The sequence below is a fragment of the Rhinoderma darwinii genome, chromosome 2 (genome assembly GCF_050947455.1).
Source record: "Rhinoderma darwinii isolate aRhiDar2 chromosome 2, aRhiDar2.hap1, whole genome shotgun sequence".
Taxonomy (NCBI): domain Eukaryota; kingdom Metazoa; phylum Chordata; class Amphibia; order Anura; family Rhinodermatidae; genus Rhinoderma; species Rhinoderma darwinii.
The window spans coordinates 333407423-333479511 of record NC_134688.1 but is presented as its reverse complement, the minus strand read 5'-3'; the positions used below and the strand labels follow the sequence as shown (position 1 = coordinate 333479511).

General features: G+C 42.4%; 2 protein-coding genes across 2 annotated transcripts; both read left to right on the top strand.

The window, feature by feature from the left end:
- The first annotated feature begins 7947 nt into the window (after nt 1-7947).
- Nucleotides 7948-8901, top strand: LOC142741840 (olfactory receptor class A-like protein 1). Its single transcript, XM_075851169.1, has one exon. It carries the CDS (start codon nt 7948-7950, stop codon nt 8899-8901), a length of 954 nt encoding a protein of 317 aa, XP_075707284.1.
- Nucleotides 8902-47878: 38977 nt separating this feature from the next.
- Nucleotides 47879-48868, top strand: LOC142741839 (olfactory receptor class A-like protein 1). Its single transcript, XM_075851168.1, has one exon. It carries the CDS (start codon nt 47879-47881, stop codon nt 48866-48868), a length of 990 nt encoding a protein of 329 aa, XP_075707283.1.
- Nucleotides 48869-72089: the final 23221 nt, after the last annotated feature.

Sequence of the window (72089 nt, the reverse complement as noted above, 5' to 3'; positions counted from 1 at the left end):
AAATTCATATGATGATTTATTTCATAAATGCTGTTAATTTCATTTGTTACATCTATCCAATATCTGACCAACTTGGGAAATCTACATATTAAATGTATTCAATTCGAAACAGAAGATTCACATTTAGGGAAATTTAGGGAATCAGAATAACCTATTCTGTGTAAAAAAATATTTCGAGTAGTAAAGGCGATGTGTGATCAAATAATGAGTAATTTCATGTGCCACATTTCGAATAACCTTATGTGAAATTTTATAAATTTGAGTCCATTCTTAGGGCTTATTCAGAAGAACGTAAAATACGTCCGTGCAACGCGCGTGATTTTCACGCGCCTCGCACGGACCTATATTAGTCTATGAGGCCGTGCAGACAGTCAGTGATTTTTGCGCAGCGTGAGTCCGCTTTGTAAAACTCACGACATGTCCGTTATTTGTGCGTATTTCGCGCATCACGCACCCATTGAAGTCAATGGGTGCGTGAAAACCACGCATGGCACACGGAAGTACTTCCGTGGGACGAGCATGATTCGCGCAACAGCAGTGAAAAGTATGAATGAAAACAGAAAAGCACCACGTGCTTTTCTGTTTACAAACATACAAACAGTGTCATAATGATGGCGGCTGTGCGAAAAGCACGAAGCCGCGCACCATATGATCATGACACATGAAGCTGTTAAGTGCCCTTTGCGCACGCAAAACGCACACACTCATGTGAATCCGGCCTTTACCCCTTAATGACCAGCCTATTTTAGACCTTAATGACCAAGGTATTTTTTACGTTTTTGAATCGTCGCATTCCAAGAGCTATAACGTTTTTATTTTTGCTGTATAAGGTCTTGTTTTTTGCGGGACAAGTTGTATTTTTTAATAGCACCATTTTGGGGAACATATTATTTATTGATTAACCTTTATTAACTTTTTTGGGGGGGGGGAATAGAAAAAAATCTTAAACTTCGCCACTCTTTTTTGCGTCCTAAATCTACGCCGTTTACCGTGTAGTATAAATAATACAATAAGTTTATTCAGCGGGTTGTTACGATTGCAACGATACCAAATTTTTTGTATGTTTTACTACTTTTACACAGTAAAAACGCTTTTTTTTCAAAATTATTTGTTTTTGTGCCTCCATATTTGAAGAGCCGTAACGTTTTTATTTTTTCGGCGATGCGGTTGTATGAGGGCTTTTTTTTTTGTGGGACGACTTGTAGTTTTTATTGGTACCATTTTGGAGTAGATGCGACTTTTTGCAAAAAATACAATGGAGCGGACCTCAATAGTTGGTGGGCATGCAACAGTTAAATTCAAAAAAGGCTGCCTGCCGGCAGAAATAAGCCCTGTTTTCCAACCATTATTAAAGAGTAAAAATAAAAAAGTCTTTATTCAATTTGCAACAAGGACAACCTACATGAAATTTAAAAGTTAATGTCCATTTCTGACAGCAATTAGCACAGTGCCAGACGTAAGAGCTCTGTCTAGAAAGGGTTAAGTACCACAACCACAGAGCGCTACATGCAGTTAGTTATTAGTTAGATTCAAAGGTGTCAATAGGACAATTATTAAAATAAAGGTAGAAGCCCCCCCGACATGTTTCGCTACGAGGACGCTACATCGTAGCGAAACATGTCGGGGGGGCTTCTACCTTTATTTTAATAATTGTCCTATTGACACCTTTGAATCTAACTAATAACTAACTGCATGTAGCGCTCTGTGGTTGTGGTACTTAACCCTTTCTAGACAGAGCTCTTACGTCTGGCACTGTGCTAATTGCTGTCAGAAATGGACATTAACTTTTAAATTTCATGTAGGTTGTCCTTGTTGCAAATTGAATAAAGACTTTTTTATTTTTACTCTTTAATAATGGTTGGAAAACAGGGCTTATTTCTGCCGGCAGGCAGCCTTTTTTGAATTTAACGGATGCGACTTTTTGATCACTTTTTAATCACATTTTTTTAAAGTCAGGATTCATAGAAAACAGCAATTTTTCCTTCGTTTTTTATTTATTTTTTTACGACGTTCACCGTGCGGGTTAAGTAATGTAATAGATTTATAGTCGGGGTTGTTACGGACGCGGCGATACCAAATATGTGTAACTTTTTAACTGTATTTTGGTTTTTTAATAGTAAAGCAGTTTGTAAGGGGAAAAAGTGGGTTTTTCATTTTTTTTTCACATTTTTTTTTTATTAACTTTATTTAACTTTTTTTTTAACTTTTTTACAAGTCCCACTAAGGGACTTCACTATGCGATCCTCCGATCGCTATTATAATACACTGCAATACTTTTGTATTGCAGTGTATTATGCCTGTCCGTTTAAAACGGACAGGCATCTGCTAAATCATGCCTCCGGCATGATCTAGCAGGCATTCATTACAGGCAGACTTGGGGGCCTTTATTAGGCCCCCGGCTGCCATTAGAGACACAAAGGCTGGGTTCACACGTGGCGGAATTTCACTTAAATTCCGCTGCGGACACTCCGCAGCGTTAATCCGCAGCGGAGCCGTTTGTCCATTGACTTACACTTTAATTTAGCAGTGTTCGTTTAGACGAGGCGTAAAATTCCGCTGCGGAGCATAGGCTACGGAGCGGAATTTGGTGTCCGCAGCATGCTCTGTCTGTTGCGGAGCAGTGGCGGACTCATGGCGGAATTTCTCCATTGACTTCAATGGAGAGTCAAAATTCCGCAATGAAGTCCGCAGATCTTATGTGTGCTGCGGAGCGTATTGGTTTTACTACCATGACATTTCTTCATTCTGGCTGGACCTATGTATTTCTAGGTCTACAGCCAGACTGAGGAAGTCAATGGGGCTCCCGTAATGACGGGAGCGTTGCTAGGAGACGTCTGTAAATAGTCACTGTCCAGGGTGCTGAAAGAGTTAAGCGATCGGCAGTAACTGTTTCTGCACCCGGGACAGTGACTACCGATCTCAATATACATGTATCTGTAAAAAAACATATAAGTTCATACTTACCGAGAACTCCCTGCTTCTGTCTCCAGTCCGGCCTCCCAGGATGACGTTTCAGTCTAAGTGACGGCTGCAGCCAATCACAGGCCAAGCACAGGCTGCAGCGGTCACATGGACTGGCGCGTCATCCAGGGAGGTCGGGCTGGATGCCGAAAGAGGGATGCGTCACCAAGACAACGGCCGGTAAGTATGAAAATCGTTTACTTTCACTAGGGAAAGTGCTGTCCCTTCTCTCTATCCTGCACTGATAGGGAGAAGGGAAGCACTTTTCCCGCAGTCCGCAGCAGCTAGTCCGCATCAATTTACTGCACATTTTGTGCAGATCCGCAGCAGAATCTGCAACGCAGATTCTGTGCGGCATTGATGCGGACAGTTGCGGAGGAAATCCGCCACGTGTGGTCATGCCCAAACACTCGGCGATCTTATCGCCGGGTGTCGGTGGGATGAGAGGGAGCTCCCTCCCTCTCTCCAAAACCACTCAGATGCGGTGCTCGCTATTGAGCACCGCATCTGAGGGGTTAAACGGGTGAGATCGATACTAATATCGATCTCACCCGGCAGAGCAGGGACGCTCCCAGCCCTCAGCTGTCTCTGGCAGCTGAGAGCAGGGAGATTTGACAGCTCCCTGCTCTGTTTACTTATTCCGATGCCACGACGTAAAAAGTCTATGGCATCGGAATAAGGCCCGTTAGTGACCGACGTAAAAAGACTATGGGCCGGTCACTAACGGGTTAATCTGAGACAATCCCCAAATCCGTGAGTTAATATATACCTCTTGTAATTTATTAACCATCAAATGATCATATAGCATAGAAATAAAACCCTTTTTTGGCCGAGACGCTAAGATTTCATAAGCCACAAATGTACTAATATTTATTTTTCCCCTCTTATAATTTGCTTAAGTGCATGAGATAATTGTGTTTATCTAAATGTAGTGTTCCATGTGATTACTTCGACTACAAGAATTTCTCCCAACTCTCAAATTTTATCACATCTAAGTTATGAATTTAGATGTGATCGATAGCAGCTCGATCCTGCATTTCAGAGACCCCCAGTACCCTCTGTCACTGAACACATCAGTCCTGCGGACCTGACAGATACAGGATTCCGCACTAGATACAGCTGCTCTGTATACAGGATACAAAGCAGTTGTATCTCAAAAAGTAAAAATCATTTTTAATAAAAAGTATTTTAAAAGTTGCACCAATCACACTGATGCTTTTTATAGGGTAAGGATCTGAGTTATCTCTGATACTGGCTGTTACAGAGAAGTGTAACATATAGCCGTCACCCGTTAAGTATGGAGCAGACTCAGCTCGTGAGCCTGCTCTATAGTACCCCTTCCTGGCCATGACAGATAATTATGTAAAATGTAGGGAAGGGATTAAAGAGAAGTTCAAATATCAATAAATGTTTTGATTTAGTATTTATTGTTTATTCTGATGTTTTCCATTTAGGCTCTGTTCACATCTGCATTTTGTCTTTCTGTCAGGTTTTCTAGTATTTTTGGAGAAAAGAATAGTGTAGTCAGCAGCAATATTCTTGCTATAGAAAAAAAATACCCCCAAATAGCTTATAAGTCAGGATTTGTTAAGATCGGTTTGAAGATCGGATCCTGCCTGATGTTTATGGTTTCAGTATGAACAGATGTCAAGATGCTAATGTGAACAGAGCCAACTTATTATTTTTTGTTAATCACTTTTCCTTGGATATGTTATAGTGATACTTCAATGATGTAATTAAGTGTATAGTAATATTGTCATGTTTATGAGGTTCAAGACAATAAATGTGTCTATGTTATGGTTTACATATATGTTTGACAACTGGGCACCCTCTGTAATTTTTCAGCTGTTCCATTTGAATACGAATTCATGGTGTAACTGAGTTTTCTTTATTTCAAAGTTTCAATATTAGTTATTATTTGGAACTCGCTACTGCTGCAATATAACTTTATATATAACTAAAAAGGTGTATCAATGTGTTTTGTGTAACTTTGTAAATACTTTTAATTAAAAATTATTTTTACTTTTTTAGATACAGCTGCTCTAAATACTCCATACAGAGCATCTGTGTCTAGTACTATTCACAAAATTCCTTAGTCCCGCAGACCTGACGGCTTCAATCACAGCGGGTCCTGCGTGTCTGTGATATTCAGAATCCACCTGTAAACTATCAGATCTAAGTTATGTACTTAGATTTAATAGATTACAGGTAGATCCTGCATGTCAGAGACACTAAGGGCCAGCCGACACGGAACCCATCAGGTCCGCGGGACTGACAGATTCAGTGAATAGTGCTTAGCTAGACCTGCTTTATATAGAGATTACAGAGCAGCTGTATATAAAAAAGTATAAATATTTTTTAATAAAAAGTATTTACATAGTTACACAAAACACACTGATGCACCTTTATATATATATATATATATATATATATAAAAATATTTGGCTTTCAAAGGTTTACATAGCCCTTAACCGGTTCCTGACCGGTCACTGCAAATTCACGTCAGCGCTCGCTGGGCTCTGTGACCTCTGAGTTCACAGTGAGTGTTAACTGCGCGATCAGGTGTCTCAGAGTAGCGCCGACACCCGGATTGCGCTGCTAAAACCTGCCTCTGGTCCCGGAGACATGATCGGGACCTGATTGGTTCAGGTCCCGATCATGTGATCGCAGAAAATGTTTGTTCCTCATAGGCTTCCTGTCAGTGTGACTCTCAGCATCACACTGAGGGTATGTTCACACGATGAGAGGCATTTACGTGTGAAAAGACAGACTGTTAACAGCTGCCTCGTTTCACACGTAAATGCTCCTCCTCGCATTTTGCGAGCCGTCTGAGACGCTCGTAAATCTTGAGCTGTGCTTCATTGAGTTCAATGAAGAACAGCTCAAATTACGTGGCAAAGAAGTGCCCTGCACTTCTTTGCCGAGGCAGTCCATTTACGCGTCGTCGTTTGACAGCTGTCAAATGACGACACGTAAATTACAGGTTGTCTGCACAGTACGTCGGCAAACCCATTCAAATGACTGGGCAGATGTTTGCCGACGTATTGCAGCCCTATTTTCAGGCGTAAAACGAGGCATAATACGCCTCGTTTACGTCTGAAAATAGGTCGTGTGAGCCCAGCCTGACAGTTTATAATAAGTTACACTACCTAGGTAGTATAATGTATTATAGCAGTTATCAGTGCGGCAGGTCTTCAAGTAAAACAAGTAAAAAGTTAAAAAAAAAGGTAATAAAAATGTTTTATAAAAGTGTAAAAATTGATTATGTTACAAAAACAAAAAGTGCTTTTTTTCCAATTAGACTTGCATTTTAGGAAAAAAATGAAAACGTTAAAAAAATACACATATTTGGTATCACCGCATTGGTAATGACCCAATCTATCAAACGATAATATTATTTTTCAAGCACGGTGAACACCGCAAAAAAAATACGTACAATACAATGCCAGAATCATTATTTTTTTGGGTCACCACTCCTCCCAAAATATAGAATAAGAAGTTATCAAAAATGTCGCATGTATCGCAAAATAGTACCAATAAAAACTACAACCCCTTCTGCAAAAAAAAAGCCTTGACTTTTTGACTGAAAAATAAAAAAGTTATGGCTCTCAGAATAATTAATATTTAATTATTTTGTAGAAAAGATTGATTGATTTTATTGAGAAAGACCCTCCAGATGTCACGGGTCAAAACGTTGCCATTTTTTACTGGATGTTTGACCAATAAAAGAATATATTGATTGAAATTTGGGAGATGTGTGCTGCTGTTCAACCATGCTTTTTCTGAGGATTACATCACGTCAGACTAGTTTTGTCTGATTTTACAGCGTGACACCGCTCCTGATATCGGGATTTGTGCTGCTTCAAATACTTTATTTTTGGATAATATCCTGTGGATATGTCATAAATGTCCTTCATGGGAAAACCACTATAAATGCCCGCTCCATACATCATCCCCTCCCCGCTCCATGATGTGCCGGCACATCAAGGCTCGGGAAGAAGTTTAAGTAAATAGCGGTCAGGCTGCCGTGTCCCTTGACTGCCGACTATAAGACGAAGGGACTTTTTAGCAAGATTTATTCTTGCTAAAAACTGCATTTTATAGTCTGAAAAATACGGTACTCTGAGGGCCTGTTTATAAAAATGGTTGAGCAGCCTCAAGATATATGGGGTTAAGAAGTCCTTTAATAAATGACTATGGTCTGTTTGTTCCATACATATCTATTGTCTACCATTCTGCATACATTCAAAAGCCTAAAAGTCCTGGTTCCAGTGTAAAGAGTGATCTTTGCCTTTTGAACTAAAACTTAAGCCCCATGCACACGACCGTAGAATTACAGACCCATTAATTTATATTACCCACGGACACCTTCCCGTATATTTACGGGAAGGTGTCTGTGCCGTAGAAAGGCTGTGCATAAGACAGGACATATCCTATTTATTGCCGCAAACACGGCTGTTCGTGCCCTTAATCACGTACCGTTATTACGGGCACGGTTGTGTGCCGGGGGACTTAGAGGTGGCTCCTGTCTCTAGCTACTGTGCTCTTGACCCTAACGACTTATTCTCTGACTCCATCATCTAGTTTCTCCATTACAGATCGATCATTTGCTTTAGAATGTACAATTGTTCCCATCAATATCGGGTAATTAATCAAGAACTCAACCCGTTCAATGTCTTCCACCCTGACTTTATTGGTTAGGTGGTAACTTTTTGTTTTTCCCACATATGTTTTGGCATCTTATAGTATGTCTTGTTTTGTGCAGGTAGCATTGTCAAGTTGTCTAATTTTAGTTTATACAGCATAGCTGTCTCCCGGTATATAATTTACACTATACTATTTGTATATTTTATATAAGCCTATTTGTGACATTTGTATATTTAGGTTCTCATCCTGTCTGTTTTTTTTCTGTTTTCCTTAGCTTAAATCTAAAAAAATTATTAAAAAAATATTGATTTTTTTTATTGCAGATTGTTAGAAGTCATCATGGAGCTTCGTGTTATTATAAATGCGTTTGGATTTCTGCTTTTGTTAATAATTGGTATTCCAGGAAATGTTTTCATCTGTTTCCAATTTACTTACATCAGAATAATTGAAAGAAAACTCCTGCCCACCAATACAATATTGTCAATATTGTGTTTCTTCAATTTTCTTGTTCTCTTTTCTCGTATAATACCTCAGTCCCTTAGTGCTTTAGGTGTTGAGCATTTGCTTGATGACACAGAGTGCAAGCTTGTCATATACACATACAGAGTAAGTCGAGCAATGTCTATAAGCATCACCAGTTTGCTTAGCTGCCACCAGTGTATTCATATTGTACCAATGAAACATTATTGGATTTACCTAAAACAAAAAGTAACACAAAGAGCTATTTTCATTATTCTAATCTTCTGGACCATTAATCTTGCTACCTATCCTTTCTTTGTCCTGAATGCCAACTCTAGGAAAAATATAACAACTTCAGTATATACTCTGCATCTGGTCTACTGTGACACAGACTTCTTAAATTATAAAACATATATTGTAAATGGAATGTTTTATGCTATGCGGGATTTTGTTTTTGTGGTAGCCATGACCCTGGCAAGCAGTTACATGGTGTGTATTTTGTACCACCATGAAAGAAGTATGAGAAGAATGATGAACTTGGACAGATCCCAAAGGAGATCAGCACATTATAAAGCCTCAAGAGCTGTTATCTTATTAGTTTTTGTGTATGTTGTACTATTTGGACTTGACAACTCATTATGGATCTATACATTAACATTGTCTAATGTGAGTCCTGACATGAATGACATTCGGATATTCTTAGCTTCATCATATGCCGCTCTAAGTCCCATACTAATAATAACCACCAACCCTAAACTTCAACTTAGTTGGTTATTTTCACACAAACAGAAATCATATAAGAATGGATTAGAATGCCATGCACATGTGTACTGAACATAGACATGCAACAGTGGTTAAAATGTCTATATTTATTTTCTAGGGTTAAAAGCATTAACCTGTTGGGACCTGCTCTGCAATAGTACGGCGCACACTGCTTATTGAAGCAGACCTGCGCTGTACTATTGCGGAGCAATAATAAACTGTCACTATGTGAAGTTACATAGTGATAACTCAGCAACGGCAGCTGTCATTGACAGCCAACCGCCTCTGTTGCCGGGCTGGGGACCAATCAGCATGCCCCCATGCCGGCGATCGATGTGATTGGTCAGTCTTTAGAGACTCACCAATCACAGTCCTCTATGATGTCATAAACAGGAGAAAGATCCTGTAACCTTCTCTGATTTCCGCATTTCTGTGAGGAGATCAGAGAGAGAGAGAGAGAGAGAGAGAGACAGAAAGTGAAAAAAAAAAAGCCTATTTTGGTGCCCATCAGCCCTCTATAGTGCCCATCAACATATATATATATATATATATATATATATATATATATATATATATATATATCCAAAAAAGAGAGTGTGAAGCAGCACTCAAATAAAGTGAATTTGTTCATCCAACATGGAACCACATCGTTTCACCTCCTCTATGAAGGCATTTTCATATCTATCTATCTATCTATCTATCTATCTATCTATCTATCTATCTATCTATCTATCTATCTATCTATCTATCTATCTATCTATCTATCTATCTATCTATCTATCTATCTATCATCTATCTATCTATCTATCTATCTATCTATCTAGATGTATATATATATATATATATATATATATATTCTACCGTTCAAAAGTTTAGGGTCACTTAGAAATTTCCTTATTTTTGAAAGAAAAGCCGTTTTTTTCAATGAAGATAACATTAAATTAATCAGAAATACACTCAATACATTGTTAATGTTCTAAATGACTATTCTAGCTGCAAACGTCTGGTTTTTAATGCAATATCTACATAGGTGTAAACCGTTTTGCTGTTTAGAGGAGCTATAAAACTGACCTTCCTTTGAGCTAGTTGAGAATCTGGAGCATTACATTTGTTGGTTCGATTAAACTCTCCAAATGGCTAGAAGAAGAGAGCTTTCATGTGAACAGTCTATTCTTGTTCTTAGAAATTAAGGCTATTCCATGCGAGAAATTGCCAAGAAAGCGAAGATTTCCTACAACGGTGTATACTACGCCCTTCAGAGGACAGCACAAACAGGCTCTAACCAGAGTAAAAAGAGAAGTGGGAGGCCCCGCTGCACAACTCAGCAACAAGACAAGTACAAGTACATTAGCGTCTCTAGTTTGAGAAATAGGTCCTCAACTGGCAGCTTCATTACTACAGTGAAGAGGTGACTCCGGGATGCTGGCCTTCAGGGCAGAGGGGCAAAGAAAAAGCCATATCTGAGACTGGCTAATAAAAGGAAAAGATTAACATGGGCAAAAGCACACAGACATTGGACAGAGGAAGATTGGAAAAAAGTGTTATGGACAGACGAATCAAAGTTTGAGGTGTTTGGATCACACAAAAGAACATTTGTGAGACGCAGAACAACTGAAAAGATGCTGGAAGAGTGCCTGACGCCATCTGTCAAGCATGGTGGAGGTAATGTGATGGCCTGGGGTTCCTTTGGTGCTGGTAAAGTGGGAGATTTGTACAAGGTAAAAGGAATAAGGAAGGCTATCACTCCATTTTGCAACACCATGCCATACCCTGTGGACAGCGCTTGATTGGAGCCAATTTCATCCTACAACAGGACAATGACCCAAAGCACACTTCCAAATTATGCAAAAACTATTTAGGGAAGAAGCAGGCAGCTGGTATTCTATCTGTAATGGAGTGGCCAGCGCAGTCACCAGATCTCAACCCCATAGAGCTGTTGTGGGAGCAGCTTGACCGTATGGTACGCAAGAAGTGCCCATCAAGCCAATCCAACTTGTGGGAACATGGGGTGAAATTTCTCCCGATTACCTCAGCAAATTAACAGCTAGAGTGCCAAATGTCTGCAATGCTTTAATTGCTGCAAATGGAGCATTCTTTGACGAAAGCAAAGTTTGAAGGAGAAAATTATAATTTCAAATAAAAATCATTATTTCTAACCTTGTCAATGTCTTGACTATATTTTCTAGTCATTTTGCAACTCATTTGATAAATATAAGTGTGAGTTTTCATGGAAAACACAAAATTGTCTGGGTGACACCAAACTTTTGAACGGTAGTGTATATATATATATATATATATATATATATATATGTATATATATGTATATATATATATATCTATCAGCCCCCTTTAGGGCCCACAGCCCACTTTAGTGCCCTTCAGTGCCCACCAGCACCCATTATTGGTCGCCAGCAGTACTGCCCACCCCTTAGTGCTGCTATAGTGTCCACCAGCATCTTTTAGTGCCCACCGGGACCCTGTACTGCCCACCCTTTAGTGCCGCTATAGTGTCCACCAGGACCCTTTAGTGCCCACCAGCACCCTTTACTGCCCGCCCTTTAGTGACGCTATAGTATTCGCCAGCACCCTTTAGTGCCGCCAGCACCCTTTACTGCCCACCCTTTAGTGCCCAACAGCACTAGTCCAACCTCACACACTACTCCCAAATTTTTGAGTAGTAGTTTTGTGGGGGGGTTTTCTATAGTTATAGGAATTTAGGTTAATTTAGCAATTTAGGTGTCATTTTGTGTGCTACTTTTGCATGTCACAGTTACCTTGTCAGGGTTCTACTTTTGTATTCATAAAAAAAGACAAAAAATAAAAACTAATACTAATTAAGTAATTTACATTTGCACTTCAGGGTTAGTGCAGCATTGTTATATACCCGGAATGTCTCGTCTAATTAGTGTGGAGGAGGCATATGCAATTTTACGTTCCGATACTGAAAGCTCCAGTGAGGATGAATCAGAGTTTTTGTTATCCTCCTCCACTGATGATGAGGAACCCCCTCAGAAACGAAGCAGGGCTAGTGATTCGAATGAGCCAAGCACAAGTGATCCCATATGGCTACCGCCTAACTCCTACACACCTGAAATACCTGGCAGAAAAATAAATCCAACTGGCTTCCAGGATTTTTTTTTTTTTAATTTCAGATACTTTAGTTAACCTCATGGTTATGCAAACAAATTTATGTGTACAACAGTTCTTAGCCAAAAATCTGATGTCCCATTATGCCGGAACCCAAGCATGGTATCCAACCAATCCAAATGAAATTGCAACCCTCTGGGAGCTTTTACTCAACATGGGCCTTATAAGAAAACCAACCATAAAATAATATTGGGCCACAGATATGTTGTATGATACACCTATATTCTGTGCTGTGATGCCTGGAAAACGTTTTGAGACCCTTTTAAAGTTTTAAAGATTAGGCCCCTCGTCACACATTTTAATATGTTTTTTTCAAAAGTTTATGTCCCTGAAAAAAACATAGCTTTTAATGAATCACTAGTCCATTTCAAGGAAAGGCTTAATTTCTGTCAATATTTGCCAAACAAGAGAGATAGATATGGCATAAAAATATATAAACTGGCCGAAAGTCAGTCTGGATACACACACTCCTTTCATTTGTATGAGGAGAAAAACACACACAGATTAGTCCCACAGAGTGCCCCCCAGTTCTCGGCACAAGCTGTAAAATAGTATTGCATCCTCTGATGGATAAGAGGTACCACCTATACCTCGACAATTACTACACAAGTGTTCCGCTTTTTAAGTTCCTTGTTGAAAGAAAAACACTGGCCTGTGGCACTGCTCGCAGGAATCTAAAAAATCTTTCAAAGCCTTTTTCTTACTGAAAGCTGTCAGTTGGCGAAACCAGGACACAATACGATCAAAATGTGCTCCTGGTGAAATTCAGGGACACAAAATGAGGTCCCAATGCTCTCCTCAATCCATGACAACACCACAAACCCAGTTTTAATTCGTGGAGCAAACACCACTGTTTCAAAGCATGTATGAATGCAGGTCTACAACAAACATATGGAAGGGGTGAATTTGGGAGATCAATTAATAAAGCCAAACTGTGCCATGCGAAAGACAAAAATATGGTACAAAAAAGCGTACTTAATGAAAATGGCCACCCTCAATTCTTTTATTTTTTACCGAAGTGCTGGCAATCGTTCCAGGTACCTGGAGTACCTTGAAAAAGTTCATAAAAAAATTATTTTTAGAGATCAAAAGGAATGCGCGAGAAGCAGGGCTTCAGGAAGTGGGGCGAGTAGAATTGTCCCTGGCCAACACTTCCCAAGTGAATTCCCCCCAACGAAAAAAAAGAGCCACCCTGTGCTCGAAGAGGGGTATCCAAAAGGATACAATATATCAATGCAGCACTTGCCCCACCAAACTAGGACTTTGCATATAAGAATTCTTCAGAATTTACCATTCTTCATTGAATTACTAGTTTTATTTATGCCTTTTGTAATTTTCAGGATGTCCATATCGATGTCATCTTACTATTTATGTCACCTTCATTTAAAATTGCCCACTTGTGCACTAATTGGATATATATGTATATATAAGAAAACATTATTCCCTTAAATGAATACCATCATGTGGTCAAAATAACCCACGCAAAAACTAAGACCTTGAAGAGCCTCATGGTACACCCTGACTTCTGGGCTCCACCGTGTGCCTGTACAATAAAAAAAGGTCACATATGGAATATCAATGAACACAGGAAAAAAGCTGAATTAATTGTGAGATCCTTTTTTTTTCCATTGGTGCTTGATACATCCACAAAATGTTTCATCAAACTCAAGTAAAATAAATCTGTAAAATAAATATTTTCTTTTCTACCAATTTTGTTTTAATTCCTACAAATATCTGAAAAGTCAAATTTCTCACTATACCCCTAGATGAATACCTTGAGGGGTGTGGTTTTCAAAATGGGGTCACGTCTTGGGGTTTTCTAATATTTTAAAACCTCTGAGCCTCTGTAATCATGTTACAATGCATCAAAGCAGGCATTGTGCTATTTCCCTTCTGAGCTTTGCCGAGTGCCCTAGCAGGAGATAGTAGATACATGTGGGGTATTTTCGTACCCAGAAGAACCTGCATACCAATTCATGGGGTGAGTGTCTCCGATAACACAAGCTGGGCACAACGTATTGGGCACTGAAATGGCATAATTGTGAAAAATGTGCAATTTTTCATGCTTTGCATCAAGTTCCGGAAAGCTCCTGTAGGGTTAAAATGATCACTACACCCCTAGATAAATGCCATGAGGGGTGTAGTTTCCACATCTGCAAACACAATATGGTGCCTGAAATATATTCCAGCAGAATCTGTGCTCAAAAACCAAATAATGCTCCTTCTTTTCTGAGCCTTGCCCATATAGCAGTTTACGACCACATATCTGGTATTGCTGTATTCAGGAGAAATTGTGTAACAAACTGAGCAGTGCTTTTTCTCCTATTACCCCCGTATAAATGAAAAACGTGGGACTAAAGCGACGATTTATTGGAAAAAAATGCAATTTTTAATATTCACGGCCCAATGTTTATAACTTCTATGAAACACCTGTGAAGTCCACATATTTTCTTCCAGTCCCAGCATTTTTATTTTCTGTAACAGCCTTATATGTGGAAAAGAATCAAGCACTTGGAAAAATCCCCAGCCTTACCCAGGTCCAGTCCAGAAAAGGGGTCTCAAACACGCGGCCCTTGTGGCTGTCATCTGTGGCCCACGGGGCACCATAGCTCCCTTGGGAGAGGAGAGAGCAGGCCGATGACGTCATGAAGGAGCGCAGTCCATTAGTGGAAGTTGAGCAATGGCCAAACAGCCCCCTGTAGATAGTGCAACCCCCTGTAGATATTGCCCCACACACCCCCCTGTAGATAGCGCTACATTCCCCCGGGGCCATAACTCCCAACCATCCTGGCGGGACAGTCCCGGATTCTGGGCAGTGTCCCGCTGTCCCGGGAAGCCGGGGGTATGTCCCGCTGTCAACTGCGTCTGCGTCCTCAGGACGCAGATACAGTTGAACCAAATGCTGAAGCAAGGAACCGTCAGCTCCCTGCTTCAGCATTTGTTCAGAGCGGAGAAGCAGAGGGAGTTCTTCGTCTCCCTGAGGACTCCCTGGGCACAGCGCTACTTTAAGCGCTGTGCCCAGGGAATCCCTTAAGGTCACTGTCCATATATGGAAAGTGACGTCACGTCAGTGGCTACTCCTGGAGCAGAATCACTGTTGCTGATGCTCTGGCAGGGGATTCCGCTCCAGGAGTAGCCCCTGACTTTACTGTCCATTTGCAGACAGTGACATCAGGGGTTCCCTCAAGGACCTAAAGACCTAAATGAACCACTCATCTCTTCCACTCCTGGAAAAACGTACAAGTGGAAGAGATGAGTGGTTCATTTAGGTCTTAGACCTATAATACGTTTATTGTTAGCATTTGACTCATACCTGTACATTAGGTCTCAGACTCATTGCCTGTTTGCTACTAGCATTTCACTTCATGCCTACATATTTATATGCATTGTCTGTATGAATACTATGGTATGGTCTTCAGTGCTCAATATATCTACTACTAATACATCTACCACTCATATCTTATATCCATCTCCTTGATCACCCTATACCATCTTTTGTATATCATAGGGAGTCTCTCAGTCGTGTTTTCACTGGAATTATACAGTGTCCTCCTGTCCTGTTTTGTACCTTTTTAATGTTTTTTATGTATGTAATTACGTGTTTAATAAAGCTATTTAATTTTATTTGTGGCTTTCATGCTCTTCTTCTTTCTAGTGTATATAAGTATATATAGGAGTTGCCCTTCAGTACCATTTGGGTAGTATGCTGCACCTTGTTTTAAGCATCTAGCCCCGTACTTGCTATAGGAGTCTTTTTGTGTATTCATTGTTATAGTAATGTAGTATTGTTATAGTAATGTAGTATTGTTATATTAGTTCAAATAACTAATTGATTAACAACAATTTTGTATGGTATCAAATTAGAAAGTAATGCAGCCCGTCAACTTCAAATTTTTTCTATGTGCGGCCCATTTGCCCGGCCGAGTTTGAGACCCCTGGTCTAGAAATTACTGATCAGATTAGTTTGACAGGATTATCCAACATAAACTTATCCTGATAATGTGATGTCATGCTGAAGAAAAAGTGCCAGGGTTATCGCATCTCAAGCAGCAGAAGTAAATCCATCTGATTTGCAGATTATTTTTGATCGTGGCCATGGAAATAAAGGGTATAGTTGTGCAAGCAAGGACTGTGGCAAGGTATTGCATGATTTCTACTCTGTATGTTCATGAAAAAAAAAGTAATTGCCATTATTTGGCGCAATTCACTAGACATATTAGACACTTTTCTCTTTTTTATGCCACTTGTTTGTTGGTTTATTTTACACTAGTATTTTGTGCCAAAATAATTACACATACTATTAATATATCTGGCACATTTTGAATCCCTCTTAGCCCTGCCCCTTTTTCTAGCCATTTTTTCAAAACAGTCCAGAAAGCAGCAAAATCTGTCTAAAACACTTAATAAATTTGTCACACACTATGTACGACAATTTCTTTTGCCCAATTTTTGACGGAATTCTGGCATATTTTGCTTAGTAAAATTTCCCCAGTAATTCTAGATATACTAATTTCATTTGAACTATGTGTGTTAGTGGTCCTCTTTTTAGAGACTATGAGAGAAGTCTCATTAAATAGTTAATATAAACCCATATTTTTCACAGATGCTCTGGAGCTAAAATCTATATCTGGATGAATTATTTCTAAAATATATACTTATATGATGTCTTGACAAATGAGATGTCATGATCAGCTAAAATATGAATGATGATTCTACAAGAGATATATAAATCATCTCAATAGCTCTTCAACTGTGCAAGAACAGAATGTTTTATGAAGATGAAGAAGTATCAAACTGCCTTTCAAGATAGTGGAAAATTACAAAGATATTTTTTCTTGTTGTAATAAGAATATGTTTACAGTTACTAAGCAGCAGTAGAGTTTATATCAAGGCATTTATCACATTAGCAATGATATTTCTGCATTTCATGACATGACATATGGTATGCAGCAATGCAGAGAGTGAAAATAATTATAATATTCAATCAAAGCCTAAAGAACATTATAGACCAATAACACGCACATGCAGATGTGAATTTATTAAAGCAGCAAACAATCATTGCTGTATTAGGGTATGTTCACACGTACACGTCCATAACGGCTGAAATCACGGAGCTGTTTTCAGGAGAAAACAGCTCCGCAATTTCAGACGTAATGGCAAGTGCAGGCGCTTTTCGCTGCGTCCATTACGGACGTAATTGAGCTGTTTTTCCATGGAGTCAAGGGAAAATGGCTCCAATTACGTCTCAAGAAGTGACAGGCACTTCTTTGACGCGGGCGTCTTTTATACGCGCCGTCTTTTGACAGCGGCGCGTAAAAAAAATGCCCGTCGGCACAGTACATTGACGCTTTGGAGCCGTATTTTCGGACGTAATTCGGGGCTAAAACGCCCGAATTACGTTCGTAAATAGTGTGTGTGAACATACCCTCATTGTCACACTGAATGCTTGCTTTGTATATACAAATCTAAGATACTTTATATATATAAAATATAAATAAATATATATATATATATATATATATATGTATGTATATATATATATATATATATATATATATATATACTGTATATATATATATATATATATATATATATATGGACATCCAATGATAGGCAGCAATCCAATGTCAAAGTGAAAAAAGTAGCTTTAACCCCTTAAGGACACGGACAATTTTAGCCTTGAGGACAGAGCAATTTTTTTTACATTTCCCTCTTTGCATCCCGACGCTCATAACGCTTTTATTTTTTGTACGACATAGTTGTATGAGACTTTGTTTTTTGCGGGACGAGTTGTACTTTATGTACGTACCATTTTTTGGTACAAATACATTATCGTTCAATTTCTATAAATTTTTAATTAGATTAAAATGCAGAAAAAAAGCAGTTGCGCAGCAGTTTTAATATTATTTTTTTTACACCATACACCGATCATCATAAATAATGGTATACATTTGTTGTACACGTTGTTACGGTCGTGGCGATACCAAATATGTCTATATTATTTCATGTTTTGGGACTTATATTTTAAAAAGTTTATTTATTATAAAAAATGTGTATTTCTGTGTATTTTATTTACTTTTTATTTATTTATTTACCATTATTTTTTTTTACATTCATTTAACTTTTTTTGTTAATCCCATAAAGGGATTTATCATTTTGATTTTTATTTTGTAACTGTAATGTACTGGCATAGATCTATATGCCAGTACATTAGCCTGTTACTGATTGTACACAGGCAGTTGTTAGGGCAGACCTCAGTATGCCCTAACAACAGGAAATATGTTCAGACAGCCCTGGGGTCCTTCACTGGACCCTGGGCTGTCTGGCCATACGAGTTGTGGGCTTTGATCGCGTCACAGTTATTTTCTGTGACGCGATCAATGTGCAGTCCCCTCTCTTTGAACGCCGCGATCAGCTGTCATCGCGGCGTTCAAAGGGTTAACAGCGGAGAGAAGATGTTTCTCTCCTCTCCGCTGTCAGAGCGGGGCCGTGGCTGTGTATTACAGCCGTTGCCCCGCTCTCGATCGCACACACAGAGACGGCAGAGACTGCTGTCACACAGGACGAGTATGCTCGTCCTAATGCGCGAAGTGCTCGCCGCTCAGGACGAGCATACTCGTCCTGTGTCGGCAACCAGTTAAAGCTACTTTTTTCACTTTGACATTGGAGTGCTGCCTATCATTGGATGTCTATTGGATATGAAACTGTGATCGAGTTCTCAGGGCGTGCACACATGGCCAGCCTTAGATACGTTCGACCAGTGCGGTCGCACAGGGCGCCAGCCGCCACACTGCAAGAGGGGTGCCAGCGGGTGCGTGTATCTCCACGCCGTTGCAACTACCAGAGGGTCAGGTGCCACTCGCTAACTGCACCGAGGGCCAGCCTTAGGCAGTCACTTTTCCACCCGGGTGCTTCTTCACTTAGTGGCCGTCACTACCGCTGTAGCAGCCATAGCGGCGGCTAGCGGCGACACCGGGCATGAGGGCGGTGGCGCCGCTAGCGGCTGCTGCGGCTGCTATAGCGTTAGCGACGGCACTATAGCAGAGCAGGGAGGTATCTCCCTGCTCTGCTATCTACTAGCTCCACTGTAGCTAGTAAATTAAGGATTAATCCTTTAGCTAGACTAAATAAAAGTTATATCTTAGTTTATTTCCACACATTTATTTGATAGCTGGGAAAGCTGGGTATTTTGTGTGCTCCTGCACAGTTGTCCTTTTTTGAATGTGTATTGCCCGCCAGCTATTAGGGTCATTTCGTAGTCCTTGCACTACCTACAAGGGGGCTGTGGGCAGTGTGGCACCACCAACCAGGGGGCTGTGGGCTGTGTGGCACTACCAACCAGGGGGCTGTGTGGCACTCCCTACCAGGGGGCTATGGGCTGTGTGGCACTCCCTACCAGGGGTCTGTGCAGCACTCCCTACCAGGGGTCTGTGCGGTACTCCCTACCAGGGGTCTGTGCAGCACTCCCTACCAGGGGGCTGTGCGGCACTCCATAGTAGGAGGCTGTGCGGCACTTCCTACAGGGGGCTGTGTGGCACTTCCTACAGGTCGCTGTGTAGTGCACTCTACAGGGGGCTGTGTGGCGCTCTTTACAGGGGGCTGTGTGGCGCTATCTAAAGGGGGCTGTGTGGCGCTATCTACAAGGGGGCTGTGTGGCGCTATCTACAAGGGGGCTGTGTGGCGCTACCTACAAGGGGGCTGTCTGGCGCTACCTACAAGGGGGCTGTCTGGCGCTGCCTACAAGGGGGCTGTGTGGTGCTACCCCCAAGGGGGCTGTATGGCGCTACCCACAAGGGGCTGTATGGCGCTACCTACAAGGGGCTGTGTGGCGCTACCTACAGGGGGAATCTGTGAGTGGTGGGCTGATGGTCATTTTACTGTGGGTGGTGGGCTTATGGTCATTTTACTGTGAGTGGGGGGCTGATGGTCATTTTACTGTGAGTGGGGGGCTGATGGTCTTCAAGTGGTTTCCGCCTCTGACCTCCAATTGAAATTAATAGGAGGCAGAAAATACCTGCAGCGCTCGTTTGTAGCTTTTTTGCTTGCGTCTTTTGCATTCGCTTCAACGGCTTAAGAAAAAAACACAAATAAAAGGTCAAACAACGCTGTCAGTTGCTGAAGGAATTTTGAGGCAGATTTTTTTTGCCTTACAAAAAATGTGTGTAAACATACCCTACGAGTGTAGTGCTTGTTTTTAGTCGTTTTCTGTCTTTCTCAAAACAATTTTAGGTAGGGGCCCTGAGGAAATTTTATTTTTCCAGTGCTGCCTCGAGTGCGAAAACGTTGGGAAACTCTGTACTAGGCTACAGGATCCCGTCATGGAGCAGCTCAGTTCGTCATGGGAACGGGACCTAGGTCATACAATTTTTGTTTTTGTTTGGAGGCACTGTCTACAAGGGGGAGGTGGGGGACTGTATGGCACTGTCTACAAGGGGGAGGTGGGGGGGGGGCTGTATGGCACGATCTGCAAAAAGGAGGTGGGGGATAAAGGCACTGTCTACAGGGAGGCTGTATGGCAAAAACTACAGGGGGCATTATACTGTGTGGGGGCTACTAAGCGGACATTATACTGTGTAGGGGTACTACAGGTGGTATAATACTGTGGGCACAATCAGAGGACAAAATACTGTGTCCTTGAAGGGGTTGTAATATATTATATTATTAAATATTATTATTATACTGTATGGGGGCACTAAAGGGGCATTATAATATTTTTATGGTGCATTTTTTTTAATGATGGGGTGGGGAGCTGAAAGATAATTTTTCACAGGGCGCCATATATCCTAGGGCTCGCCCTGCGTGCAACCATCTATAACTTTAATACTGTACTGTATACATATTTATATATATGAGAGAGAGAGAGAGAGAGAGAGAGGGACATAGTGATAGCAACCACTACCGCTAATGGCAGTGACATTTACAGACACCCAATGACAGTGACAGCCACATACAACAATAATAGTGAGAGCCACAGTGCCCCCAGTAAGATAATAATACTTTGAGTGGTGTAAGACTCCTCCTGTTAGGGCCACTTTCATATTTTAAAGCACAGAAGCCAATGGCTCCCTGCCACACCATTCAAACTCCTAGGCTACAGCCTACTTTATGCTTGCAGCCTTCGAGAGGGCAAGCAGTGTAGGCGCTGTCCTACAGACCACTCAGTCTGTACCACTAAACGCGACATGGGAACAGGGTTAGGGCACTGCTTGCCACAATTATTTTGGGGGATACGATGTGGGCATTATTATTGTTGGGGTACTCTGCTAGGCACCATGGTGCACTCTAATTAGTACAATTATTTGAGAGGCACTATATGGCCACTATTAATGATTAAGGGCAATATTTGTTAAACACTATTTTCGGGGGGCGCTGTAAAAATTTATAAAATGCATAAAAATGATAAAAAAGGAAACCTGCATTGTCTATGGAAAAAATATTGCAACAATCACATCGCTAGCCCAACAAATAAAAAAGTTATAGCGATATTAATTAACGAGTGCTAAAAAGGTCTAAATGGTGTCTGGTGTCCTGAAGGATCAAAATAGCTTGAACCTGAACCGGTTAAATGCCCTAACACCTCAGCTCTTCCCTGCACTCTTGAAGCCTCAGTGTGCTTTATATTAGTTCAATATTGCAAACTGATATTTCCATAAATTTAAATTAAGAAGCAGCCACTGGCGTAGCTATAGGGGTCGCAGCGGTCGCAATTGCGACCGGGCCCCGAAGCCAGGGGGGCCCATGGCCCCCTGCGCCACATCAATAAAAAGTTACTATAGTAACTCGGGCCGCGGGCCCCTGTTACTATAGTAACATACTTTACTTACCTTCCTGGTTCCGGATCGCAGCGGAGGTCCTGACGTCAAGCGCTGTGCGCAGCGCATGACGTCACAGCGCTATGCGCCGCGCACAGCATAGAGACGACAGAACTCCCGCCGCGGCCGAAGAGGAAGGTAAGATAGCCCTGACTGGCGGGGTCCGACTCCCGGGACCCGCCAATCAGCTGTTTTGAAGGGGCCGCAGCACTCGTACGAGAGCTGCTCCCCTTCATTCCTGTCACTTCATTCTGGTCACACTGTGAATCCGTGTCGGCGATTCACAGTGTGAGCAAGTAGTGAAATGAAGGGGAAGCAGCTCTCGTACGAGTGCTGCGGCCCCTTCAAAACAGCTGATTTGCGGGTCCCGAGAGACACATCAGCTATTGATGGCCTATCCTGAGGATAGGCCATCAATGTTTAGGGACTGCACAACCCCTAAGCCTACGATGTAGCAGGCTTAGGGGGCCCATGAGACAGGATCACAGATTGTGTGATCCCGTCTGCTGGGCCCTGTATCTAAGCCAATCACATGGTAGGCTTAGATACATGGCCCATGTGTGATCCTGTCTGATGGGCCCTGTATATAAGCCTACCACACTGTAGGTTTAGATACAGGGCCCCAGCACACAGTAATCTTCTACTGTATAAGATTACTGTCTGCTGGACCCTGTATCTAAGCCTACGTTGTGGTAGGCTTAGATACAGGGTCCCACAGACAGTATCACACATGGGTCATGTATCTAAGCCTAACACACGTGTTACTAATCATTTTTTGTGAGTTTTCTTACAGGTTCGGTCGTTGGACTACGTCGGATTCCAGGACTACTTCGATGACGGCTTTTTTTTAATTATCAATAAAATGGTTAATGAGGGCTGTGTGGGTTTTTTTTTTTATTTCAATAAAATATTTTTTCTATGTCTTTGTGTTTTTTTTTAAACTATATTACTACCGCCTTAGTAATGGCCGCCGGCTGATTGACAGCGTCCATTGCTAATTTGGGGCTTAGTGTTAGCCGGTGCAGAGGCTAACACTAACCCCCTTTATTACTCCGCTACCCACCGCCACAGGGGTGCTGGGAAGAGCCGGGTACGATCCAGTACCCGACCATCTGTAGTGATGGTCGGCCATTGGGGTGGCCGCAGGCTGGTATTATCAGGAGGGGAAAGGCCAAAAACAGTGGCCCTTCCTACCCTGGTGATGCTAGGCTGCTGCTGCTTTATTGTATCTGGCTGGTTATGAAAAATGGGGGGAACCCCACGTCATTTAAAAAAATAATAATAATAATAATTGGAAAGAACGATGTGGGGTCCCTCCCAATTTTCATAACCAGCCAGATACAACACAGCAGCAGCAGGCAGCATTACCAGGGTGGTAGGGGCCACTTTTTTTGGCCTTCCCCAGCCTAATACTACCAGCCTGCGGCCACCCCGGTGCCTGCCCGTCACTACAGATGGTCGGGTACTGGTTCGTACCCGGCTCTTCCCAGTAGCCCTGGTGGCGGTGGGTACCGGGGTAATAATGGGGGTTAGTGTTGGCCTCTGCACCGGCTAACATTAAGCCCCGCCTTAGTAATGGAGGTTGTCAATCAGCCAGCGGCCATTACTAAGGCGGTGATAATAAAGTTTAAAAAGATACAAGCACATAGAAAAAATATTTTATTGAAATAAAAAAACACAACCCTCATTAACCATTTTATTGAGAATAAAAAAAACGCCGTCATTGAAGTCCTCGTATCCGAAGTCCAACAACCGAACCTGTAAAAAAAACACAAACACACAAAAATAATCAGTAACACATAAAGAAGCAAAATTATTATTCTTACCTATCCTGGGTCCAGCGCTGGAGACGCAATGTCAGCGAGCTGAGCCCTGTATCTAATCCAATCATGTGTGATACTGTCTGCTGGGCCCTGTATCTAATCGTATCTTGTGTGATACTGTCTGCTGAGCTGTGTATCTAATCCAATCATGTGTGATACTGCCTTCTGAGCCACTGTATCTAATCCTATCATGTGTGGTACTGTCTGCTGAGCCACTGTATCTAATCCTATCATGTGTGGTACTGTCTGCTGAGCCACTGTATCTAATCCTATCATGTGTGATACTGTCTGCTGGGCCACTGTATCTAATCCTATCATGTGTGATACTGTCTTCTGAGCCACTGTATCTAATCCTATCATGTGTGATACTGTCTGCTGAGCCACTGTATCTAATCCTATCCATAGTTTATAGGGTCGTAGTGCTATAGATATGCTATGCTGTCTCATATACACACTTTTTTTTGGGCGGACACATATGTATTGGGGCTATTTCCCTGACATTTTAAGCCCTGAGGGTATGTTCACACGGCAGCGTCTGTTACGGCTGAAATTACGGTGCTGTTTTCAGGAGAAAACAGCACCGTCATTTCAGCCGTAATGGCATGTGCAGGCGTCTTTCGCTGCGTCCATTACGGACGTAATTGGAGCTGTTTTTCTATGGAGTCCATGGAAAACGGCTCCATTTACGTCTGAAGAAGTGACAGGCACTTCTTTGACGCGGGCGTCTTTTTTACGCGCCGCCTTTTGACAGCGGCGCGTAAAAAAAAATGACCGTCAAATGAATGGGCAAATGTTTGCCAACGCTTTTGAGCCGCATTTTCGGACGTAATTCAATGCTAAAACGCCCAAATTACGTCCGTAAATAGGGTGTGTGAACCCAGCCTTGTTGGGTCACTTAGGAGACCCAGCGATGCAGCTGAAAGCTGCGGACCGTCGGCCATGAGAAGTTTGCGGGGGGGGGGGGGCCCAGTAAGAATTTTTGCATCGGGCCCATGAGCCTTTAGCTACGCCCCTGGAAGCAGCATTGCATGATCTACCGGTAGAAAGCGTTCCAGAGGTGCCGACCCATTCAGTACAGTATCTTTAAAAAAATTATGGTTTCAGCACAGATTACAGTGTGACATAACACTAATTGAATGCAAATATGATCATTTACATCTACATTCAGGTCTGCCTGTGTGGTTGTCCTATCTCTTAATTCGGCCAGTAGTTAAGATGTCACTATCAATGATAGAAAAGAGATTACCAGCAGTTTGCTCTGTTGTGAACGTAAGTGCTCGTACTCGCGTTTTGCGGGGCGTCCATTACGGACGTAATTTGGAGCTGTTCTTATTTGGATTCAATGAAAAACAGCTCCAATTACGTCCCAAGAAGTGTCCTGCACTTCTTTGACGAGGCTGTGATTTTACGCACCGTCTTTTGACAGCGACACATAAAATTACAGGTCGTCGGAGTCGTGTTTTCAGGTGTAATTCGAGGCGTAAAACACCTCCATTACGCCTGAAAATAGGTTGTGTGAACCCAGTCTTACTCTGCAGGTTAAAGAGGCTCTGTCACCAGATTTTGCAACCCCTATCTGCTATTGCAGCAGATAGGCGCTGCAATGTAGATTACAGTGACGTTTTTATTTTTAAAAAACGAGCATTTTTGGCCAAGTTATGACCATTTTTGTAGTTATGCAAATGAGGCTTGCAAAAGTCCAAGTGGGTGTATTTAAAAGTAAAAGTCCAAGTGAGCGTGTATTATGTGCGTACATCAGGGCGTTTTTAATACTTTTACTAGCTGGGCGCTCTGACGAGAAGTATCATCCACTTCTCTTCAGAACGCCCAGCTTCTGGCAGTGCAGATCTGTGACGTCACTCACAGGTCCTGCATCGTGTCGGACACATCGGCACCAGAGGCTTCAGTTGATTCTGCAGCAGCATCGGCGTTAGCAGGTAAGTCGATGTAGCTACTTACCTGCAAACGCTGATGCTGCTGCAGAATCAACTGTAGCCTCAGGTGCCGATGTGTCCTCGCTCGTCTGACACGATGCAGGACCTGTGAGTGACGTCACAGGGTGATCAGGCAGAAGCTGGGCGTTCTGAAGAGAAGTGGATGATACTTCTCATCAGAACGCCCAGCTAGTAAAAGTATTAAAAACGCCCCGATGTACGCACATAATACACGCCCACTTGGACTTTTACTTTTAAACACACCCACTTGGACTTTTGCAAGCCTCATTTGCATAACTACAAATATGGTCATAACTTGGACAAAAATGCTCGTTTTTTAAAAATAAAAACGTTACTGTAATCTACATTGCAGCGCCTATCTGCTGCAATAGCAGATAGGGGTTGCAAAATCTGGTGACAGAGCCTCTTTAATAAAGTTCATCTTTGAATTTTACACTCTTTTTAAATGACAGATACGGCTTTGTTTTAGTGGCATTTGTCAGTATAGATAATTTTTATTTTTTTCTCTAAAGTGGGCAAAATTGGAAAAAAATTCAAGAATTTAGCAATTGCGTCAGTTTATGCTAGCATTTTTCACACATAGTATGGACCACGGACAAAATTCATCTCCTTTCACATTCTTCCACTTCTCCCGTGCATGGGGATACCAATTATTGTGCTTTATTCACTGTGCGGGCATGTGCCAGGGCTTGGCATAAAAGGCTTTTTGGCCTTTTCGGTCCAGGAATTTTGCATTTGATTTTATAGCAGCATACTGTTTTCTGGGGGGCGTAATGCTGCTGAAACATTAGAAACACCCCATAAATGACTTCATTCACACAAGTAGACCCCACAAGGTTTTCTTCAAGGGGTTTATCATATTTTTAGAAAGTTCAGTTTTCTTCTAAAAGTTTCTTGAATAAGATGGAACAAAATAAAATTAGCTATTTTTTAGCAAATGCGTCAGTTTATGCTAGCATTTTTCACACACAGTATAGACCATGGACAAAATGTATCTCCTTTCACATTCTGCCACTTCTCCTGTGCATGGGGATACCAAATATGTGTGCCTTATTTATCACATAGATATGTAGGAAGGGTGGACGATAGAAGAAGCTTATTTCACAAATCGCCTTTTTTCAAAGCTGGATTTACAAAACTCAACAGAGTTTCTATAACACTTCCAAAATATCTGCTCTTGAAGCAGAAATCCCAAAATATTCATCTAGGGGTATAATGGGAATTAATTTTTTGGGGTTTTCTAAAATAAGAAATTGCAGGTTTATGCAAATGGAGCTCTCCAGCAGATGAACTTTAGAAAATATGCAAACATGACATCCACCCCCCACCCATTCCCTCCCTCACCCTTGGAGTAAAATCAGAGGGAAAATAAAAATTTTATGTAGGGCAAACATATTTTCAACTTATTAACTAAAATCTAATAATTCGGAACAGTGTGGTATTTTTTAAAACATGGGTCAATGCACAGGCCTGGTTGCGAGGGACAGAACTATTGGGAAACTTTGCGGTGCCAGTCTTTTCTGCGGCTCTTTTTCTGGGGGTTGCTTCTAGTTGGTGTTGGGGGAATGCGAGTGATGAAATGTCTTTCAGTCAGTCGCGTGACATCCTCAGACTGGGGGCATTCTCTGGTGTCCTGAACATCAAATATGAGGCCTTCGATAATTTTTTCCTGGAAATCCAGGTATGTGTCTCTGCCTCTGTTTATTTATAGAGCACAAATGATTTGTGGTTTGCCACCTGTAACAGATAAATGGCCACTTTTTTGTACCAGGTTTTTGTTTTGCGTTTTACTAAATAGGGCTGTAAAACCTGGTCGCTTAAATCCACCCCCCCATGTACTTGTTATATTCGGACACGCTCACTGGTTTGTGCTTGTCCGATGTTGCCCCCCTTTCCCTCACTGCCACTGTTCCTGCGGTATGAGTCGTGGAACAGGGGGGAACCTGTTAATGATCTGAAGGCAGCTGGGACCACAGCCACCAAGAAAACCATTGGTAACACATTCCGCCGTAATGGATTAAAATTCTGCAGTGCCCGCAAGGTCCCCCTGCTCAAGAAGGCACATGTACAGGCCCGTCTGAAGTTTGCAAATGAAAATCTGGATGATTCTGAGAGTGATTGGGAGAAGGTGCTGTGGTCAGATGAGACTAAAATTGAGCTCTTTGGCATTAACTCAACTTGCCGTGTTTAGAGGAAGAGAAATGCTGCCTATGACCCAAAGAACACCGTCCCCACTGTCAAGCATGGAGGTGGAAACATTATGTTTTGGGGGTGTTTCTCTGCTAAGGGCACAGGGCTACTTCACCGCATCAATGGGAGAATGGATGGAGCCATGTAACGTCAAATCCTGAGTGACAACCTCCTTCCCTCCACCAGGATATTATAAATGTCTCGTGGCTGGGTCTTCCAGCACGACAATGACCCGAAACATACAGCCAAGGCAACAAAGGAGTGGGTCAAAAAGAAGCACATTAAGGTCATGGAGTGGCCTAGCCAGTCTCCAGACCTTAATCCCATCGAAAACTTATGGAGGGAGCTGAAGATCCGAGTTGCCAAGCGACAGCCTCAAAATCTTAATGATTTACAGATGATCTGCAAAGAGGAGTGGGTCAAAATTCCATCTAACATATGTGCAAACCTCATCATCAACTACAAATAACATCTCACCGCTGTGCTTGCCAACAAGGGTTTTGCCACCAAGTATTAAGTCTTGTTTGCCAAAGGGATCAAATACTTATTTCTCTGTGCACAATGCAAATAAATATATATAATTTTGACAATGTGATTTTCTGTTTTTTTTTATATAATCTATCTCTCACTGGTAAAATTAACCTAGCCTAAAAATTCTAGACTCTTCAAGTCTTTGACAGTGGGCAAAGTCACAAAATCAGCAAGGGATCAAATACTTATTTCCTTCACTGTATATATATATATATATATATATATATATATATATATCTACACTACCGCTAACCAAAAAATAAACCGCTATTGCTATATATATATATATATATATATATATATAAAATTATATACTCCCTACCTGCCTATTCTAATATAATAAAAGATAGAAACGTACAGTGGCGTAGCACTTGCGACCGGGCCCCTAAGCTAGGGGGGCCCATAGGCCCCCTCGCCACACTAACGCTGACGCTGACTGTGCTGTACTAAGGAGGAAGAGTCCGGATAATCACACTTACGCACTCCGCGCTGTATCAGGCAGCAGTGGTGAACATGCATGCGCTGCTGTGCTCTTACTTCCCCGTCATTAGGATGAATTTGATCAGGGCACTGGTCTCTGTGCCTGGGTTATTCTCCCCCTTCCCTCCTGCAAAAACTTTCAGGACATTGTAGTTTGACAGCTGAGCTGCCGAATAATTTTAGATAAGACTAGGATTGCTCCGTCTGCAAGCACCCTGCCGTCCCGTCTTATCTTCTCTGCACTTGCCAAGGAAAGAGAAAGAAAAGAAAAACTCTGATTTCTTTCTTCTGAGCAGTGCAGAGATATTTCGATCTCTATTTAAAATGTGCGCTGCTTTGTATATCTTAGTACATGCTAAGTATACTGTACCACTTCATGGCTCACTGCCCATGAAAGATACAAATATATAGTATGGATGGTAATGAGGAATAGTTTAAAGCCTATGTAAATATTTGGAGGGCAATTTATTATTATTCTTTTTTTAATAAAATGCTCAGACATTGTGATTAGCGCAACTTTCTAAATAGTTTTTATTAAAAATTATTTTTACTTTCTGAAATACATGCCCGCGGGACTGACTGGTTCAGAGACACGCTGGATCCCCCTGTTATCCCTCATATCTACGTTAATAACTTAGATGTGATAGATTACAGGTGCATGTCAGAAACACAGGACCCGCTGACACTGAACCCATCAGGTCCACGGGACTGATGGATTCAGGTCTTAGCGAACAATATAGCTGCTCTGTTTAGAGAATACAGCGCAGCTGTATCTCAGAAAGTAAAAAGAAGGTGTACTAATCACACTGACTGACTTCTTTATAAAAAAAAAAATTTGCCTTCCAAAAGGTGTACATAGCCTTTAAAGGCTATATAAACCTTTGAAAGCTATTTTTTTTTTAAATAAAAAGGTCAGTCAGTGTGTTCTGTGCAATTTTATAATTAGTTTTTATTAAAAATATTTTTTAATTTTTAGAGATACAGCTGCTCTGTATTCTCCATACGGAGCAGATGTATCGTTTGCTAAACGGGCAGTGAAAAATGGACTGTGTGTGGCCGGATTTTCTGACCTGACCACGGTACATGTGAACGGGACTCCTGGCATCATAGACATATATGATGTTAGGAGTCTCTGCGTCCCCACAGAACTGCTGTTCCGTACTATATCATTTAGTTCAGTAAAGAACAACAGTTCTGTGGGGAGGCAGAGAACGGGACATTTCACATGTACCGTGGTCGGATTGGGAAATCCGGCCGACACACGGACCGTTTTTCACGGCCGAGTTGCGGTCGTGTGCAAAAGATGTAAGACCTGAATCTGTTAGGTCCGCGGGACTAAGGGGTTCAGTGACAGCGGGAGACACACAGGATCCACCTGTAATCGATCACATCTAAGTTATGAACTTAGATATGATAGATAACAGGAGGATCCTGCGTGTCAGAGACATACAGGACCTGCTGTCACTGAACCTGTCAGTCCCGCGGACCTAACTGGTACAGGATTTAGAGTATGATACAGTTGCACTATATACAGGATACAAAGCAGTTTTATCTCAAAAAGTAAAAATAATTTTTAACAAAGACTAAATATAAAGTTGCACAAAACACACTGACCTTTTTATTAGGAAAAAAGAAAAATCGCTTTCAAAGGTTTACAAAGCCTTTGAGGATGTTGTAAAATAGTGCCAGTCCACTGGTGTAGAAGCACAAGTCCTGCTGTTGGGAGAAAAGGAGGGATAAAGTCATAAAGGGTCCCTGTAAGTTATTTAAAAAAAAACAAAAACTTTACATTTGGATATATTAGCAATATAGACACTTTGCCCATGAAGACTTGTCATGAGACAATACACAGTTATGCGGACCCCACAGTCTGTCCCAGCAGACTGCAGGAGGTATTATTAATTTAGGAGGCTTAGGGGGATTATTACTTTGGGGCACTAGTACTGTAATTTTGCACAAAGGAGTGGACTATTACTCTGTAGGGTCACTAGGGGTAGCAGTAGCATAGGATGTGTGTTTGCAAATACGAGTCATGGCTGGAACTTGGAAGAAGTCAAGAAGGGAAAGAAAAGACGTTACCCGTAAGTCATTAGATGTAACTGTACTGTGTTCATTTTTCGCTGTGTAGAACTGTTACCATTATTGGGTTCTGCATTATTTAGAAGGGGGGGGGGGTGGTACAAAACATATGTCTTGGGGTTTGGGTTAGACCCCAGCAACGCCTCTGGCTACTTGTGCTTCATTAATCGGTCTCTTAAGAGACCCAGCAATGCCGCTGAAAATAACGGGTGCACGGTGGGCCCAAGCTGAACTTTTGCACCAGGGCCCAAGAGCCTTTAGCTACGCCCCTGGAAACATAAATAAATAGAAAAAAAGGTAGATGGATAGATTGTATACATAGAAAGAAATCTATCTATACAGAGAATGTTTTACAGTGTAACACTTTTTTTTTCTCAGTATTATTCTGGCAGCAATTCTCTCGAGTCTCTTCTTCTCCTCACACTGAAACAATGTTTGAAGAGAAGAAAAGAGGCAGGAGATTTTCTGCCGGAAATGTCAAAATAAAACAAATGTGATCGCTGTGATAGGTTTTCACAGCGATCACATGTTCAGGGACCATCAGATTGGTACTCTGATACTCTGCCCAGTGCACACTGTATTTTACATAGAAATGCATGTGATCGCTGTGATTGGTTGTCACAGCGATCACATGTTCAGGGACCAAAAGATTGGCCCCTGAAACTCTGCCCAGTGCCCATGTCTGTTAGCAACAGCCATGGCACAGGGCTGTGTGCACTTGATCGCGCATGCACAGTCTCTGAAGTGCAGCCGTAATTAGTCTATACGGCAGACTTCAGAGACCCTGACCGCTGGCCGTAAAACCACAGCCAGCGGTCGGGAACCTGTTAACCACATCGGTTTCATCCGGATTCTAGCTTGTTTATACCCATAAGGTATATATTTTTTCACAGGATCTATTTAAGAGGCTTTCAAAAATGTCCCATTTAGATGTGTATTTTTATTTTTAAAGATCAGTTTATGTCCTTAAAGTCATTCCTTAGCCCATGAAAATTGGCCTTTCCGAAGTTTAGTGTTTTTGTAGGTACTCTACAAATTATCTTATTAAAAGATACATGAAAACTTATTATGCTGTGGTCATCATTACCTAGGTGACCCCTAACCTGTACTTTTAATCTCCTGTTTGGCCTATTGGTTAAAATTAGGTCTAAAACTGCCCCCCTCTTGGTGGGTCTTGTACAAGTTGTGAACGGAAATTGACTTTAATTATTGTCAAAAACAATACCTGGACCTGCAGGTTTCTACCTCCCAGTTTATATCAAGGCAGTTAAAGTCCCCCATAATTATGACTTCATTATGGTTTGCTGCCTCATCTATTGGCTTTATTAGTTGTTTTTCTTCTTCTTCCATTATACTTGGAGACTTATAACAAACTCCTATCAGTATTTTATTATTTTTTCTCCCTCCCCTTATTTCAGCCCATAGGGACTCCACATAATCATTTCCCTCATAGATATAATCACGCAGGATCGGTTTTAGGCAGGATTTTACATATAAGCAAATTCCTCCCCCTTTCTTATTAGTATGATCATTTCTAAACAGACTGTAACCCTACAAATTAATAGACCAGTCATAGCTATCATCCAGCCAACTCTCGCTTATCGCAATTCTCCTCCATCATTATCAACTCTAATTCTTCAATCTTGCTATTGAGGTTTCTGGCATTAGTATACATACGCCTTATGTTTATCCGTAACACTTTTCTTCTTATTCCTATTAACTGTTCTAACCCATTCCTCTATTCCACCCCCATGTTCATTTCTTAGTCCCAGCTCACTAAGTACGTTGTCCTCCCGTTATGTACAGTAATTGCCCTCCCCATTCCTTAGTTTAAACACTCCTCCAAACTTCTAGCCATCTTTCCCCCAACACAGCTGCACCCTCACCATTTAGGTGCAGCCCAATCCCTAACGCCAGGGGCAAATTGGGAGCTTAAAGTGGCCCTGGAAAAAAATCTAAACGTGGCCCCAAACCATTAGCTGAGCCACATTGGAGACAGATGTAATAATGCAGGCTTATTATTATTGTAAGATATAGAATACCTATGAAGACATATATAGACAACAATACTAGAAGTGTAAATAACCATAGTACAAGTAAAGCACTAACCAATATCAAAGAAATATCTTTATATGGAAAATATTTAAAAACATACATAGACCATCACATACAATATAAAACAACACATAAGAAAAATATGGTAGTGGTATCTAGGAGTAACAAATGTATCATATTATACATCCATGGAATCAAACAGTGTATTGTCAAGGTATTGATAATACTGTACAAGAATACCTCAACAGTTAACGGTATACTAAGTATGTACACACTGGACAAAAAATACAAATGACAGTGTCAGAGAGACTGATCCAAGATATAAAAAATATATAAAGTCAGGATCAGATCCATGTCAAATACCAACCCATATTCTGCCCCTAAATGAGTCAAACATATCAAAATCCAAATCTTAGGCAATATAATAATCAAATAAATATATACATCGCAGCTTGATATGAATATAACGAGGATCTTCAATCAGAAAATCCCCAATATAGTCATAGAAATAATAATAATGAAAAAAGTATATATATATGTGTATAAATAAATAAAATAAATAGTGAAGCAACCAGGACTTTACTAATAATAATGAATAATAATACATTTATAATCATGTGAAAAATAAAAAATAAAAATAAAAAAAATAAAAAGTGAAAAATAAAAAACACCAAAACGTGACCACACGTGCATAAGCATAATATACAAACCTCCACCTCTGTGAAAAATAATTATAATTAAGATCACATTAATCACAAAAAAATGAGAATATTGTAAACAGACATAGACTATGTGAAATAAATAATATAATATATTATTTACCCCTATGAGTATGTGTAGATAACAATATGTTGGGACAAAAATATATGTCCAAATATAAAATTGTGTAAATATATCTATGTGAGTATTCATACACATAATAATATGGATTACATCCCCAATATAAAAGGCAAATATAAGCCCAAAAAACCTAATACGAGTGTCCACCCCACAAAAAAATGGGAAGGATAAAAATTATTAAATATATGCCCCTTAAAAAAGCTGACGACGAAAAGTTTACACGCAATTGGATATTCACATGAGGATATTCCATGCTACCATATAATAGCTTAAAAAACCAGAGAGTACAATAAATCACACCAACAGATTAGCAAATGTCCACTGGACTCATGTGGCATGGTTGTGATCAGCCTGTGACACTGCTGAGGTGTTATCAAAGCAGCGTGGCATGAAAGCGAACAGCCTGTGCCACTGCTGAGCTGTTATTGAAGCCCAGGTTGCTTTATCACTGACTGTTGAAACTTCACAAAGTAAATTTTGCATTTCATTTGGAAATCTTGGTCCCAGAGTCTGGAGGAAGAGTGGAGAGGCATCAATCCAAGTGTCTTGCGGTCCAGTGTGACATTTCGCAGTCAGCGATGGTTTGGGGGCCATGTCATCTGCTGGTGTTGGTCCACTGTGTTATATCAAGTCCAGAGTCAACGTAGTGTCTAGCAGGACATTTTCCAGCACTTCATGCTTCCCTCTGCTGACAAGCTTTATGGAGATGCTGATTTCATTTTCCAGCAGGACTCGGCACCTGCCCACACTGCCAAAAGTACCAATACCTGGTGTAATAACCACAGTATCACTGCGCTTGATTGGCCAGCAAACTCACCTGACCTAAACCCCACAGAGAATCTATAGGGTATTGTCAAGAGCAAGATGAGAGACACCAGACCCAACAATGCAGACGAGCTGAAGGCCGCTATCATACAACCTGGGCTTCCATAACAATTTTCTGAGTGACTTAAATTTTGGGTTTTCATTAACTGTTACCATAATCATCAACATTACAAGAAAGCAATTCTGGAAATAGATCAGTCTGTGTGTAATGATTCTATATAATATATGAGAGCCACTTTTTGAATTTAACTATTGAAATCAATTAACTTTTGATGATTTCTAATTCATTGAGAAGGACTAGTATATATATACTGAGCTGTGTTCTGGTGTTATATATATGTGCTGAGCTTGGTTCTGGTGCTGTGTATGTGTACTGAGCTTTGTACTGGTGAATTATTTATTTACTGAGCTTTGTTCTGGTGTTGTATATATGTACTGAGTGTCACGAAGCAGGTTAGTGGACCCACTAGGCCGTACCGCCGTAGCGGGGAGGCAGCTGGCCAAACAACAGGACACTCCAGAAATACAATGTCCCGCACAAGGGTACCTGAATAGTCCAGATGGTGGCCGCAGCTCTGGCACAGATGAGATGGGTGCAGCAGATGGCGCCAAACGTGGCGGATGACACAGGAGCCGCAAGTTGCGCCAGACGTGGCGGATTCCTCCGGATGTCGCAGATAACACAGGACGTGGTGGATTCCTCCGGACGTGGCAGATGACACAGGACGTGGCGGATTCCTCCGGACGTGGCAGATGACACAGAAAGTAGTGGAATCCTCCGGACGTGGCAGATTCCTCTGGACGTGGCAGATGACACAGGACGTGGCACAACTAGATACTAGGGCAAAGCACGGGAAACAGGAACGGGGAACGAGGTACGGGTAACAACAGGAACGGGAAACACTAAGGGACCATTTGCAAGACAGACTGAGAAAACTAACAACGCTCAGGCATCGAACTAGGGGGCTGGACCCCTCTTATAGCCCAGGGTACTCACGGGTCAAAGGTCGTTCAAGATGTCCGGTGCGCGCGCTGTCCCTTTAAGAGCGGGGACGAGCATGCGCGCGCACCCTGCGGGCTCCGGCGAAGGTGAGTGGATGCCAGCGCTGGCGTCTCCTGAGGAGGAGGCTGGGGCCAGCGCTTGCCGACTCGTGGCTGCGGCTGTCAGCGGGAGGCTGGAACTGACAGCCCGCAGCCACGGACTTTACACTGAGCTTTGTTCTGGTGCTGTATATATGTACTGCACTTGGTTCTGGTGCTGTATATATGTACTGAACTTGGTTCTGGCATTGTATATAGGTACTAAGCTTGATTTTGGTGTTTTATATATTTACTGAGCTTGGTTTTGGTGCTGTATATATGTACTGAGCTTTGTTCTGGTGTTGTATATATGTACTGAGCTTGGTTCTGTTGCTGTATTTATGTAATGAGCTTGGTGCTGCTGTTGTATATATGTACTGAGCTTTGTTCTGGTGTTGTATTTATGTACTGAGCTTGATTCTAGTGTTGTATTTATGTACTGAGATTTGTTCTGGTGCTGTGTTTGTGTACTGTGCTTTGTTCTGGTGTTGTACTTATGTACTGAGCTTGGTTCTGGTGCTGTATATATCACAAGTCTGTCTTGCAAATGGTCACTTAGTGTTTCCCGTTACAGTTGTTACCCGTGCCCTGTTACCTGTTCCTGTATCCCGTGCTGTGTTCTTGTTCCTGTGCCTACTAGTGTTGGAGTCATCTCCTAATGCACCTGCTGTCGTTTGCCACGTCCAGTGTCTTCTGCCACGTCCAGTGTCTTCTGCCATGTCCAGTGTCTTCTACCACATCTTGTACTCAGAGCCGGGTCCACAGACCAGCACCCTTGGTCCAGAGACCACTATTGCCTTCCCCTAGTGTGCTACCTGAGGAACCCATGCAGGTAGACAAAGTCCGGTTGTCTGAACAAGAGAAGCAGCGCAGACGCTCCTCTGGACTATGTATGTATTGTGGCCTTAAGGGTCATTTTGTGCGCCAATGCCCACAGAAACCGGAAAACTCCAGTACCTAGGGTTGGTTGGAGAGGCAACTCTAGGTGGGACGTCTCCAAACGTTAAAACCTCTTCCAAATTAGCGATTCCTGTGACCATCGTCTCCGGAGAGACGTCACATCCCTCCTCCGCCTATCTTGACTCGGGAGCAGCTGCTAATTTCATCCTGCACGATCTAGTGGATCGTTTACATCTACCCACAATTCTTCTGGAGAGACCCCTGGCTGTTGCCTCTGTGAATGGTCTACCATTGCCCGATCCGATTGTGTTCATCACAGAACTGTTGACACTACGGGTCGGAGCTCTTCACTCAGAGTAGATCGCCTTCCTTGTACTACATAAGGCTATCAATCCTATCCTGCTGGGTCTGCCATGGCTTCGCCTACACGCCCCGGTGCTTGACTGGATTTCTGGAGAGATTCTTCAATTTGGTTACAGATGCCATAGCCATTGCCTGTCACAGGTTTGTCCTGTTATGCCTCCTCTGCCTCAGTCACTCTCCGATCTACCATCGCAGTATGCCAGTTTTGCAGATGTCTTCTGCAAGCGAGAGACTGAGACATTGCCTCCACAACGGAATTATGACTGTCCCATTGAACTGGTACCAAATGCTTCTCTTCCCCGTGGACGTGTATATCCACTCTCCTTGCCAGAGACGTTATCCCTGTCAGCCTATATCAAGTTGAATTTGGAGAGGGGTTTTACACAAAAATCTTCCTCCCTGGCTGGGGCCGGCTTCTTCTTCGTTAAGAAGAGAGACGAATCTCTTCGACCCTGCATTGACTACCATGGTCTCAACCAGATCACGGTCAAGAACAAATACCCGTTGCCACTTATATCCGAGCTGTTTAATCGCATACGAGGAGCCCAAAAAAATTCTAAGCTAGACCTGCGGGGGGATTATAACCTAATCTGGATTCGCCGGGCTGACTAATGAAAGATTGCATTTAACACCCGTGACGAATACCTAGTGATGCCCTTTGGATTGTGTAACGCTTTCCCATTCTTTCAGGAATTTGTCAATGATATCTTCCGAAATCTCCTCTATATGTGTGTTATGTGGCTTATCTCGATGATATTTTTATTTTCTCCCCAGATCTGATGACCGATCGAAGGCATGTCCGTCAGGTTCTTCTGCGACTAAGGGAGAATCGCTTATATGCCAAGTTGGAGAAGTGCGTCTTTGAAAAGAGGTCTTTGCCCTTTCTGGGCTACATCATCTCGGATCAAGGTCTTAAGATGGATCCTGAGAAAGTAAAGTGTGTCCTGGAATGGCCACGTCCTCAAGGCCTAAGGGCCATACAGCGATTCCTGGGATTCGCCAATTTCTACCGGCAGTCTATTCCAAGCTTCTCATCTCTGATGGCTCCCATATCTACCCTTACCAAGAAGGGTGCGAACGCCAAGGTGTGGACTCCAGAGTCCGCGTTTATTAGCCTGAAGAAAGCCTTCACTTTAGCCTCGATCCACCATCATCCTGACGAGTCTCGACAGCTGTCATTGGAGGTGGACACTTCCTCTGTTGGTGCAGGTGCACTTCTGTTCCAGAGGAACTCCAAAGGAAAGGCAGTAGTATGTGGCTATTACTGGAGACTTTTTTCTTCTGCAGAGCGCAATTACTCTATTGGGGATCGGGAGCTACTGGCCATCAAATTGGCTCTGGAGGCGTGGAGACATCTTCTAGAGGGCGCAGCTCACCCCATCTTGGTCTACACCGACCATAAGAACCTTATCTATCTTCAGTCCGCTTAACGACTGAATCCCCGTCAAGCCAGGTGGTCGCTGTTCTTCCCCCGATTCCAATTTGTGCTCCACTACCGTCCCACTGACATGAATGTGAGGGCCGATGCCCTGTCCAGGTAATTTGAGATGGATGACACGATGGAGTCCCTTCAAACTATCATAGACCCGTCCAGCATTGTCACTGCTAATCCTTTGCAGGTTAGAGACATCCCTCCATGGAGGACTTTTGTTCGGTTGGCAGACAGGAGAAGAATTCTCCGCTGGTGACACAGTTCTAAACTAGCTGGGCATGCTGGTGTTCGTAAAACCCGAGACCTGATTGCTCTTCACTTCTCGTGGCCCACGCTACTTAAATACGTTCTGGACTTTGTCTCTTCTTGCACAGTGTGTGCTTCTAACAAAGTTACTCACTCCAAGCCTGCCGGCCTGCTTCAACCTCTGCCTGTACCCAATGTCCCCTGGCAGCATATTGCGATGGACTTTGTCACACACCTTACTTCCTCAGCAGGATGCAACACTGTCTGGGTGGTGGTGGACCGATTCTCGAAGATGGCACATTTTATCCCACTGAGCGGCCTACCTTCTGCTCCTCGACTGGCGAGTCTCTTCATTTAGCACATCTTTCGCTTGCATGGCTTGCCTCTTCACATTGTGTCCGACCGGGGGGTTCAATTTACCTCAAAGTTCTGGAGAGCCCTCTGTAAACTCCTGGATGTGAGATTGGACTTTTCCTCAGCTTATCACCCCCAGTCCAATGGGCAAGTAGAGAGGACCAACCAGATCATGAAGAATTATCTTCGCCACTTCATCTCTTTACAGCACGATAACTGGGTACAGCTTCTTCCATGGGCCGAGTTCTCATACAACAATCACACAAGTGAGTCCACCACTTCCACTCCGTTTTACATTGTGTACAGTCAACATCCTAGAGTCCCTCTTCCTGTGTTGACTACATCTTAGGTACCCGCTGCTGACTCTGCATTTGGGGACTTTCTGCAAATCCGGCAACAGACCCGTCCTCTATTTTGCTGGCAGTCGTTCGCATGAAGCGAAAAGCGGATACAAAAAGAAGAGGGCTGCCTCAGTATCTTTCAGGTACCAAAGTCTGGCTGTCCTCACGGAACATTCGTTTGAAGGTGCCTTCATACAAGTTTGCTCCCAGGTTCCTCGGTCCTTTTGAGATTCTGCAACAGATTAACCCTGTCTCCTATAAACTGAGGCTGCCTCCTACCCTCAGAATCCCCAACTCCTTTCATGTGTCCCTCCTGAAACCAGTGGTCATGATCCGCTACATCAAGACTTCCTGTTCCACAACTGCTCCCAGCGGTTCTTCTGATGTGTTCGAGGTGAGGGATATCCTGGACTGCAAGAGGGTAGGAGGAAGGACTTTCTAATTGGTGGACTGGAGAGGGTTTGGTCCTGAAGAGAGGTCCTGGGAGCCGGAGGAGAACCCTCGATGCCCCTTCTCTCGTTAAGAAGTTCCTCTCTCGCTCTGGTCCCAAGAAGAGGGGGCATAAGAGAGGGGATACTGTAGCGTCCATGGCTGCGGGCTTTCGGGTCTACTCACCTCCTGACGCCCGCAGTCATGGATCTGCGAGCGCTGGTCCCCATTTCCTTCCTAGGAGACGCCAGCGTTCACTTCCGCTCATGCTCGTGCCCGCTCTTAAAGAGCCAGTGCGCGCACATGAAAATAATCATCATCATCATCATCATCAACCACATGATTTCTTTGTCTATAAGAAGGCCCCAGCCCTTCTGATACTTGCCTGAGCGTTGTTAGTTTGTCCCAAGTCTGTCTTGCAAATGATCCCTTAGTGTTTCCCATTCCAGTTGTTACCCGTGCCCTGTTACCTGTTCCCGTATCCCGTGCTGTGTTCTTGTTCCTGTGCATACTAGTGTTGGAGTCGTGTCCTACTGCACCTGCTGTCATTTGCCACGTCCAGTGGCTTCTGCCACGTCCAGTGTCTTCTGCCATGTCTAGTGTCTTCTGCGACATCCAGAACAGGAAGTGGCATGGGATGGCGCCTGTGCCGCCCATCTGAACGGGCCCCCCCATGGCCGGCGGCGTACTATAGCAGAGCAGGGAGGAAGGAGCGAAATTCCTGTGTGGCCGGCGGTTCCGCTCCTGGTGCACTCCTCTTGATGTCTCTGTTCGTATATGGACAGTGACATCAGCATCAACTCCCGAAGGGGAATCCCCATCCACAGCGTTGCCAACTCTGTAACAGGGGATTCCACTCCAGGAGAGGCCCTTGATGTTTCTGTCCATAAATGGACACAGACGACAGGGGCTTCTCCTGGAGTGGAATCCCCGGTTACAGCGTCGGCAACACTGTGGATGGGGATTCTGCTTCAGGAGTTGCCCCTGATGTCACTGTCCATATATGGACAGAGACATCAAGAGGAGCAGCGCTCCAGGAGCGGAATTCCTGGCCACAGGGAAATTACGCTCCTTAAGAGAGCTACAGTGCCGCTATCTACAGGAAGGGGGGTGCTATCTATAAGTGGGCTGTGTGGCCCAACCTACCAGGGGGCTGTGTGGCACTACCTACCAGAGGGCTATGTAGCACTACCTACAAGGGGGCTGTGTGGAACTACCTACAAGGGGGCTGTGTGGCACAACCTACAAGGGGGCTGTGTGGCACAACCTACAAGGGGGCTGTGTGACACAACCTACAAGGGGGCTGTGTGGCACAACCTACAAGGGGGCTGTGTGGCACTACCTACAGGGGGCTGTGTAGCACTACCTACAAGGGGACTGTGTAGCACTACCTACAAGGGGACTGTGTGGCACCACCTACAAGGGGCTGTGTGGCACTACCTACAGGGGGATGTGTGGCACTACCTACAGGGAGCTGTGTGGCACTACCTACAAGGGGGCTGTGTGGCACTATCTACAGGGGGAATCTGTGAGTGACGGGCTGATGGTCATTTTACTGTGAGGGGGGGGATGATGGTCATTTTACTGTGGGTGGGGAGGGCTGATGGTCATTTTACTGTGAGTGGGGGGCTGATGGTCATTTTACTGTGAGTGGGGGGCTGATGCTTATTTTACCATGAGTGGGGGGCTGATGGTCATTTTACAGTGAGTGGCGGGCTGATGGTCATATTACTGTGAGTGGGGGCTGATGGTCATTTTACTGAGAGTTGTGGGCTGATGGTAATTTTACTGTGAGTGGGGGGCTTATGATGATTTTACTGTGAGTGGGGGGCCGATGATTATTTTACTGAGAAAGGGGGGCTGATGGTCTTCAAGTGGTTTCCACCTCTGACCTCAAATTTAAATTAATAGGAGGCAGTAAATTCCTGCGTCGCTCGTTTGGAGCTTTTTTTCCTTCGTCTTTTGAATTCGCTTCAACAGTTTAAAATGAATGTGTCGTTAGAATTTTTTTTTTTTTAGTTAAACAATTATTATTTAAGTGATTACACATTGCTTTAATTTTTTTTAATTTTTTCACAAGTCAAGAAATATTATAAATTAGATTCTAATTTATAACATTTCCATGTGCTGGTCACTGGAGGGAGCAGTTCCCAAAATTGCAGCATGGTCAATGTGGTAAAGCAACCTCATTGCTTTATGCTGCAAATTTGGGGTAGACACACTTGCTCTAGTGTCCTCACACAATCCCCCATCCCTTATTTTGGCTAGTGCCAGGAGAAGGAGGGGGTTGAATCTTCAAATCTCCTACACTGTGTGCCGCCATTTTCTGAGCGAATGCTCAGTGTAGGAGGATTAGATACAGTGCTAATCAGACAGTATAACACGAACATACACGAACATAATACACACATCACATACACAAACATAACTTACCTGCTCCTGCCGCCGCTGCCGCCTCTGCTCTTATTCCTTGTGTCTTCACAGGTCACTAAGCGGACATTATACTGTGTAGGGGCACTACAGAGGGCATAATACTGTGTGGGCACAATTAGAGGACAAAATACTGTGTCCTTGGAGGGGTTATAATATATTATTCTTATTATTATTATACTGTATGGGGGGAACTAAAGGTGCATTATACTGTGGGGGGCATTATTCTTTTTTATGGGGCATTTTTTTATATGATGGGTGTGGGGCACATAAAGAAAATTTTTCACGGTGCACCATCTATCCTAAGGCCGGCCCTGTCACTACCCACCACAGGTTTGAAGGCTATGTAAGATTTGATCGATAACAGGTGGATCCTGACCCGCCGACACTGAACCCGTTAGTCCCCTGGACCTGACAGATTCAGTTCTCAGTGCACGATACAGCTGCTCTGTATACAGGATACAAAGCAGCTGTATCTCCAAAAGTAAAAACTATTTTTAACAAAAAGTATTTACAAAGTTTCATAACACACACTAATAAACTTTTTGTATAAAAGAAGAGGTTTACATAGCCTTTAAGATCTCTCCCCCTCCCCCAGGTATCCTCTCTCCTTCCTCTACCCCTTCCTTCAGATATCATCCCCCTAGTATAATGTCTCCTTTAGTGTCGTCCAGCCTCCATTATTATCTCCTACCCACTACACCATCATCTTCCTGTACCCATTGTCATCTAACCCCCCCCCCCCCTTCAACCCCCATAGAAAGCAAGTGTCTTACCCAGGTCTGTATGATCCTCCGGACACTGAAGCACTGCATTGAATCACTAGCAGGGACGGCTCTTACCTCCTGTGCTGAGTAACGGGACAATAAACCTGTCTTCTCCCTCTGCTTACACAGCCCGAGAGGTAAGAACTGCTACTAGGGATACAAGGCCATGAAGCAGAGCTGGGAGGGTATAGTACCAACATGGGTAACATTGCTTTTTATTGGAGGGATGTGATGTGAGGAGGTTCCGGGCAGCAGCAGCCTGACAGACATTACATAGTGACACAGACATCACGTACTGTACTCACGGTGTCAGAGGTCTTCTGCTGCTGCTGCCGCTGCTGGACGCCTCCACTGCATTCAAACCTCCAGCTTCCTTCATGACGTCTCCCTCCTTGTTTCCTCCACACATGCTTTCACCACGCTGTGGAGAAGGAGGAGGAGGGGCGGGCTCTATGTGAATAGCGGGCCCTTATGATTTTACTTTGATGCAAACAACGGGCCCCTGCTCCATGATGGAAGCTGTTCCATTCACCAAAGTGAAATCATAAGGGCCCGTGTGCAAATGAATTCCAGCAGTGGAACATGGGCCCCCGTTTTTTCACATTTATGACCGGGCCCCTGACCTCAATACCACCAGTACTGCCCTGATGGCGGCGATGCTTGTACTGCCCGCCACGTCTGGCGCAACCTGCTGCACCGACCTCCATCCGTGCTGAAGCCACAGCCACTGTCTGGACTAGTTCAGGTACCTGCTGTAGACTTTTGTATAGACTGAGACCTGGTCAGCTGCCTCTCCGCTACGGCGGAGCGGCCTAGTGGGTCCACATACCCTGTGACCGTGACAATTTTTACATTTGGTTCCAAAACAAATCAAAGTACTTTCTCTCAACATTATCAGCTAACCTTACCTAATGAAACTAGTAGAGGTCAATAGTGACACTGTAGATGTGCTAGAGTATGCACAATTAGGATGCTGCACCTACACTTGCTATATCTCTATCACAGAGATGAATACCCATCTGGAAATTGCTGCAAACATTTTAATAACTTTAATTTGCAAAAATGGCTGTGACATATTGACTAATATGAAGCATGAATGTTATTATTGGAATTTGGCCTTTCATGTGCTCATTAATTGTATCCATTTTTAGTGCAGCTACAATGTTTGCATTCCTGCCAATGTTTTTACAAATTGTGATTTGTGACTGTCTGTTTGTCCAAGAACCAGCAATTTGCTTTTTTTTTATAGCTCTTACAAACTTATCCCCAAAAATGATCCATGCTAAATCTCTTATTTATAGATGTGTCCTTCATTACCTTTCCCCATATTTCAGCATAGACTGAAATGTTTTGCGTGCAAGATGACCAGCTTTAAAAATAAGGCAACAAAAAATATGTCTTCATGATCATCATCATCATCAATTAGACTAGCCGTAGACATAGTATGACAGTTAAAGGGGTTTTCCCATAATCAATATTTCTCACCTATCCACAAGATGATAAATATCTGATTGGTGGGGTCCAACCACTGTGACCCCCACGGATACCAAAAACGGGCTGACCGGGCCGTCCATGTGCGAACCATATGAATGGAGCGGTACTGCGCATACTCAGCCTCTGCTCCATTCACTTTGTATGGGGCTGCTGGAGATAGTGCTTGGAAGCCCCATAGAAAATGAATGAAGCACTGGATGAGCATGTGCAGTGCCAATCCATTCATATGGAGCGCACAGGGACAATCAGGTAAGCCTGTTCTCAAGATCGGTCCCAGTGGACGGACCCCACCACCCAGATATTTATGACCTATCTTGTGGATAACTGATTAATATTGATTATGGGAAAGCCCTTTAAATGTGCCTATTAAGCGTTCCTGCACACAGCTGTATTATGGCTTTTTGCGTGAGCTGTATGTTTAGAGCCAAAGCTTGACATTAGATATACAACTTCCACAAGGAGCTGTTATATGGCTGTGTGTTTTAACAGAAATATTCCTGGTGCTCTAGGCTGGTAATGGAATAATATCAAATATCACTGGTGGTATAGGGAGAGTAATACCCCTAATACTTCTGGTGGTATAGGATGGTCAAAGGGAATAATGGTGTTATGTGCAGTGGTTTAGGGACGTAAAGAGCTGAAGTTTACCTAAATAAGTTCAAATAATATGTGTAATTAATTTCATAATATATTTTTATTGGGGCTGGAGCTTAGTTTGTCAACAACATGTCTCCTATTATGTAGGCATAATGTTTAGTGTTGGGACCCCGTGTATGACTGACAGATGGGCTCGCACAATTTGATCAAACTGAGTGCTAAGAACCTCATAACAATTGTGTGTGGTATAAATTGCCTGTCTTACAATCAGATACATTTAAATTTAGAAAAATGCTAATTTTCGCAATTTCTTGCAAAATGTTGGTGTTTTTCAAAATTAAATACTGAATGTATCGAGCAAATTTTGGCAGTAACAAAAAGTCCACTGTGTCATGGGAAAACAGTCTCAGAATCGCTTGGATAGGTAAAAGCATTCCGAAGTTATTACCACATAAAGTGAAGCATGTCAGATTTGAAAAATGAGGCTCCGTCAGGAAGGTCAAAAGTGGCCAAAGAGGGAAGGGGTTAAAGGCTTTGAACAACTTCTAAAGCTTTTTTTTTTTCATGAAAATGTATATTAGTGTGTTGTGTGGAACTTTATAGTTTGTTTTTTTTCAATTCTTTTTACTTTTTGAGATACAACTTGTTAGGTAAGACTAAACGTGGACACCACAACACTACTCAGTTCTTTTCAAATCAGCGGTTTACTGAAAATCACAATTTCAAACAGGCCAAATAACTACAATACAGTATTCAAATCAAGTCTCTCAGTAGCTGAGGCACTCGCCCTCGTGGGAGTCCTACCCGCTGTCGGGTGGCTGCGCCTGGCGCTCACTGACCCGGCCCGGCGGGTCTCAAGAAGGAAATGGGCCGTCTCCGCGGATCACTGTGGTGCTACCACTCACACTGCGGAATCCCCAAAGGTGGAAGCTATGCCCCTCGCCCTTTGGCTACGGCGTGAGTCCGGCGGATATATTACCGCGTGCGCCTCCGCGGGTCAGAGCGAGAGCTACTCACTACCACGCGGCATACCACCCTTACCTCTGATTTCTGCTCCTCTGTTGATGCAGATGACGTCTTTTCCCTTGTGTCTCCTGACACTGCTGAGTTGTAGTGAATGTCCAGCTAGTCCTCCTCCAGGAACATTGAGCCAAGGATCCTTCTCCTACAAATGGTGGCAGCCTGGTCACTTTCTTGTCCCCACTCAGCTCTGCATCTTCTCTCTCCCCAAGTCCCCTCCCCTCTCCTTCCTTTTCCTGGGGTCCGCCAATTCCCCCTTCCCTCTCTCTCCGTCCGTTCTTTGGTTCCTCCTTTTTCTCTGTCCTAATGGCCTGTCTGTTTTCTCACTCCTGCTGTGTTCCACTGCCCCCCAGTGGTCATTGTTAACTTTACGGTTTCTACACATTGTTTCTAAGACATATGTCTAACCTTTGCTGCAAGCGGCCTGACGTCACACAATCGGGGGAAAACACGAGGCCCAGAAGGGGCTGAGAGCACAAATGGACATCTAAGGCTCGTGGAGATGGTGGGGACCGGAACCTTTATAACTTCCGCGGGAGGCGAGGGGGCTGCGACCCCTATCATGTCATGAGGGTGCAGGAGGCTGGTACCCCCATTACAAACTGCTTTGTATTCTGTATACAGAGCAGCTGAATCTTACTATGAATCCTATACCCGTCAGGTTCGTGGGACTAACGGGTTCAGTGTCAGTGGGTCCTGCGTTTCTCTGACACACAGGATCTACCTGTTATCGCAAGTTATGAACTTAGATGTGATGGATAACAGGTGGATCCTGCGTGTCAGAGACCCGCATGACCCGCTGACACTGAACCCGTCAGTCCCGCGGACCTGACGGCTACAGAATTCAGAGTAAGATACAGCTGCTCTATACAGAATACAGAGCAGCTGTATCTCAAAAATGAAAAATAATTTTTAATAAAAATATTATTATAAATTTGCACAAAACACACTGACGTTTTTATATAAAATAAAAAATAAAAAAATTGCTTTCGAAGGTTTACATAGCCTTTGTTGTCACAAATAAGCTGGCCACTAAAAAGGTATATTTCTAAATGACCTGTGGTTTGTGTATGCTTGAGTGTATAGGTACTTTATAGCAATTTATATAATATTATTTAGGAAGGTGATTTATTTATTTATTTTAATATTAACTTTATTTAAACACTTAGCAACAAGAGCAACCATGGGAGAGCCATAGGAATCCAAGAGCTTGAACTAATGATTGATTATGTTGTAGTAATTAATAAGGGAGTCTTTGGAGAACTGGTATTTCAATTAATTGGTCCCACAAGATGCGACCGTGGGAATGTAAAAAGTATTATAAATACAGGTGTATCTCATATCGACTAGAATAAGTCATGTGAGAAGCTAAAAAGAAGAGGTAAGTTGATCCATGAAATACAATTTCCACATTTCAATTTCAAATGCGTATTCCAGCTGTTTTTCTATGTTTGATACAAAAAAATTAAAGTTTATGTAGGATATTTTTTAGAGATACCTACTAATATCTGTTTTTGGCCATTGCTAGTTAAGTGGGTCATTTACAGATGTAAAATAATAATATATCGAAGTGTTAGGGTGTTCCTTGGAAACATTTTTCACCTATCCACTGGATAGGGAATACATGTTAGATTGGTATGGGTGCCATTGCAGGGACCTTCAGTCTACCCATACTAGTTTGTATGGAGCGGCAGTCGGGTATGCATGCTCCGGTCCATACAACTCTTTGGGGGATACAGATACGGCTGAGTAAGAACACTGGAATACCCCTTTATACTAACTGTCTAGTACAATATATCCCCAAACTACTATTACACTAGTGTGTTATTTCTCTTAACAGGATTCATTTTTCTTCTGACATGGAGATTCATCTTCTGATTAAGGCTCTGGCCTTTATTCTCTTGATGGTTGTTGGAATTCCTGGAAATGTTTTCATCCTGCTAAAATTTACCTACATTAAAATAATTGAGAAGAAGCTTCTACCTACTAATATCATCCTGATGGTTCTTGCCCTGTCAAATCTTCTAGTTGTTTTTTCCCGCGTCATACCACAAGCTGTTAATGCTATTGGAGTAAAAGACTTACTGGATGATACAGAGTGTAAACTGGTTCTTTTCACATTTAGGGTTAGTAGAGCTATGTCTATATGTGTTACAAGCTTACTCAGCTGTCACCAGTGTGTTCTTGTTGCTCCTATGAACACATATTGGACATACTTGAAAGAAAAGTTATCTAAGAATGTTACTCTTATTATGATCCTGCTCTTAGCCATGAATATTTCTCTCTATACTTCTACTGTTTTGTATGGACATGCTCAATCAAATTATTCTACACCCTATTCATTGCATCTGGTTTATTGTGATGCAGACTTTTTAACATATGTCTCCTTTCTCTTAAATGGTTTAGTATCCGTGATTCGGGAGATTATATTCGTAGGATTTATGACTTTGTCAAGCAGTTACATGGTTTCTATATTATATCACCATGGGAAAAAAATCAAAGGCTTTCGCAGTTCTGACCGGGTTCAGTCAAAGTCTGCAGAGCATCGGGCCTCTAGGGCAGTTATTTTATTGGTTGCACTATATGTTTTGTTGTATGGCATGGATAATTCTATGTGGATATATACTCTTTCACTCTCTGCTGTAAGCCCTGAAATGAATGATACACGGATATTTCTTGCAGCCTCATATTCTGCCCTTAGCCCAGTTGTTATTATAGCCACAAATCCAAAACTTCACAAAAGATCTAAACATTTATGGCGAAAGAAAAAGATTGAGATTCAGAAAGGTGGTTTTATGGGATTTGTTAACAGTGTGAGCCAATTTTCTGTAGATCTGACAGCCAATTAGGAAATGTATAATGTAACCTGATTGCTTTAATTTGTGCTATAATGATGGTGCTCAAGAAAAGGACTTTACAAAAACCAATGGAAAAATAGTTCCTACTTTAAAATGCATATGGGGATGAATATTGTTTCGTAAAGTGCTGCACTAATGTGTGACCCCCATTCCCCCAGGTTGGAAAACCATTAAGTGATCCTATATTGCCGACTATTTCTAAATTTGTGAGCATTATGTAAGAAATCAACTTTCCAATCCAGAGAAAAGACTTAGGCCTCATGCACACGACCGTAAAAACACCCGTTATTGTGGGTCGTAATTACGACCCGCAATTACGGGCCCATAGACTTCTGTCAGTCACGGGTACCTTCCCGTTTTCTCACGGGAAGGTGCCTGTGCCGTTAAAAAAATAGAACATGTTCTATTTTTTCATTTTACGGGCCGTGTTCCTATACTTTATAATGGGAGCACGGCTCGCAAAAGCGGCTGGCTGCCCGTGGCCGGCCGTGCCCGCCCGTGCTCGTAATTACGAGTCGTAATTACGAGTACGGTCGTGTGCATGAGGCCTTAGATTGCATTTTATTTTGGAAACCATATACTCTATTATGGTAAATTAACACAAATAAGGTGTCCATTATTTATTCATCCACTGATCAAAGCATAAACTTTTTTTATTTAGTGATCTGTTATTAAATGTTTTTTTATTTTTTATTTAATAGTGTTCTTTAATCAGTAGCAAGCAGCAAGCAAGAAGTCATAGACATTATGGAAAGCACCGAAACTAAAAACAAACGTTTTCAAAATACTTAAAGGCGCTTTCACATCCAGAATAACCCTGTTCATGTACCCCGGCTCAGTCCCCCCCCCTCTATGTGCCAGAGCCCAGAGTTATTATATGGTTGCTAATGCCATTTATTATATGGTTGACTATCCATTTAGCTGCGTGGAACTTCCCCTTGATATAACAGTTGATCTGCAGGAGTTAGAAAATTCAATCAGTCTATCAGCAGGCTGACTTCATTCTAAGGAGGGGTTGTATAATTGGAGTCACCCCTTCAATGGTAGTACTAATCTGTAAAATACAGAATGTAGGCTAGATGAAAAGACACCAGGGCCTCAGTGAGTAGTCTATCATGTGAAGTAGTGGAAATAAGATGCCCAGAAACGTATTTTCACTAGTCCATATTGAAGTGATCTGTAGTAGGCCTTATTTACACAAGCTTATGCGAATTGCATTTGAAAAAAATGTACAGATTTTCATCCATAAGAATGTCTGTTTAGCATCCGTGTGGCATTTATTTTCTGAGCCGTTTCTATCTTCTGCAAGCACTTCCTGGCTTCACTTTTCTTTTGTTTCTGCATTTCTTTAGCAACTGATCCGTGAAAAAACATACAGCACATGGATATCATCAGTGTGCTGTCCGTTTTTTTCCATGCACCCAAAAACTTTATTGGGCATGTCTGATACGCAAAATCAGACCAGGATAGAGCATGCTGTGAGTTTCTCGTAACGGACACATGCTCCGATGAAAAAAAATGCATATGTGAATTGCATCATTGACTTGCATGGGTTATTGTGCTGTCTGTTGTTAAAACGGAGAGCACACGAATGAGAAATACGTTTGTGTGAATAAGGCTTTATTGTGTGCACTGATACCTTCATGTGTACTGATACCCTGGCATCTTTTAGACCTTATTTACACTAACGTATTTACGTCCGTGTTTTGTTCATTTTAAAAACGAACAGTAGACTGACTTATAGTCAATGGGGCTATTCACATATCCATTTTTTCCAACGGAGCATATGTCCTTGTACATGCTAGTGACTTGTCTCTACACGGACATTCCTATGGATGGTCTGTTTTTTTTATTACGCAAATCGCAAATGCTCTTGTGAATAATGCCTAAATCTAAGCTACTTTATGATGTGATTTTATGTTTACTATATGATAAGTTTAGATCCTGTGGTTGATTGTTTGCTACTGCTTGGGTTGGATGCAGGTTTGTCGTATTGTTCATTATAATTATTTTATAGCATTAAAACAAAGTTACCATATTAATTTTGGTTACTTTTTCAGTGATTTTTGCAACAATTAGACAAACAGTGCTTTCAGAAGGCATTCATGTCCAGTACAATAATCTCTTTCATTATGACCTGCAGAGAATGAAACTGTATGTATATCTGTGATGTAATAAACCATAAATAATAAAAAGACCAGTATCACATTTGGTTTTAGCTAATCATAAGTGATCTTTTTTTTAGAGCCATAGAGTTTTACGTGCATTATTTTAAAAATATTGAAATGTTATATATGTTCAGTGAGTCAATATAGACACTTTAAAAATTGTTACAATTTTAATACTGCAGTTAAAATATCTGAATTGAGTTTCTCAGTTGGTGAAAAAATAGCCAGAGTGTAATGCTGCAACACACTCTGATCCCGTCGTACATGGATGTTGGAGTGTGATGTACTGTATAACACAGGTATAGAGCGTATAAAAATGGCCTCTGTAATGTGCGTTCATTATTGATGATGCCATTTTGACCAGCAAAAAGGTTCAAAAGTACAGGTATTTCTGTGTTTTTCATGTATATTTTGAAAGAAAACTTAAATAAAGAATTTACAAAAAAAAATGGCCTTTGTAGTGTAATGACAGGTAAGAATGTGCTGAATGTTTTATTCTGCTGTTGCCCAAAACTTGTGTTAATCCAATCTAGTATAACAACAGAATAACCCACAATTATCACTACACTTTTGCCCGAAACACAACCCCCTACAAATATTCATAATTTGTCATCTCTGCAAAAGATATGAAAACTGGAAATAAGATATTATCTTTTTTTTTTTTATCAGTAGTAGTAGTAATTGTTACTTTATTGTTACTCACCTCGCCTTATTCCAGCAGCGAAACCCTGCTGTCAGTCGCAGCAACTGACCCCAGAAACTGGCCATGTCAGGTTGCTATGATAGCAATACCACCTAACTCCGCACTTTGCTCCAGCAATATCCTAATGCTCACGGCAGTGGCTCCCTGCATTCAGCTGACTGCATTGAGTTGTGAAATGGTGCCTGCTAATGACGTCAGGCCTAGCAGCCTGTTATAAAAGGAATCCATCCTGACATCCCTTGCCTGTCAAACAAGGTACATGCTTTGTTTTACTTATTGTTCCTGACTCTGACCCTGAACTTGGCCCATTTTGTGACTACATCCTCACCTCGCCCTCTGGCTTGTCATTTCCTGACCGCTCTACTGGTGATGACCCTAGGTTCCATACCTGATTACTCTTCATCTATTCACACAGTAGACCTGTTACCAATCGGTGACTACTGTGGGGACCACGACTTGGGAATTTGACTGGGAAAGTCTATATTTTCTTTTGGGGGTTAAGAATAAAGAACAGGAAAATTCCTTAGACTCTACACCTAAGTTTAGCCAGTGCTAAATGGATTGCAGCTCAAAGATCCACTACTTGAGTAAAAAAACATAACAGTTATAGTTATTTTCAGGGAAATCTCTTTCAAACCTAGGACATTTAGCTGTAGAAACTTAGATTAAAGCAGAATACAATATTAATGATCCAGATGTTATTAGCTCCTGTTTAGACCTAAAACAGTTTTTTTCACAGCTTTATCTATACTCTATATGCAATATATAAGCATACAGTATATATTTGTATAACTAACCATGCTATTAAAATAACTAACCTTGCTCTTTTTTTAAAATTATAAATAAAATTGCATGTTTTTTAGATGTCGTTTATTTTGGAGACCCCTCCAAACATAACATTCACTTTGAAACCTGCACCTTGCAAGATAATTTACTGTGAGCACTTGGAACCTGCACATTTTTTGTAGAGAACTAATGGGCAAAAATTATATATTGAACAATTAAAAAATTTCCTACCCAGCACAGAAAATTAGAAACACAATATCTGTTGTATATATAATTTTAAGGGTTTCTACTTGTCAGACCCATAACCTCAACAGACCCCAAACATTTCAGAAATGTTTATAATGTTTGACTTTTCCACAAAATTACCCATCTACAATTTTAGACACTTTTTTGTACCAAACTGGATTTCCTGAATGGTAAGATTTTATACTGCAGCTCATTCTCATAGATTCTGCTACTATGCTTTCAATTTTTTGGACAGCTGTGTTCATTGACATCTTTATTGTCTCTATATTTTACAAAAAAAACAACTTGAATGCCAGTTTTTACCAATTTTTATTTATTTTTTACGTAATTTGTATCTTTGGTAGAATTTAGTTATTTTTGTATTGAGACACATGCCACAGTTTCTTTCTAGAAGTGCAGCACTTTAATGTGGGACACTTACAGTTGTAAAGGTGGTACCACTAATCAAATAGAAGGACTCAAACAAAACTCCCACGTATACCCAGAAAGCAAAGGTACCTTGGATAGTCTAATTTTTATATCTTTCCTGTTATAAATCTGAAATGTGTTAGGTAACAAAATTAACTATTCCAGAGCTTATGCATTTTAATTCACACCTGGCGCTTTTTTATTGTCGAGAATGATTAAAAATGGACACTTATTTTTAAAATACATAAGGCATTCAGTCGATAGGGAAATCTTTGGAATGCAAATGTTGATATTAGAACATTCGGACCATAATATCTCACTTTGACTCCGGACCCTTAATTAGATACCTAACCTTATAGTCTGGACAAGGTATACCTCTTGCACATGACAGAGTTCGAGCCATGAAAAACGGTCCGTGTGTCGGCGGCATTTCCCAGCCTGACCGCAGTACAGGTGAACGTGACTCCTGGCATCATAGACATTTTATGATGCTGTTTTTCATGGCCCGAACTTGGTTGTGTGCAAGATGTGTTAGAGTTAGGTAGTAAATATTATGTGATTCTAATGTGAGACTCTGATATCTGAAAATGTCAATAGAACTTACACTTAGTTACATAAAAGTTGGCTGGACCACTGTAATTAACAGGCACATTTTACATTTTGTGTCGCCCTCTTTTCCTTATAGATTGTAAGCTTTTCTGAGCAGGGTCCTCACTCCTATTGTTTGATTTGTTAATTAGTTTTGTCACTATGTAATGTCTGATATTGTCGCTCTGAATTGTAAAGTGCTGCGGAATATGTTGGCGCCATATAAATAAAGATAATTATTATTATTACTACATAAGTATCAATCTTCACGGGGGCGTGGCTTGGCGCGCAACGGGAGCAGTCGCATTACGTGAGAGCTCCGCTGTGGTCCCGTGCTATACTGATCCTGTTACTATCCTGATCGTTCCTTACCTTTCACCATTACGTCCCGAAGATCCAGGCAACAGTCGGGTGGTAAGAGCGGAGTTATGGGCCCCTCGAGAGGCCAAACGGCCACCGAAAAGTTGCAGAGCTATGCCCGGGGAGACACCCAAGATGGCGGCCGTGCTTCTCTGCAGCAGCGTACAAAGGGCAGTGAGACGCCTGGAGGGACGGCCTCCTCTTCAGTGGTGGTGGAGGAGACGGAGCAGGAACCTACCCCGTCGGAGGTGATGAATAAACTCCTGGCAGCCATATCAGCATGCAAGACCTCGCTGACCGGTAAGATGGAGGAGGTGAAAATTGATATAGGCCTTATCAGGCAAGATATGCAGGCCTTGAGAGAACGAGTGACACATGTGGAGGATAGAGTGTCGGGGGTGGAGGACAGGACGGCAGCCATGCCACGTGCTATTTCTGACCTGGATTCCTTGACTGAGCTATTAAAACAGAAAAATGATGACCTGGAAAATAGGTTGCGCCGAAATAATATTCGGATAATAGGCATGCCTGAGAAGTCAGAGGGCCAAGATCCGGGTGAATTTATATCTAAATGGCTGAAAGAAATTCTGCCAGATGCACCTTACTCGCAGGCCTTTACAGTGGAAAGAGCACATAGGGTGCCGGCAAGACCACCTCCGCCTGGGGCCCCTCCGAGGCCGATGTTGGCCCGTTTGCTTAATTGTAACGACAGGGACATGATCCTACGTCAAGCCCGCAGACTACAAGGAATTACGTATAATGGCGTCGCCATCTCCATATTCCCCGATTTCTCGGCTGATCTACAGAAGCGTAGAGCCACGTTCATGGCTGTGAAAAGGCGGCTGAGGGATCTCAATATCCCATACTCCATGGCACATCCTGCACGGCTGCGGGTAGTGGATAACGACCGTTCTATCTTTTTTAACTCTCCGGTGGAGGCTGACGAATGGGTGAGAGGGAGGAGCGTATGAACCCCCTGGACGGTGAGGGTGGAAAGAGCCGGAATTTAAAGTTATCGTTGGAGTTCTTCATGCGCCTGATACAGGCTAAAGCTGCCGGTTGGTCTCCTGTGTTTTAAGATGGTCACCACTGTTACGGTGAACCCAGTTTGGAAGAGTTATCAGGTGGATTGAAAGTTCTGGAAGCCACGAAAGGGTTATTCTCATCCGCCCCATTTATTTTGGATGGACTGCCGGGACTGCCAATCTGCTCTTATTCTGCTGGAGGTACTTATCCTGTACTGGGAAGGATTCGGTAGATGTGAAGAATGGGCCTCAGTCGAGAGACCGCAGGAGTGTTCCTGGTATCTGCCCGGAAAGCACTTGGAGGTCGAATTTGACTGATGTATAGCTTATACTGATGTTTGATTTATAACTCTCATTTGCGAGTTTTTGGAAAGGGCTCATGATGCAATGTGGTGTTTGGGGATGCAGATAGGGAAGGATACTTTAATAACTGCCTAATAGCACGGGGCCTTCCCCGCTACTCTTTAGTGCCACGAGGAGGGCATGTTTCGGCAATGGCCTATGTGTCATCTCGCTTTGCCAATACAGTTCACTGTTTATATGTTAGTTCTGTTGTTCATGTTTTCAATGCCGTATGTAGGCGGAATTATACTCATTTATGAATGCAAATGTCTAAGAGATCATATAATACAACGAGGTGTGGAAAATGTCACTAGAGAACATAGATTAGTATTATGCAGGAGTCGGGAGACAACTTCCCTCCGATGTAGATCTAGTTTCCAGGTCCACTAATGGCGTCCATACCGATCATGTCTTGGAACGTACGGGGGTTGGGCACCCCGCGGAAAAGGGCGGCCATTTTTGCATATATCCGTAAATTCAACCTCTCTATAATATGTCTGCAAGAGACACATTTAGTCCCAGAAAAAATGAGATTGTTGCGGAGACCTTGGATCCAATGGTCTTCACATTCCTTCCATACGTCCTATTCCCGGGGGGTCTCTGTATTAGTTCATAAGTCTCTAAGGTGGGAAGTGGTCAAACTTAAAGTGGATAAGGAAGGTAGATATGTGTTTATACATGCTTACATCGACACTATACCATTTGTATTACTGGGCCTATATGTTCCTCCCCCGGCGAATGCACAGATTTTACATGAAGTCGCTGCATTTGCTGCCGCATATCCACAGGCAACGGTATTAGGTATGGGGGACCTCAATATGGTCTTGGATCCCAGATATGATAGATTCAGGGGGGAAGTGGACTCTGGTGCTGTACCGGTGGTTCCAACATCGTTGAACTTGCTGTTTCAAGAAATGGGTTGGATAGATATATTCAGGTGCAGGCACCCGAATGCAAAGGTATACTCATGTCACTCTCTTGGTAGAAACTCCCTGTCCCGTATAGATTACATCTTTGGGAACGCCCTAATGGTTCCTATGGTAACGGAGATCTCTTATGAAACTAGGGGGGTGTCGGACCACTCCCCGGTGGTGGCGAGATTCAACCACCCAGGGCCTGTGAGAACTGGAAACTGGAAAATCCACCCATTCTGGCTCACCCTGATAGGGCCGCAAGATTGCATACCGGATCAATTAGAGGTTTTCCAAGACACCAATAGCTCGTGCGATAATTTAAATATTTTATGGGATACCCTAAAGGCCTATCTGAGAGGGTGCCTGCGATCTACAATATCCTACATAAAACGTGAAGCGGCAAAGGAAGAGAGTCAGTTGGCGCATCAATGTAAATCGCTGGAGGGCGAGTACATAGAGAACCCCTCGGAGGCTAACAAGCATGCATGGCTGACGGTGGGCCGCAGATACTTACTATTGCTACAAGAAAAAGCTGATAGGAAACTATTTTTTGCTCTGCAAACCTATTTTGAACTGGGTAGCCAATCTAGCAAATTGCTGGCTCATTTAATTCACCACAGCTCTCAGAGCTCAGCAATACTGAAAATTAAGGACGGTCAGGGACGTGACGTGACTGATACTCCCAGCATAGCTGCTCGCTTCACTCAATTCTACAGGGACTTATACTCCTCCCAGTCTACATATGAGTGGTCCGAGTGTATATCATATTTGGAAGATTTGAACTTTCCGCAGCTGGATGTGGTAGGCAGGGACATGTTAGAACTTGACATTACAGAAGACGAGGTTATGCAGGCATTGAGGGATATGTCGAAGGGTAAGGCATCGGGCCCGGATGGGGTTCCATTGGAGGTAAACCTGCGTTATTCTGACCAGCTCATTCCCCCACTATGCTCTATGTATTCTCACGCTCTGAGGGAGGGTAAACTTCTGGACAGTTTCTATGATGCCACAATTGTAGTGTTACTAAAGCCTGACAAAGACCCTAGTGAATGTAGTTCTTACCGTTCTATCTCACTATTGAATCTAGATTACAAGCTACTAGCAAAGGTACTAGCAAATAGATTTATTCAATCTATTTGCTAGTACCTTTGCTAGTAGCTTGTAATCTAGATTCAATAGTGAGATATTACAAATTATTTACCCGGACCAGGCGGGCTTCATGCCTGGGAGGTCCACTTCTGACAATATACGCAAGGTTCAAATTTTGGCTCAAATAGGTGAGGCACTGAAGGAGGACTGGGCAATGTCATCTCTTGATGCGGCCAAGGCCTTCGATTCCGTTGAGTGGGCGTATTTGTTTGAAACATTACAGGGGTTCGGTTTTGGCCCGACTTTCATTAAATGGATAACAATCCTGTATAAGGACCCGAGGGCGCAAATTTTGATCAATGGTATAATGTCCCCCTATTTTCAACTCCGTAGAGGCACTGGGCAGGGGTGCCCTCTCTCCCCGCTATTGTTCGCAGTAGCTATTGAGCCTTTGGCGATCCGTATTAGAACACACCCAGAATATCAGGGAATAGTATTGGGGGGAAGAGAGGAGAGAATCAGTTTGTATGCAGATGATGTGATACTGTACATGTCATACCTGAGGGACACTTTGGGGATAGCTATTGAAACTCTGAACCAGTTCGGTAGATTTTCTGGCCTATATGTTAATTGGAATAAATCTTTTTTCATGCCTTTACAGGGGGTAGGGTGGGCGGAGGCTGAGTACGGTTTGCAGGTAGTGTCGTCCTTTAAATATCTAGGTATTATTATAAACCGAGACCATAGGCAGGACCGAATCACCAATATATTGCCTCTGTTGGACTATATCAAACTCAAGTTCAAAGTGTGGGGGGCACTTCCATTGGCAGTGACGGGCCAAGTAAACTTAATTAAAATGGTCATTCTGCCAAAATGTCTATATGTCCTAGAGCACGCAGCCATACCAGTATATAAGGCCTTTTTTAAATCCCTTCATGCCTTATTTCCAGCCTTTATTTGGGGATCCAATAGATCAAAACTTAGTTTGTCTACCCTGCAGAGACCTAAACATGAGGGAGGGATGGCATTACCGGACCTGTTCATGTATTATCTAGCTGGGCAGCTGAGGTACCTACAGCTATGGACAGGGCCAGATCCGTTACCAACGCGGGAACAGCACCTTGCTACATATTTGCATCTTACACATCTCTGGCCAGTGTTAGAAAGTTCCCCGGGAACCTATAAGGCAATGCTTCCAGTCCATAGGGTGGCAGTGCAGGTCTGGATGGCGGCCAAACAAATCTATGCATATACAGAAACTCAGGTGGATATGCCACTGTGGGATAATCCCCTTCTTCCTCATCTAATGGAAGGGCAAGCCCCCTCCTTCTGGTGTGACTTTGAGGTGCGTAGAATTGGGGATGTGTATGTTGATAATGTCTTTAAGTCCTTTACACAAATGCAAGAGGACTTCCAAATTCCTAGAGAAGATTTCTATCGATATCTACAGCTGCGACATGCTCTCGCGAGTCAATACCCTAGGTTAGATCACGAATTCTCACGATTCCCTCTGATTGGTGTTTTTAGATCACAGGGCCCCCGGGGGCTGATCTCTGCTGTCTACACAGCTCTTATACAAGCTAAATTGGTCAATGTCAGGTTACCGGTAAAGGATAAATGGGAGGGTTTGATACCAGATCTGACAGGGGAGGAATGGGAGGATGTACTCTCATCTCCTCTCTCGGTCTCACCGGCGGCAAACAACAAAATGATTCAGCTATCCATAGTTCATCAGAGCTATCTCACGCCGGTGAGATTACACAGAATGGGTAGATACCACAGCACTGAATGCCATAGATGCCGTTTTCCCAGATCTGATTTCTGGCATATGATCTGGGACTGTCCAATGGTGGCCTCTTTTTGGGGGGAGGTGATGAGAGTGGTTAGAGAAGTGGTGAAACAGCCGATACCCCTCTCACCAAAGGTCTGTCTATTTGGGGTACTGACTGAGGATCAGTGGTCATTCCACCTGCGTATTCTTCTGCAAGAGGTATTGTTTATGGCAAGGAAAACCATCGCACTGCGGTGGATGGATCAGAGACCACCTAGGGTGGTGAAATGGAAATCGCTGATCAATTCCATTATTCCATATGAGCGAGTTTTATATAAAAAAATAGGGTGTATTAGTAAATTTTATAAAATATGGCAGATTTGGTGTGATTCACGATGCACTCTATACACTCCGCATAGATTTACAGACCTGAGGGACCAGTTGCTGCAATCTTAAGGAGGGCTGAGGGCATACGAATAGATATTGTCAGAACTTCTATATTTTGCCTGGAATAACTTGGAAATTGACATTAAAATGTATGGTGCCCGTGGGGATGTACTTATTGAAGATTAATATGTGATCTAATATGTCATGACCTGTTAACTGCTACTACTGTGCCTCTATGTTCATGTACTATATTATTACCTAAATGTATTCCTTTATTGTTCTTTACTACGGACATTTGTATTGTGCAAATTCTTTCAATAAAGCGAGTTTAAAAAAAAGTATCAATCTTCACAAATAGCAAACTATAACATTCTAGTAGTTAAAAGCTAAATTTTAGGCATTATTCTTGGGTTTTGTGCTGTCTTAATGAGGCAATTGTTATAGTGTGCTGTTGCTAATTTTTTGGGGACACTCATTGTTATCTGATTTTATGTGTGGCGATATTTTGAGGTGTATTTATGGTGTTTTAGCCTTGTGATAATAATAGTGATAGGTTAGAACATTAAAACTGTTCTACTTTTGCATACATGGCGCTCACAATCTTCTTCTGCACCAACCCAATTCCAATCCATTCTCACCTTGGCAAAGAGGTCCAGCTGTATGCCAACAGAATATGCAGAAATCCACAGTCTTCGAGGCAACACTCGATCCTACTAGAGGAGGATAAAGTCAGACTTGAAGTCACAGCCAAATGTTTGAATGATTAACTACATAATCTCAGAGATTACATTGACTAATTTGTTCCATGCCATTTTATAGGCTTTAATGACAGCTTCAATCTCACTGCTGCCACATGATATCATTTACAGATTATGATGTAAATGTATGTAATTATACAGGAACACATCTTGGCGTTGGATCATTTATATCGCTTCGCACATAAAAATTAGTATTGATCATTTTATCTGTTCTGGTGAAAATTAAATGAAACTATTTTAAAGATTGAAGTAGATCAAATTAACTGAAAATATAATATTTGTGCTTCTTAAAAATTCACGTCTAAAGATAAAATGTGTGACATTAATCACTATAAACTTCTCATTATAATTGTAAACAATAAAAATGAAGTTAAATTGTTCTGCCAAGTTTAATGTTGCAGAAATTGTTTTACTCTTCCCCATAGATAAAAATAAATATTGTTTTTCTTCTATAGCTAATGTGAACTTTAAGAATGATAATGTAATATTTAATTGCTTCGCTCTTTAAATATGTAACGATCTATTATTATATTATACATTTTTCTATTGCATGACTAGATCAGTCATTTAATGTGTACCCTTAATTCACAGTATATTAAACGCGTTAAAAGACAAGTAAGGGGGCGTTCCCGGAAGCCAATGGTGTAAGACGCACAATTCAGAGCTCCTCCATACCTCAGCCTAAAATCAGCAGTTCATACTTGATTTAGCCTCCTAATACATACTCACAATGGTGAGACGTTCAGCCAAGAAGCCAAACACCAAATTGGCATCCTCTGGAGCACCGGTTGCTGGTACCTTGGACGCCTTCTTGCGCTCAGACTTAATGGCGGGACACGCACCATTGCCCGCACCTTCCCAGGATACTGCGTCACAGTCCTCCTGGTGTCCGTCGGAGCCTGGGGATATGGATTGCCCTTCAGAGACTGCTGGGTCGATGCCACCGACAGCCACTACTGCAATGCCTCTTGAACGGTCTCCCGAGTTGGTTTCTGTGGACCAAAACAGGGTTGGCCTGCAGCCATCTTTTGTCACGGCCTCTAAACACTCTGAGGAACCGGAATTGGAGGAGCTTGATTTACAGGAGCCACTTTCTTCTCCACAATGGGACTCACAGGTCAGTGATTTACCAGCTAATCTTGTGGACTTTCCACTCTCACCCAAACCTCCAAGACCCCAAAAAGGTGACATCCTTTCTTCTAAACGCTCTAGAGAATCAGGGCGGGAACCTGATCTACGGAGCCACTCCATCTTTAGCCCCCCGCGGCCATGCGGTCATGCTTTGGACTCCCAACCATGGCTCTCTTCCTCAGACTCTGAGGGTCCCACTCCTAAACAACATGATTGGCAATCATACCTACGGCAGCTCCCTATTAGAGATTACTTTAAATCACTTATAACTGAGGTGAAATATACCTGCAATGCAGCCATAGACGCAGTATGGCAGGACATCCAGAAAATCTCACATAGAGTGGAATCGTTGGAAGACGATCATGACTCCACTCGCCAATATTTCTCCCAGCTACAATCTACAGTTTTGGCCCAGCATAATGCTATCGCTGACTACCACAAACACTTGGAAGACCTGGACAATAGGGGTAGACGCCATAATATTAAAGTCCTTGGTGTACCTGAAGCTGCACAGGATGAGAATCTGAAAGAAGTTCTGGCGACCATTTTTAACAATGTTATGGGTGTTTCTGCTGAACATACTATAAAGTTGGACAGAGCTCACAAAGCTCTGAGACCTAAAGGCGCTTCTCCTCTACCACGAGACATCATTTGCTGCATCACTGACTATGAACTTAAAGAAACCATTATGGCTAAAGCCATAACTCACACACCGTTCTATTCAATACAAAGAATCCAACGTCCAATGGTTACCTGATCTGTCCTGGATCACTTTGCATAAGCGTAGACAATTACACCCTTTACTCTCTAGCCTGCTGGACAACAATATCTCATACCGTTGGGGATTTCCGTTCAGTCTTCCCCTCTTTCCTCCAACTTTGTCTTTTCATTCGGAAATCTAGTCTGTGGATTGGGATTCCAACGCTAGTGATACGACACATCTTCACAATATTCCACTCTGGGTACAGGTCGGTTTGCCCTCAGGGTTATTTGTTGCTATTTGATTCAGTGCTTGCAGATTTATCATGGCGCATATAATATCCTTCAATGTTAAGGGACTAAATTCTAATGTTAAGAGGTGCCTGGTGCTCAGGGAGCTGAAACATTTAAAGGCGGATATTGCCTTCCCCTAAGAGACGCACCATGACAGATCCGGGTCTTTCAAATTTGCTTTGCCTAATTTCCCTGTTGTTTACACAGCTACTCAAAATAAGAAAAAGGCAGGTGTCGCAATTTTATTATCGCGGGATTGTCCTTTACAAATCACTAGGTCTATTGCTGATCCGCAAGGACGGTATGTCATCCTCGCAGGGACTCTGAAGGGTGTTACGATTACTTTATGTAATGTATCCGCCCCGAATACGCTACAAATCCCCTTTTTGGAAAGAGTTTTGGCTAAGGTATCCTGTCTGCCGTCTACTACTTTATTTGTAGGTGGTGACTGTAACCTTCCTCTCTCTGATGCTATGGACAGGCACTCCCTCAGTACACCTTCTCCGCCTTTAGAATTACATAGGCATACATCGGCATTTCGTCAAATGATCCGTAAATATAACTTATATGATTTATGGAGAGTCTCTCACCCTTTGGCTAAGCAGTATACATTTTATTCGCACCCGTGTAGCACTCATACCCGGATAGATTTATTCCTAGGCAACTTACTGGGCCTTCGTTCATCCTCTTCTGTTGACATTGGTCCTATTACATGGTCAGATCATGCTCCGTTAATGCTGGCATGCACTCTGACTTACGGACTACCCGGAAGGGTCACTGGAGACTGAACGAACGCCTATTTAAATCCCCAGTCCATAGGGCATCCCCTAAAACTCATATTGACTCTTGTAAAGGGAAGTGTGTGTCCCCCTTTAATGGAGATGGAGGGGGGGGGTGTATATTTATATATATGTATATGATGTGTATATATATATATAATGTGTGGGTGTCCTAATGTCCCATGAGTAACGTCTGTAGTAGCACAGACCTGACCGTGGGAATATACTCATAACAGGACAGTGACAATTAGTCACTGTCCTGATTTAATGACCAGGACAAGAGACAGGAGATATTACTTTCGTTCTCCTGTCTCCACGCTCTGCGGGGGGGGGGAGGTAATTGGGGATGCATCAACCACTGATTGGACTTACTACCCCCCCCCCCACACTCATGAGCCGGCCGGTGACGTCATATCACCGCGCCGACACTTGTGAGCTGGGCGCGAGCGGCACTAATACGCCTGCGCCTGGCTCCGGCGTGAGCGTGTCGGCGGGAGCACATGTGAGCCGGGCGCTAGCGGCACTATTGTGCCTGTGCCTGGCTCAGGCGCGTGCGTACCGGTGGGGGTTTCAATAGTCCTTCACCGGTACAGTCGCACTCTTGTTCCTGCTCCCTGGCTCAGATAAGGGACTCCTCTTCCCTCCTGGTCTCCTCTTCCCTCGTGGTCACCTGCTCATCACTCCACCAATGATCCCCTGGACAACGAGCGCTAAGTATCTGCTCCCCCTATACAACGATCTAATACCTCCCCAGTGACCCTTTCCTGTACCCATACCTGCACATACCCATACCCCTGGTCCCGCAGACCCTTCTACCCCTTATAGAACGAGCTAATACCTCCCCAGTAACCCTTTCCTGTACCCCTACCTGCACATTCCCATATCCCCTGGACAACGAGTGAACTCCCCAGTATCCCTTTCCTGCAGCCCCCACCTTACCTGTACCCCTACCTGCACATACCCATACCCCTGGTCCCCCAGACCCTTCTTGATACCCCCTCATTCAGTCCCAGTTAAACCTTGCTCTCCCAAAGTCCCTGAAGTTAACTCTTGCTGTTCCTGAAGTTACCCCTTGCTGAAAATCCTTCCAGCTGTTGACCCTTTTACCTGATTATTAACCCTTAGTGTATAGGGAAAGTTATATTAGGAGGGAGTGGGACAGAAATAGTGAGCGTGTATTGTATTGTAACGTAACTGTATTCATATATATCTTTAGGTATGTGGGTGGAGGTATAACGTAGGTTTGTGATACTGTGGTTATACTGTACTACGTATAGTGTGAGTATACTCAGTATACAGTGAAGGAAATAAGTATTTGATCCCTTGCTGATTTTGTAAGTTTGCCCACTGTCAAAGACATGAACAGTCTAGAATTTTTAGGCTAGGTTAATTTTACCAATGAGAGATAGATTATATTAAAAAAACAAACAGAAAATCACATTTTCAAAATTATATATATATTTATTTGCATTTTGCACAGAGAAATAAGTATTTGATCCCTTTGGCAAACAAGACTTAATACTTGGTGGCAAAACCCTTGTTGGCAAGCACAGCAGTCAGATGTTTTTTGTAGTTGATGATGAGGTTTGCACACATGTTAGATGGAATTTTGGCCCACTCCTCTTTGCAGATCATCTGTAAATCATTAAGATTTCGAGGCTGTTGCTTTATCAATTCGGATCTTCAGCTCCCTCCATAAGTTTTCGATGGGATTAAGGTCTGGAGACTGGCTAGGCCACTCCATGACCTTAATGTGCTTCTTTTTGAGCCACTCCTTTGTTGCCTTGGCTGTATGTTTCGTGTCATTGTCGTGCTGGAAGACCCAGCCACGAGCCATTTTTAATGTCAGGGTGGAGGGAAGGAGGTTGTCACTCAGGATTTGACGGTACATGGCTCCATACATTCTCCCATTGATGCGGTGAAGTAGTCCTGTGCCCTTAGCAGAGAAACACCCCCAAAACATAATATTTCCACCTCCATGCTTGACAGTGGGGACGGTGTTCTTTGGGTCATAGGCAGCATTTCTCTTCCTCCAAACACGGCGAGTTGAGTTAATGCCAAAGAGCTAAATTTTAGTCTCATCTGAGCACAGCACCTTCTCCCAATCACTCTCAGAATCATCCAGATATTCATTTGCAAACTTCAGACGGGCCTGTACATGTGCCTTCTTGAGCAGGGATACCTTGCGGGCACTGCAGGATTTGAATCCATTACGGCGTAAGGTGTTACCAATGGTTTTCTTGGTGACTGTGGTCCCAGCTGCCTTGAGATCATTAACAAGTTCCCCCCATGTAGTTTTCGGCTGAGCTCTCACCTTCCTCAGGATCAAGGATACCCCACGAGGTGAGATTTTGCATGGAGCCCCAGATCGATGTCGATTGACAGTCATTTTGTATGTCTTCCATTTTCTTACTATTGCACCAACAGTTGTCTCCTTCTCACCCAGCGTCTTACTTATGGTTTTGTAGCCCATTCCAGCCTTGTGCAGGTCTATGATCTTGTCCCTGACATCCTTAGAAAGCTCTTTGGTCTTGCCCATGTGGAGAGGAGTCTTTTATACAGGTGACCATTTAAGACAGCTGTCTTTAATGCAGGCACCAAGTTGATTTGGAGCGTGTAACTGGTCTGGAGGAGGCTGAACTCTTAATGTTTGGTAGGGGATCAAATACTTATTTCTCTGTGCACAATGCAAATAAATATATATAATTTTGACAATGTGATTTTCTGTTTTTTTTTTAAATATAATCTTACTCTCACTGGTAAAATTAACCTAGCCTAAAAATTCTAGACTGTACATGTCTTTGACAGTGGGCAAACTTACAAAATCAGCAAGGGACCAAATACTTATTTCCTTCACTGTATATTAATTGTTATATGTATTGGGGTATACTGATACTATACTGTGATCAGTTATTGTGTTCTGTGTTTGGTGTATTTTATATGTAAGTGTGATTATTGTTAGTAATAAATATTACCCTTTATTTACTATACAATTGTATTTATTGTACGGTCTTATTCTCATGAGTAGCAGCAAAACAAGTAAATTAACGTTAGTTTAAGGAAAAGGTAGGGGAATTAGGCATAACCCTAGTTACCCTGATTATAAAGGAGGTAGTAATAGTGGGTGACACAAGTAGGTGAAACCCGCTATTATACCAGCCCTTTTACAACTCTTATTTTAATCTTAACAAAGATTCAATCCCTACATATCCACAATATGGGACGCGAACAAGGCGGTTCTCCGTGGGCACTGTATTTCCCTTTCCTCTCACCTCAAACGAGACGCGGTTCAACAACGATTAGATCTGATGACGACTCTAACTAAATTGGAAAATAAAATGTTCCTTTTCTCCTCCACATCTACTCTTTGACGTATTATTGAGACACGGGGTAAGTTAAAGGATCTCTCTGTTGCCAAAGTAGAAAAGTTACTAATGTATACTAAGCAACGCTATTATGAAAGGGGGAATAAGGCACATTCGTTGCTTGCGGCTCAATTACGTGATAAAATGGCTCAGTCTGCCCCTTCTGCACTCAGAGATAAACAAGGTCCGATGATATTTGATCCTAACCAACAGGGCAATATATTCCACCAATATTACACAAAGTTATACTCTCTTACATCACAACTCCCTACAGAGCCATCCGCCTGGGCCCAACGTCTCTCGGATTTTTTAAAATCCTGCCCTCTCCCCACTATTACATCTACCGACTCGCTTATGCTCAATGCTCCTGTTACTATAGAAGAACTACAGAACACTACAAAAGAACTTCCTAATGGTAAATCCCTGGGCCCTGATGGGTTTTCGTACCTCTATTATAAAGTTTTTCAAGACTCGCTAACTCCGCACATGTTAGCTCGCTTTAACTCTTTCCTGTCAGGAGGCTTGATCCCCCTTCTATGCTTCATTTTTTTATTACGGTCATTCCTAAATCGGGGAAGGACCAATCTGACTGTTCCAGCTACCAAGATTTTGGTCAATAGAATTGGCTCACTTCTCCCTGGTTTGATACACAAAGATCAGGTTGGCTTTGTCATGCATAGGCAGGCTGGAGACAACACTAGACGTACAATTTATTTGGTTGATGTTCTCAATAAAACTGATTCTTCCGGCTTACTCCTTAGTTTGGATGTCGAGAAGGCCTTTGACCGGCTGGATTGGTCCTTCCTCTTTCCAGTTTAGATACAATTGGCATCTCTGGCCCTTTTCTTACTGCAATACACTCATTATACTTATCTCCAAATGCAGTGGTTAAACTACCACATGCGACCTCTCAGCGTCTAAATATTTCCAATGGCACTCGTCAGGGTTGCCCCCTCTCCCCCATTCTTTCTGTGTTATGTGTAGAGCCACTGGCCTCCCGTATAAGGAGTAATCCGGATATTCAAGGAATTTTGGTACGGGATAGGGAATTTAAAATGTCTCTATTCGCTAATGATGTCCTCCTGACTCTGCGCAACCCACAAATGTCATTGCCTAACCTACACTTTGTCCTAAATGAATATAGCCTTTACTCAGGATATAAGATTAACAATTCTAAGGCAGAAGCCCTACCAATTAGTCTTTCTCCGTCGCTTACTGTGACCCTAAAATCCTCCTTCAATTATAAGTGGAAGGACGACATACAAATGTAACTTTTCCCCTTTTTTTCAGGAAATTAGTAGACTATTATCTAAGTGGTCCACCCTCCCCTATCCTTCTTTGGCAGAGTGTCTGCAGATAAAATGATTATTTTACCGAAATACCTTTATCTTTTGGAAACTCTCCCGATGCCTATACCGCAAAAGGATGTTCGCAAGTTCCAAACATCTCTACTGAAATATATTTGGGCGGGTAAACGCCATAGAATCCCGAAGTCAGTCCTACTTTCTACCATTTCATCGAGTGTACTGGCAGTTCCCGATGTCTATCGTTACTATCTAGCTATACACCTGCGTAGGATCCCTAGTTGGGCTTCGCTGCGTGCATATAATAAATGGACTGACATTGAGAAACTCTGTATTGCCCCTATCCATCCAAATGCACTGCTATGGTCTGGGGCTGTAGACACTTTGCTGATGCCCTTATTTAGCTCAATGACATTTACTAAGAACATTTGGAAGCTTTCTAACACCCTCTATTCTTTGCCCTCTTTAAAATCCTCAATGACATCCTTTTTATTTAACCCTTCCTTGCCCGACAGTCTCACTGCGAGGATGACTCAGCCTTGGTCGAGAGCTGGCCTTTTCTATTTTGCTGACATCATAGACCCGTGCTTATAGACCATTCTACCATTTCAAACGTTACAATCCAAATATAGTTTACCATCTAACGCATTCTTCAGCAATCTGCAAATTACCCATTTTGCCAACTCCCTTTATACAGATAATAGTTTTTCTAGACCCACACCCTTTGAATTTCTCTGCAAAACTACAACCTCAACTACTGGTTTAATCTTTGAGACCTATGATATCCTCTCCTCTTCAAATATGCATACAACTCCCAAACATGGATATATGGTTAAATGGGAGTCCTATCTGGGTAGGGAGCTCCCCCTGTCGCTGTGGCAAATTATTTGGTCTCATGCAGCGAAGTCATCTCTTTGTGCTTCTTATAAAGAGAACCAATATAAGATTCTGATGCACTGGTATCATACCCTGGAATTCCTTCATCGAATTTATCCTCTAGTCTCAGACTGGTGTTGGAGATGTCGCAGTGACAGGGGGACACTCCCTCATATCTTTTGGGATTGCTGATTGCTTTGTCCCTTTTGGAGAGAGGTTGGGGATCTAGTCCATAGACTACTGGATGTCCGACTCCCTCTGACAGCTATGACTTTTCTCCTCAATGTACCTCCTAAAGGCTTGAAGAAAGTGCATTCCCGATTGTTATTGCATGTTCTTACTGCAGCTAATATATATATATATATATATATATATATATATATATATATATATAAACTTTGAAACATTGAAACACAGAAACATTGAAACATTGAGGAGATTATACAGCAATCATGAGCAGTGTGGCTGAGAATCCAGCTCTAGGGTGGCATAACTCTAACCAGCAGTCTGTGCCTCCTCTTTCTCCCTGATCCCTCTTCCCCTCTCCATAGACTTCTATGGGCTACAGTGTTTGCATCTTTTCCTGCTCTTTTCTCTTGCTCCCCTTTCCAACTTCATAGACTTCTAGAGCTGTATAACTGTGTCTCTTTATCTGGTACTGCTCCCTCCTCCTGTGCCCCCTCTTCTCTATAGAATTCTATGCTCAGCGTGTCTGTGTGTCTCTCCCTGTTCTCTCCTCCCGCTCCCCCTCCCTTTTCATAGACTTCTATCGGCAGCGTGTCTGTATCTTTCTCACTTGTCTCCTGCTCCCTCCTCCTGCTCACCCTTGCCTCTCTATAGACTTCTATGGGCTACATGTCTTTGTCTGTGTTTTTCTCTTCATGCTTTCTCCTCCTGCTCTTCCTACCATTTTCAGAGAATTCTATGGTTAGCATGTCTGTGTATCTAAATCTGCTCCCTCCTCCTTCTTCCCCCACCCCACACCCTAGACTTCCATGGTCAGTGTATTATTCTCTCTCTGCTCCCTCCTCCTGCTCGTCCCTCCCTCACCATAGACTTCTATCGGCAGGCTGTGAAGAGACACCCCCCCACTTCCTGCAGTCCGTCTCCTCTGCTCTGTAACTAGAGACAGATTTTGCTTGACAACAGGGAGTGGACAGCAGATTACACGAAGAGAGACACCCAATGAAAAGGAACCAGCTAGGAACTTTGTAATGTCTGAAAGCCATACGCATTTTTGAAGGGTGTCCATCTTTAGCACACTCATCCTGCCGAACCGAGAGAGTGGAAGCTTCAACCATGTTGGGAAATCATTTTCCAGCAGTTTGATCAAGGTTAGGTTTTTAAGCGAAACAAGGTTATTAGAGTCTACAGGTATTTGTATTCCTAGGTATTTAATGGAATCAGATCTCCATTTAAACGAGTACACAGATTGGAGGTGTGCAACTACTGAATTTGGCAAGCTGATATTAAGTATATAATGTTTTGCAAGTCAACCTTAAAATTCGTTAGCTAACTGAAAAGGTGACATTTCTTTAGAATAACCAGAAGGCCTACATAAGGGGATGTAATGTATAACAAAATGTCATCTGCAAAAACAGACAACTTGTGCACAACACTACCCGTTTTTTTCCCCCTGGATGGAGTCATTGAATCTAATTGTATTAGTTAGAGATTATTTTACTAAAATGCATAGTAATGGGGAAAGAGGGCAGCGCTGATGCATTCCATTGTGTATTTAGAAGGAGTCAGTGAAGAGGTCATTAACTCCTACTTAAGCTGTAGGGTGGTTATAGAGGGCTAATATATAGGCAAGCATGTTAGAGCCTTAACCTATATGAAATAGTGTGACCACAGGAACCCCCAGTGGACTCTATTAAATGCTTTTCAGCATCTACTAAAAGTAAATGGTGGGTACCAGAGGAACAATCAAAATGAATTAGGGACAAAGTTTTAATTGTGTTGTCTTGTCCCTCTCTCCCAGGCACAAAACCCACTTCCCATTATTCATTTTAATACCTTTGTTGTAAAGAGGTAGCCCTTTCCCTGTTATACAACAAAATTAGATTTTTATTCCAACAAAATGAAACAAAACGTTTATACAGGTGCAAGGAAACCTAAGACTGCAAAACAATACAATATACAAAAATGGTGACAGCACTCTGCGAACACTAATGCCACCTAAACACTATAAATATATAAACTAATATGCATTACTGCTGAATCTACTTACAAAAGTGAGGGTCTTCGCCCACATTTTAATCAAATTGTGTGAGCCCACCTGCTACGACAAGGCAACATCTATAATGTAGGTCTCTACACTGCTCATACACCCAGTTCTGGGGCACAAACCAAACATATATCATTACCACAAGAACACCATTCCCACGATGAGGCATGGTGGTGTCAAAACCCAGACGTTCATTCATTCGAGAATCTGTGGCATGATTTGAAGACTGTTGTACACCAACGCATCCCATCTAAATTGAAGGAGTTGGAGCAGTTTTTCCTTGAAGAATGGAAGAAAATCTCAATGTCTAGATTTGCTACACTAATAAAGATATACCCCAATAAATTTGTATCTGTAATTGCAGCAAAAGGTGGCTAGACACCTTTATTCAGGAAGTGAATAATTATGCTTATTAACCCTGGCTCTACAAAGACCACAAGTAAGGGTCTAAACTATCTTTTGTGTGGTTTGGCTATAGAGGTAACCTACAGTTTTGCAGCAATCGAATGCTACATTGTAGTGAATGAGATTCTTAATGCTGCAAGCTCTACCTTGGTTACATTTTTGTTTTGTCTTCTCCCTGTTGAATTAACATAAAACTGCCAGCCTTTACAAGTGGTACCAAATTAAATTTTTTATAGAAGCAGGTCTGGGAACATTTTCTAGAACTGCTACTTTATGAAAACCATGAGACAGTGCGTTGCCACTACACAACATGAAAAAAAAGAGCTACTTGAATAGTGTTTATCAATCAAACATATTTTGCTAATCTATAAGTATAATTCTGTATTAGCTATTGGCTTACCATTGACTCCAGTCCTTATACTACCACTTTGTTAAGAAAGAGACATCATTCTACTTCTAATTAAGGCTACACTAATTAAACTGGCCATATTTAGGAGGGTGAGGCATTGTCCCGAGATGAATGCAATCCCCCTCTTCAAAATATACATTCCACAAGAAATTATAATTTATTAAAATATTCACGT

Excerpts from the sequence above, each read along its gene's own strand:
- LOC142741840 (XM_075851169.1), top strand. The coding sequence starts at position 7,948 with ATGGAGCTTCGTGTTATTATAAATGCGTTTGGATTTCTGCTTTTGTTA.
- LOC142741839 (XM_075851168.1), top strand. The coding sequence starts at position 47,879 with ATGGAGATTCATCTTCTGATTAAGGCTCTGGCCTTTATTCTCTTGATG.